This window comes from Apodemus sylvaticus, chromosome 5 (genome assembly GCF_947179515.1).
Source record: "Apodemus sylvaticus chromosome 5, mApoSyl1.1, whole genome shotgun sequence".
Lineage (NCBI taxonomy): Eukaryota > Metazoa > Chordata > Mammalia > Rodentia > Muridae > Apodemus > Apodemus sylvaticus.
The window spans coordinates 4,852,698-4,913,645 of NC_067476.1; the positions used below are offsets into that span (position 1 = coordinate 4,852,698).

The 60,948-nt window shown below is 48.9% G+C and overlaps 2 protein-coding genes across 6 annotated transcripts in view; both read right to left on the reverse strand.

The window, feature by feature from the left end:
- The window catches only part of Camsap1 (calmodulin regulated spectrin associated protein 1), a 59,950-nt gene extending 48,347 nt beyond the window's left edge, over positions 1-11,603 (reverse strand). For all 3 annotated transcript variants that reach the window (XR_007977786.1, XM_052181861.1, XM_052181860.1), the window contains exon 1: positions 11,127-11,603. Coding sequence is in view for 2 of the 3 variants with exons in the window: in XM_052181861.1 (XP_052037821.1) it covers positions 11,127-11,283 (157 nt within the window). In the remaining variant the exon portion in view is untranslated. The remainder of the gene's footprint in view (positions 1-11,126) is intronic.
- A 13,558-nt stretch (positions 11,604-25,161) lies between these two features.
- Positions 25,162-47,638, reverse strand: Ubac1 (UBA domain containing 1). Of its 3 annotated transcripts, XM_052181864.1 has the most exons (10): positions 47,299-47,636; positions 41,983-42,103; positions 40,985-41,058; positions 36,478-36,585; positions 35,327-35,429; positions 35,031-35,139; positions 33,894-34,125; positions 32,535-32,621; positions 31,535-31,673; positions 25,162-25,685 (listed from the first exon to the last, which is right to left on the reverse strand). In XM_052181864.1, the coding sequence occupies exons 1-10, from the start codon at positions 47,434-47,436 to the stop codon at positions 25,570-25,572; spliced, it is 1,227 nt and encodes a 408-aa protein (XP_052037824.1). In that variant the 5' UTR covers positions 47,437-47,636; the 3' UTR covers positions 25,162-25,569. The 3 variants fall into 3 exon arrangements, with proteins under 3 accessions (XP_052037824.1, XP_052037825.1, XP_052037827.1); XM_052181865.1 differs by lacking the exon at positions 31,535-31,673 and having other exon boundaries at positions 47,299-47,637; XM_052181867.1 differs by lacking the exon at positions 25,162-25,685 and having other exon boundaries at positions 31,614-31,821; positions 47,299-47,638.
- Positions 47,639-60,948: the final 13,310 nt, after the last annotated feature.

Sequence of the window (60,948 nt, forward strand, 5' to 3'; positions counted from 1 at the left end):
GAGAGATAGCTCAGCAGTTAAGAACACTGGAAACTCTTGCAGGGTACCTGAGTCCCAGCAGCCACTTGATGGCACACAGCTGTCTCTAACTCCAGTTCCAAGGGCTCTGACACCTTCTTCTGACCTCCCTGTACAGAGAGCAGGGTCTGGTGCACAGACATACACGCAAGCAGGAACACCCATATGTATAAATAATAAAATAAAATTTAAAGATAAGTTAAATACGAAATAACTATGAGAATAGCTAAATACATTCTCAAAGAGAAAGAAAATAGTAGAAAAAATAAAGCATCAAGAAAAAGCAGTAGGAAGAAATGAGTCATGTGATAAATATAGCAAACTGTCCTTTGGAGTTTTCAGCTAATACATGGTACAAACAAAACTACCACACCAGAACCAGGCCTGGTAGTGCATACCTTGAATCCCAGCACTCAGGAAAAAGAAGCAGGTGGATCTCTGTGAGTTTGAGGCCATCCTGCTCTACAGTGCTGGGGGACGGGGGGAAGAAGAGGAGGAGGAGGAGGAGGAAGAGGAAGAAGAGGAAGAGGAGGAGGAGGAAGGGAAGGAGGGAGGGAGACCCTGACCAAGAATACAGATCAAAAAAGGCAGGTAAAGCAAGAAAAACAAAAAGAACAAACAATATAATATGCAGACAGTATTCAGTAAAAAGTAAAGATGATGTTACCAGAATCTGAGTCCACTGCTGGCTTCTCCACCAAAAGACTGAGAGAGTTTTAAGCCAAACTGAGGAAAGAAAAATGTTTTTCTCACCCTTCCCTATAGCCACATTACAGTTTACAGAGAAGAGGAAGGAAATGCCCGGAGCTGGAGCTGGGCACTTCAAGATTAGCTACTGGGTAATTTATCAGAGCTTTGAGATCAACCCTGGCCAGAACACCTTTCTCTAGCAGGTCCTTCCCTGGCATGGGATTTCCTGGAAAACTCTCAGTTCTGTTAGTGGCAGTTACATGATCAGAAAGGACTGCACCCACCCTTAATCCCAGGACTCAGAGGCAGAGGCAAGCAGATAGCCTGATCTACTGAGTGTTCCAGAATAGCCAAAGCTACACATAGAAACCCTGTTAGAAAACAAAAAACCACCACCAAACCTTTGAGAATGCAGTAGAGCATGATAGCACACCCACACAGTGAAAATACAGCTAAGTGGAGCCCACAGCACACTGTGGTGGCTGTAAAGCAGGGTGGAAAGGACTAAGGACAGAGTGAGAGTCTCGGGGTTAGCAGCACCTGACTCAGACTGCATGAACCGTCTGGCAGAGCTAAGAACACACGCAAAGCTACTATCACGGAAACTTGGCACTTGCTCATCAGCCACCGAGAAGGCTACTGGACATCGCCAGCAGAGTCAGCACACAGCCCAGGTTGCTACCAACAGAAAGCCATTGGTGGAGTCTGCATCACAAGATGCATGTTCTGCAGAAGCCCAAGAAGCAGGTAGAAAGAAGCTGGCTGTAGGAATGTAGAAACATGAGGGCACAGAGGGACAGCAGGTAGAGAATCCCAGGCTGGGGAAGGCTTCCCTCTTCCTTAAAGTCCATGTGGATCCTGGAATCCTGAGGTGTTTAATTCTTAGATAAATCAGTTAAGATGAACAGAAAGAGAGGAGAAATAACTCTGAAAAGGATTACTATCAAGAGATTAGAGAAAAAACCAGAAAGATAAATCAGTTAAGATGAACAGAAAGAGAGGAGAAATAACTCTGAAAAGGATTACTATCAAGAGATTAGAGAAAAAAACAGAAAGAAAATGAAAGCCTCAATTTATCACCTCAGCTCTCTTCCCCAAAAATAACTGGCTTAATTGGTTCCTTACTCTATGTTTCTCTACCTGGTTTATCATACTCTAGTTATGAACAACATTCCCACCTGCACTTTCTATCCTCACCTCTGTGGGCACTCCCCCAGTTCTGCTGCATGCTGATGACACAAGGCTGGGATTCCGAAATGGAAGATGTTAGCATAATGTAATCCATGGGGTCCAGACGGGAACTGCACAAGGATCTGGACCTCTGCATCCGGTCAGCTAAGCCTTAAGAAAAGATCTTCTACTCAACCAAAACAAACAGAAAAGTGGAAGGCAGGAGAGCAAGAAGCTGTCTTACATGACCACTCCTACATGCCCACACATTCACCAAAATAAACTATATGCCAGGCCCCAGCTTACCTGAAGGTGGGAGCCAGGAAAGTAAACACAACCATAAAAAGTTTCCAAACACACAACAACCAGAACCAACTGGATCCAAAATGTTTGCAGCAGTGTTTACCCATGCTGTATCACGAAACGGCACTGCAGCTCTTGTTCTGAACACACATCACAGCACAAAGCCAGCACACACAACCTCAAGTACTTCACCTCTGATTCTATGTAACCAACAGAAATGTGTGTTTACTGTACCCATGTTTTCTTCTACTATAGAAACATAATAGCTTAACACAGAAAAAGACTTCCATCATCACTCCTCAGCTTGTGCATCATCCAGATTGTATTGTTAGAATGTTTAAGGGTGGGGTGGGGATAGTGATGAGTATCTCATGTAGTTCTGGTCAGTCTTCAGTTTGCTACACAACAAGAATACTGCTCCTCTTGCCTCTACTGCCCAAGTACTAGAATTATAGGTATGCACCACAATATCTAGTTTTATGAGTGCCGGGTATGAACCAGGACCCAAACCTTACCACACGCAGGATCTGTATTTGCATTCACCTTGCACTTTCACACCCCAATAAACCTCCATCATTTGTGAGTTACCTACATTATGGTATCTTTATGGCAATCCAAATGGTATAAGAGCAAGCATCAAAGGAAACTTTTCACACAAAGAAATAGATGAAGACAAAAACATAAGTGCAGTATAACCCCACACCTATAATCTCAGCACTTTGGGAAGGCAAAGGCAGGAAGATCTAGGAGCTCAAGGTCCTCCCTAGCTACATTGTAAACTTGAGCTGAGCCTGTTTTTAGACATAAACCTTTGTCTCAAAACAAGCGAACAAAAATAAAAACAAAACAACAAAAGAAAATATAAACGATCAACACACGTGAGCTACCACACTACCTGCTTGTAGAAGCAGCCTAAGTCTAGTAAAAAGCTATAAAAGGAAAGGCAACAGTGGCCAATACATACACAAGGTGGCGGGCATAGCCATCAAACAAAGAAACACAGGAAGTTGGGGGGGGGGGGGAGATTACACCTGGCTGTAATTTTCTAATAGATGGGAAACTGAATAAAGACATCTAGGACATTTACAAAATGCCTTAAAACTACGTGTTAATAAACCTTGAAATAAACAACTTATGTTTTCTTATATTGTCCCAAGACTCTAAAAGCTATTATTACATGGATAGAGATTAAAATGGGCAGAAAGCATATTTTCAAAGGCTCTTCATTAGTCACCAGGGAAATGCACACTGAACCACAATACAATGCACAATCCACTCACTTGACTGGCTAAGAGTATAAAGCCAACACTACCAAGTGCTGGCATGAAGACAGAGCAACTGGAATTCTTATACAGTGCTCATGGGAAATGATGACTCAGAAACTCTGGAAAACTTCATACTTCCTTCTGAATTAAAACACGCACTAACTCGTGACCCCCTAATCCTACACCCATTTAAGATAAATTTTTTTAAAAAACCTGCCCACATAAATGAATGCACATAATACCCCAAAACTAAAAACCACCGGAACAACATTCCTCAACAGACAAATGGGCCTGTACGCATGAATGAATCTGAAAGATAAAATGTGGAATGAAGGAAGATAAGATGCAGGACCTTGATGTGCCTCAGTGATAGGAAACTCCACAGAGGAAGCAGATATAGGAAGGCCAGGATGGACTTACAGGGATCTGGCGGAGGTGTACCACCAAAACATGTGTTTTACTGTGTATCTAAAGTGTATGCCAATAAACAGTGAGCACTACCAACTGTGCCCTGTTAAAAAGCTGAGGTCTCTTTCCTCCTTAGAAACTGCCTGCAAGTACAAGTAAAAACTTCTGCTAGGGTTTACCAATTTGTCATTTAAGACTTTCCCAAATCTGAAACTCAGCCTTTTGTCCAAATTAATCTCAGTTTCTAATTTCCTCGTGCCTGGGCTTGTGCTTGAGCAAATTGAACCCACGCCTGCCTCCTGCCTCCTGCCTCCTTCCCGGTCCTTGCCTGACTACCCGAGTCTTGAGGGACATTCTCTCCTTCCCACCTGACCCTCCTGTGGTGTCTGCTCCCATCAACGCCACTCAGGCACCACCCACAGTTTTCCTTTCTTCAGATGTGTGGCCACAGGTCATAAGACAAATGTTCACCTGGAATGATAGTACCTCTGGTTTTGACTAGTTAAATCTGCAGCAACTAGGGAACACCTTCTCAAAGCACAGTTCCAGGCTCTCAGCAAAACTCTCCTATTCAAAAGCAATCCCATGCACACACATCAAAGGAATCCCCAATGACACTGTGAGCATTGTAAACAACCTGGCTCCGAGACTGTCCAAACAAATTGTAAACAACCTGGCTCCGAGACTGTCCAAACAAATCGCCTGCTCCGACAGTCCTTACACCTCTGCCTCAGCAATTAATCTACTCAGTGCACAAGAACACTTGGCTACTACGCAGTGGTGCAGTCAGGTCCCCACCTCCTGCCTTCATGGGCTTTCCAGGACTTGACCACCCTTCCGAACAATTCACTTTTGTTCTCTGACACGCATCTCTCACTGACCTAGACCCTAAGAGTAGGCCAGGCTGGCTGGTAGAGAGCATTTTCTACTTCCCCAGCAAGGAATTACAAGCATACATGCCTGACTTTCATATTTAAAATTTTTCATATTTAAAAATTACTTCATGCCAGGCGGTGGTGACACATTCCTTTAAACCCAGCATGGGCAGGGGAGAGACGGCAGAGGCAGGCAGCTCTCCAAGGCTGAGGCCAGCCTCATCTATAGAGGGAGTTCCCGGACAGCCAAAACTACACAGAGAAACCCTGTCTCAATAGTAACAACAAAATTTAGTGTGTGTGTGTGTGTGTGTGTGTGTGCGTGCGCGCGAACACGCGCGCACCCAGGCATGCATGTAGTACATGTGCAGAGGTCAGAAGACAATCTGTAGAAGTTTTCTCTTTCCATTATGTAGGCCCTAGGCACCTGCAAACTCAGGCTGTCAATGCTGGCAGCAAGCATCTTACATCTGCTGAGCCATCTTGCCAGCTCCACATCTGACTTTTTAATATGGGTTCTGAGACTCTAACTCTGGTCTTCATGCTTGTGTAACAAGCACTTTACCAATATGAGCTGTCTCCACAGCCCCGTGCCTAACAAGCACTTAATTATCTAAGCTATCTCCCCAGTCCTGTATAGTCGTCTTCAACCGTTCATTATTCCTATTTCCTCCACGAATGTCTGTATTTCATAAGGATTTTGATCAGCAAAGTAGATGGCACTATGTGCCTTCTCCCTTTATATTTCCTATTTCTGCAAAAATTGCTATTGTTATTATTCACACAAAAGCAACTGGATGAAAGTAATCTTGCCTCCATCGTGGTCATCCTCAGACAACATGAAAGTGGACAGCAATCCAGGTTATTAAACAGTGCAACTCTGAGGTGAAGGGGCACTGGCATACCTAAAGTTGGCAGGACTATATCCTCAAACAAAAACCAACACAAGAAACATGGCAACAGTATGTCTGTTCCAGGTCAGCCTTGGCTACAGAGACCCTATCTCAATCATTCCCCTTAAAAATAAGTAAGAAAGTTAACAATCTAAACCATAATAGCAGCTAGCCCTTCCAAGGGTCAAGCAAATGATTAGCTAACAGATTAAAAACAGATTTTCCTTCTCTGATTAGTATAACTCCTGGCATCAGGCTAGGAAGGAGAACATCTATAAGCACAACTCTAAAGACATGCATTCTCCTACGAGGCACCCCAACAAGCACCTGAACACTTTGCAGGTGGGCATGTGAGGGGAACCCCAACCTCACAGAAATCCCAGAACCAGAAGACAGGGGGTTCTCCACACACCCTGCCAAGGAGTCAGAGCACTCCTATGCAAGGTCAGCAGGCCCTACAGCATCGAGCTTCTCAAGTTCGGCAAACACTTGAAGCTGCTGGACCCTCCCACCCAAAAACACCCAACTCACTTGCCAAGAATAGCAAAAGGCTATTTAAAAACAAGAGTCCAGAGCTCCAGAGATTGCTCAGCACTTAAGAGCACTGGCTGGCCTTCCAGAGGACTGAGGTTCAATTCCTACCACCTACGAAGAGCTAACAACCAGACGAGCATAACTCCAGTTCCAGGGGACCTGACAGCCTCTTCTAGACTCCATGGGAACTGGGTACACACATAGTACATAAATACATGCAACGTGCCCAGACACTTAAAAATGAATAAAACCAGCTGGGTGTGGTGGTGACTCTAATACCAGCACCCAGGAAGCAGAGGCAGGTCGATCTTCATAAGTTCAAGCCCAACCTGGTCTACAATGAGTTCCAGGACAGAGCTACAAAGAGAAACCCTGTCTCAAAAAACCAAAACTAGATAGCGAGAACCACAATCTAAACTCATGAAGCAGTAGTTTGAACAAATTATAACCTAGAACAACTTGATAACACACTCCTGAACTGGGCCTAGGCAGTAGACTGTTCCCAGGGAAACCTGGCCCAGTCCAGGTAAAGAAAGGCTCAGTGAGCAGTTCTAACCAGTTCCAGAGCCATGGAAAAGGATTCCCAGTAGTGAACAACTTTTGACCAAGTACCACTAAACCAAACAATACCATGACTCTAGCAATATGGTAGCTAGAGTTAGGAGAGGGCTCTGCTCTAACACTGGCTAGGCAAACCAGTTTAAAAGCATTTTGTTGCCAGCAGTGGCTCTAGTACAATTTCCTAGGAACAGGGTTGCATAGGCCACAGACCCTCCCTCATGACTTCTTACTCAATAATGTGCTCACTCTGGTGAGCACGGGAGAACAGGAGAGGTAGAAGAGAGAGAGAGGACGAGGAGCAGATTCTTGGTTAGTGGCCCTAACCCCTACAGCCAGGCTGCCAGCAGCCCAGTCTGCTGCTGGGAAGGTGAGAAGTGTGAGCTTCTTCACTGGGCCTAAGAGTCAGGACAGCTCAGCTGCAGCTCTGTGCTGGGGTAAAAGGACAAATCAGTTTCTGCTGAGCCAGAAAGCAATCTCCCTGCAAACAGTGTAGAGCCTTCTCATCCGGTCTCTGTGTGTGCCACTGTCCTTGAGAGATAAAAGCTGGTATTCCCCCACTTTCCCCTGAAACCAAAGGCTAGATACCTCTGAGCTTGCTCAGAGCACAAACAGAATGCAAATCGACACAAAACCAAAGCCAGGACTGCTGCAGTCCTAGGCTAGCACACTACCCTGGAAAATAAATGCTCCTTCAAAGCAGCCCTTTGAAGTTCTTTATCAATTTAGTGCAGGTCTCACACAAATGCTACCATGCACTCTTTGCTCCTCTTTGCAGACACATTTTAAGTGAACAATTTTCAGCATGCCTAATAAGTTACTCCTAAAAAACAACTAAAAGACTGTCAATGTCACGCAAGAGTTGACAGAAAATGAGAAGGAACCTAAAAATAGAAGCACAGGACAGCCCCCAAATCTTGGTTGTGGCACAAGAGAAGAATAAATCTTGAGAAAACTGTAAGTCCAAAGTCTGCTAGGGTAAGCTCCACAGCTTGCCACTCACTGCGGATAGCAGCCTGGTACAGGGACACAGAATCCCAGGGGCAAGTGACAATGGAGTCTCCAGTGGCTAGTCCCTCAGTTCCACCACACTTTCAACTCCTATACAGAAGAAAAGCTGGTTTCACTTCGTGACTTAGCCAAAAACTGCATAACACATAAAACATGCAAGACCCTTTCCCTATGACCACCCAGTCAAACTAAGTTGTCGTCAGTGAAGCATCCAGATGGAAAGAAAGCAGCATGACCAGCAATAGGATCAGAAGTTTACTGGGGTGGAAGGGGCGTCCCCATGTACCTTGCCAAAAGCCCCTCCCCACCCATATTCCTGGAAGACACTGCTCCAGGCTGCTAGAAGTAAATTCATACCCAGCTATGAACAACATAAGTTACCTCTCTAGCTTAGCCAGCTCGCTCATAGGAATTGGGACCTCCCAAATTCTGAAGCTGCGTATAGAATGTTCTCATTTGCAACAGTGAATGGAAGGAAACTAGGCCTCCTAACACCCCCGTGATGTGCTTGCTGCTAGCAGAGGTTCTGTCTCGGGTCATGGGGTCACCTAGGCTCAGGTCCATGGTGGGCCTCAGTCCTGCTCTTCAAGTCTTCAAATGACCACTCTTTTTTTAAAAAAAAATTTATTTATTGTCATATATAAGTACACTGTAGCTGTCTTCAGACATACCAGAAGAGGGCACTGAATCTCATTACAGTTGTGAGCCACCATGTGGTTGCTGGGATTTGAACTCAGGGCACTGGGAAGAACAGTCAGTGCTCTTAACTACTCTTTTTTTTTCTTTTTTTTCTTTTGGTTTTTTTGGATTTGCTTTTTTCAAGTCAGGGTTTCTCTGTATAGTCCTGGCTGTCCTGGAACTCACTCTGTAGACCAGGCTGGCCTCGAACTCAGAAATCTGCCTGCCTCTGCCTCCCAGAGTGCTGGGATTACAGGCGTGCGCCACCACTGCCCGGCTTAACCACTCTTAATAATTCTAAAACCTTAAAGCCCATTTGCTCCATGATTTGATGAGGCAACAAGACCTCATAAGTAATCTGGAACTAGAATAAACTAAACCAATCAGGTGCCAACAACGAGAGAGGAAAACTTATCTTTAGATACCATACCCCCCCCCCCAAGCTGAATGCTAAGGCTCACCCTATTAAGGAAACTGAATCTAAGTAAACTATTTCCACATGCCAACCTTTAAAAAAGAAGGCAGCTCAGCGTGAGTACTTGCCTAGCAAAGCCCTAGCTGCACCTCCAGCACACAGGTTAGAACAATACATACACACAGGAGTGAGAACCTGCAGATAGAATGAGGAACTTCAACCAAGTATGCACATGACATGTGGTAGGCCAGCCCTGGCAAAACTACACAGTGGGGAAAAGAACACTGGGAGTTAGAATGAACCTAAGAACAACTGGAGGATTAGAGAGATGGCCCAGTGCTCTTCCAGAGGACCCAGGTTCAATTCCCAGCACCCATGTGGCAGCTCCCAATTGTCTATAACTCCTTATCCAGGGGCTCTGACATCTGTCACACAGAAATACATGCAGTCAAAAATCCAATGTACATAAAATAAAAAATTGTGAAATACAAAAAATGAGCACTCGCCTTTAATTCCAGCACTCAGGAGACAGTGGCAGATATATCTCTGTAAGTTCAAAGTCAGACTGTTCTACATAGGAAACTCCATGGCAGATACTGTCTCATTAAAGGGAAACTGAATACTATAGCTTAGAATAATGCCAAGCAAACAATGATGAACATGAGTCAGGAGGGGGGCAGGGGGAGTGGAGCTAGCAAAGACAGCGGCTAAGACTGATGGCCAGGCACTCACTGTCTGCTCTAGTTAGGTAGCAGACACCTTTTCTCAATTGCACTTTTGGGGGGGGGGGAGGGGTTCAAGACAGGGTTTCTCTGTGTTGCCTCTGGAGTGTTGGGATTAAAAGCATGGGCCACCACCACCCAGCTTCTTCAGTTGCACCATTTTAAGTCAGGTAAAGCCAGGTACACAGCAGTGTTTCCCCACCACCATGCAAAACCTGAACTCAACAGAAACAGTGACCAAGAATTATAAAACTGAAAACTGTAAAAGAATTTCTTCCTCGCTGCTAGTTTTGAACCACAGAATTAAATTTAAAATAAAGCAGTTTATTTAATCCCATGACTCACAGTTTGTTCTTATGACTAGTTAAAGGCCACTGTCACAGAGAACACCTGCTTAGCAAGTTTTCCAAAGTGGTCACCCAACCCAAGAGGGTTCTCTCAGTAACCCAGTCTTCAGGTAATGTTTTTGCCAGCACATGGGTAATTTACGCTTCATTTATCATAATTTTATGCCTAAAACAAGGCACTTGTCCTGATACTAGAGCCTCCTGTTCAACTCATTACCAGCACTATTTGGTCTGCAAAGTTCCCAGAGAACCAGACCAGAGCATCTTAATCCTACTAAGCATATTAGGCTTCATAAGTGGGGTTTCATTACAAGGTTACCTTGTTCTTCACAACAGGAATTAACCAAAGGAGATAATGATGGTTTCTGCACAATCTGTGTTACACATGTGTCTCTGGAGTATTCAATAGCTCGTGTTAAGTACCAAATTCCATAATATAAAAACCAGATCGGTTGGGACTCTAGTTTGAGACCAAGTCTCACTATCCAGCCTTCTTGCCACTCTGACGCAGTTAGGCATAGCTAGGCAGTGGTTATTCAGGTAAAAGTCCTTCTTGGACTTAGAGGACCAGTCCAGCTGGCAGAGACTAACACAACATGATACATACCCTCCACCCACCCGACACTCAGAGCATGGATGACACGCGAGGACAGTCCCGTGCTTGGACCGACCCTGGGCTACCTCAGCGCTCGCTCACCTGGGCAGCCGCCAGAACCGCAAGACTTGAACTGACAACACGCGAAGGCGCGCCTTGGCCCTGTCACCGGCCTCATTCTCAATCTTGGCTCTGTCTCCATTCCTTGTCCCTAGACCTTACAACCCCCTCCTGTGCGTCCCATCCCTCCAAGATCCGTCAGATGCCCTCTGGTCCCAACCTGCCCCGTCCTTCCAGCGTCCGACCCTCTCTGGTCTCATCCCCCGGCATGTCAGTCCCCTTTTCTGACCCTCTGGTCTCATACCAGGTCGTTCCCGTCTGTCTCCCTCTGGTCCCGTTCGCGACCGTCGCGTTCCCCTCTGGTCCCATCCCCCGTCCCAGTCCGACCCCGGTTCTGGCCCCATCCCCCGGCTCCTACACCCGTCGCTTCCGACGCTCCCGTCTCCTCCCGGTCGCTTCCGAAACCAGTGCGTCCCCCGTCGGCTACCCTCTAGTACCATCCCGGAACCAGATTCATTCCCCGTCCGTCCCCCTGTAATCCCATCCCCCGACCCCGGACCCCGGACCCCGCCGCGCCCGCCCACCTAGGCCATAGGCCTTCGCACAGATCCACTGCAGGTTGGCGGCGATCTTGGCCCGCGCCGCGTCGTAGCGGTCCAGCGGCACCAGGTCGGCGCCCTCCGGGGGCGCCTCCATCCTCCTCCAGCCTTCGGCGGCAGAGCGACCGCCCGCGTCCACCATCTGCAGACAAAGGCCGCGGCAGCCGGGCCGCAACAAAGACGCCGCCGCCCTCCCGCGCCGCCCGCCCGGGCGCACGGCCCTTACTTCACCGCCGCCGCCGCCACCCAGGCTGCTGCTGCATGCTGCGGGCGCCGAGTCGAGGCCGAGAAGGCGCCGAGCGGGCCGGGGAGGCGGCGGCGGGCAAGCGCCGGCCAAGGCAGGCGCGGGGCAGGCGCGGTGCGAGCACGGGCCGGGGGCGGCGGCGGCGGCGCGTGCGCGGCCCCGGAGAAGCGGCAGCTGAGGCGGCGGCCAACGGGTGGGAGCTAACGCGCCGCCGCCGCGTCACGCAGGCGCACTTACCGCCTCCCGCAGCCCCACCTTTCTCCGCAAGCGCACTAGGCACCGCCCCGTAACACCCCGTGCTCGCCCCGCCCTCCTCCTGCAGGCTCCGTACCTGGTCCCCTTCTTCAGACGCTCTGGACACACCCTCAGCCCCGCCCCCAGCCCGGGTCCGCTGCCTGCGCAGTAGGCACGCCCCTCTAACCTAGCCCAGTCGGTGTCTTTAGTTGCTGTGGACACACCCTCGGCCCCGCCTCTACTTCGTCCTCAAGGCTGCAAACGCGCTAGTCCATCCGGCCCTCCCCCTCCCTGCCACATTGGACACGCCCCTGGCACGCCCCTGCCGGATCCTGCGCAGGCGCAGTATTCTCTTCTAAGGGCTAGCCTGTTTCCTAGCAACTTGAGAGATTAATCCCTAGCGCGGCAGGTTGATTGAGCCTCATTTCTGCGTCCAGGGACTGGTTCGTCTCTACCTCTGGCAAGACCCGCTCTCTGAGAACTGAGTCTGCACGGGCGCTGCGTCTGTGGACAGAGATGCCAAGACATCTCCGCCTGGACTGGCAGAGTGTGCGCAGCTCGGGAACAGCACCTGGGATTAGCCCAGAGAAACAATCCCCGCAGCTCTCGGGAGTCCGGAGCAACCGCGAGCCCAGCCTCCTTCCCGGTCCGCACTAGCAGATCTCTCACCCAGGTTTGATGTCTAAGGGAAATGGATGCCAGCCTAGGACCACCGTCGCTTGTAACCCGCATTTTAATGCTTGAAAGGAACAATAGTATATTTGTGAAACCTGGATGCGAAAGGAGAAAGACGTCACTGGAAAGCGGACCGTGTGCGCACCAGCCTCTGGGAAGCCTCAGAAACCCTCCAGCCCGGGCGTGGGTGGCCTTACTATCACCTGCAAGCTTCAAGGTGCTTAACTTCTGTCATTGTCAGAGCCGCCCTACCCATAAAGAAGGCAGTAGGTAGAGCGGATGCTGTACCCGTAGCCGTCCCTCAGGTGCTGAGGAGAGAGTGCACGTAGTCAGATAAAGCCGCGGATGAGCCTAGGCATGGTATCCCATGTTTGTAATTCCTGCAATGGGGAGATGGAGGCAGGAGGATCCAGATGGAATTCAAGACCGGCTTCAGCTACTGGAGATGAGACCCTGTCTCAAAAAGCAAAACGAATAAAAAATGGATAGAGGCTTCATGTGGCAAGTATCTTGAATCCCAGCACTTGGGAGGCAGAGGCAAATACATCTCAGTGACTTCAAAGATGTTTCGAATCGAGTTCCAGGCCAGCCAAAACCACATAGTGAGACCCTGTTTTAAATAAAATGAAATAAAACTTGGTTAGGGATGAGTACCCATGGAGAGACAGAAGAGGAGGACATTTGGGCAGACAGGGATAAGAAGTAAGCCTGGTGTCTGTCGGAAAAGCAGCAGACTGGGCTGCTATAGTAGGCTGATCTCAACCCCAGTGTGTAAAAACAGCAAGGTCCAGAGCGTGGGGCCAAAGGTGATGGTACGCAGAACTTGGCCCTACTGGGATAGGGGTGATGCCAGGCAGGTAGCAGGACAAAGCTGAGAATATAGGAGAGAGAGGAAAGGGGGCCAGGGATGTTGGTCTGATGTATTGGCCTTGTACTCTGCAGCTCTGAGGAACCATTTGATAGTTCAGTGGTTTCAGACATGTTATCTGTGGGTAGAGAGCATTATTTTTTTAAAGATTTATTTATTTATTATATGCAAGTACACTGTAACTGTCTTCAGACACCCCAGAAGAGGGCTCAAAGCTCATTACGGATGGCTGTGAGCCACCATGTGGTTGCTGGGATTTGAACTCAGGACCTTTGGAGAAGCAGTAGAGTGTTCTTAACCGCTGAGCCATCTGGTAGAGAGCATTCTTACCTCCTTCCTGCCTTATCAAGAGGCCCAGTGCCCTGTGGCTAACAGGGAAAGCAGGCTCCTTGTCCAGTGATCTGGAGGAAGCATCCAGATTGCACTCATTGTGATGCTGTCCGTTTTTATAGGTGTTGCTTATCAAGCTCAGGAAATCTATCTATTGTACATCTGTGTGGTCTCTTTTCCTTATGAAACTGGGAGGTTTGGTCAGGGGCTTTGTTTTGTACCTGGTGGCCACGTAGGGGCTTTTATTCTTTCTATAGTGTATAGCATTGTCTGGTGTTCAGATACTGATCCTCCCCTGTAGTGTGGAAGAAATTCCACTTGGCACAGAGCGTCCTTTTTATACCTACCTACCTACCTTGGTTTACTGTGTCTTGAGTGTTCGAGGCAGATTGTAGTCTGCAGTTTGCCTGCTGGTCTGTGAGTGGCTCTAGTAGCAGATGGCTAGTGGACAAGTAAAATAAGTTGGGAGTGTTCCTTTTGTGTTCTTGCTTTGGTTTGGCTTAATAACATGTGCCATGGCCTTATTGCCATGCTTGTCTGGATCTCATTCTGTGCGGTCATCACCCTGACCTCCAGCTCCTGTGCTCTTCTCGCTCAGCCTACCACAGTGTTAAGACTGTAGATGTGCGCTGCCATGCTTGGCCCTTCTCACCGTGTGAGGAAGAGTTGGTTTCTAAGGATCTGATAGACCTACCATGATCTTGCCTCTGTAGCTGGCTCGTGGTGAGGAGAGTGATGTGAGGGCATGTGCCGAGTGCACTTGTGGTAGTCGGAAGTCCACTCTCCTCTCCCTCAGTCAGTTCCAGGGACAGTGTGTCAATCGCTTTAAACACACACACACACATACACACACACACACACACACACGTATGTCAGTCTCTTTAAACACACACACAGAGAGAGACAGAGAGACAGAGACAGATGTTATGGGAATGTGTTTTTGTTTTAATCCCAGGTGTGGCATGTGGGGTTACTTCAGACTGTCCACAGAAGATGACTGTGATTTGCCTCATGCTCTAGCAGGGGCATGATTTTGCCAGCAGCAGTTTCTATGATTGTGTGATGTTTGAAATTCTGGGGACTTTTCAGAGGCTGTATAAATGCTAGGGCCCCAAGAGTTTGTGTGGGCTTTTGGTTGGATTCTATTGGTTGTAGTTTGTTAAGCAGTATGTACAAAGAAGAAAAAATTAGATATCCTGACAGTGATGATCAAAGTTGTCAAGGAAGTCTACACCCTAATCATCAGGAAGTAGTCTAATAATACCATTGCCCCCTTTCCCACCTGACTTCATTTGGGATTTCTTTCTTTCTCCCCTCTATCTATCGTTCTTTCTCTCCTATCTAGTGTTAGAAGGTTGAAAGGATAGAGGAAGAAGGGTGAAAGAAAAAAGAACCCACAGAGCAGCCAAAGTCCAGGTACTAGGGACCAAGCTGACTCAGTGGGTGGCTTCAGACAGACCTAGTTCCTCGCTGTGGGACTGCTTAGATCACCTGTTTCTTCAGTCAAGTTCCATGCTTTGTGTCTTTCTAGGAACCTGTCCATTTTATCCAAGTCCAGAGGTTTGGGTCTAACCAAGATTCGAGAGGCAGAGGAGGAGAAAGAAGCTGGTTCAGGAATCTGGAGAGTGATTTTTGGTTTTGATGACTTACTGTCCCTGACAGACACTTTTGTGGAACAAAAGATCAAAGGGACAGGCATTCTCACAATAAGTATTTGCATCCTCTATTTGTTTTTTTTTTTTTCCTATGACCAAATACTAACAAGTAGCAGCTTAGGGGAGGAAGGATTTATTTTGGCTCTCAGTCAGAGAGTAGAATTCATCATAACAGGGAAGGGATGGCAGCAGGAATATGAGGTGGCCGAAAGGAATGCCTGTGCTCAACTAGTGACCTCATTTTTATTCAGTCTGGATCACCACCCTATAGGATGGTACCACCCACATTCAGGCTGGGTTGTCTCACCTCTCTGGAAATGCTCTCAGAGACATGTCCAGGAATTCTTCTCATACATGATTCTAAATCCCCAAAGTTGGCAATCAAAACTAACCCCTTTTAGAAAGTTTGAGGTAAAGTGAAGAGAAGAGTAGGGAAGACATGGGATGCCAATACTATAAAGGCAAACAGAGGTCCAGGGAGGCACGGGATGCAGTGCTATAAGGGAGAACAGAAGCCGGGCGGTGGTGGCGCACGCCTTTCATCCCAGCACTTGGGAGGCAGAGGCAGGTGGATTTCTGAGGTTGAGGCCAGCCTGGTCTACAGAGTGAGTTCCAGGGCAGCCAGGGCTACACAGAGAAACCCTATCTGGAAAAACCACAAAAAAAAAAAAAAAAAAAAAAAAAAAAAAAAAAGCTAGCAAAAGCCCCAGGCATGGAATGCAGCTGTACTGAGCTATTCTTTGAGCAGAATTGCTGCCAGGTTTATCAGATCAGCTATGGAAGGAGGGAGTGAGAACAGTCATTGCACCCTCGCCTGAGAGTCCAGCTTCTCCCTGTGGTACACCCCAGCCATCTGTAGTAATGCTTTGACTGCAGGTGGCCTAGTGGTCTCAGAGGTGCTAGAGTATATAGACTGAAGAAGATTAACTGAAGGTGGAGACTTCCATCTCTGCACCTATGGGGAAGCCAACCACGATGGTTAAAGACTCTCTGGTGCAAAGTCTGGTGTGGTGTCTCATGCTGTAATCCAAGCACTCTGAGTTAGGGGCCAACCTAGTCTACATAGCAGATTCCATGACGGCTAGGTGTACCTTAAAAAAAGTTCTGACGCAGCTGCTTTGGAGTCCCACACTTTATAAGGAGCACTTTACCCATGGTCTGTAAGTAAGGCCAAATAAATTCATTGGTTCTTTGGGGCCTTACCCTTATGGAAAGGGGATTGGTGTTGTCTCACAACAGGTGCAGTTTCAGGAGGGAATCTGGCACTGAGGGGCTACAGAAGGCACAGATAGCCAAGCTCTGAATGTCACCTGCCTCTGCCTCCCCAGTGGTGGGATTAAAGGCATCCGCCACCATGCCCAGCTATGCCAGATCTGTTTTAAGACTGGCAAGATTACACCATTGGGATGTCCACTGATATACTGGAGCAATGGGAAGAACTGCTGCTGGATAGGACAGCAGAGTCCTGCCTGCACAGTGATGCTGGCGTCATAGAGTCGAGCAGAAGCCTAGCAGAGAGGGCCTTCCTCAGCATCAGGAAAGGAAGCAGGAGGTGTAGGGGCAGGAGGGTTGACTGGGGTGGGTACCAGCTAGTTCTACACTGGTGACAGAGCAGGGGTACTATGGGTTAGATGCAGAAAAGGCCTAGGACAATTGTCCAGACTATGCCCCCTGCTCCCTTGGGAGACATCCTACACGTGGACAGGAGTGAAAACATGAACAAAGGCTTGGGCAGAGCTACAGTTAGACCAGGATAGAGCCATCAAAGGATGCGCTGGAGTCATTGGTGACACTGGGCCACGAGGCTAGGAAACAGGTGGAGGGTCCAGTAACAAGGTGCCCTGGGCTTAAGGAACAGCCCGAGGGAGGGCCCCTGAGCTCCAGCAGGGGACTGCACAGAGGAAGAACAGACTTGAGCTTACAGGAACAGTAGCCACCCTGGGTTGCTTAGAGCTGACTTCTGAGAGGCTGGTGAGGTTTGTTTTCATTTTTCAGGATCTTCCCTCAAAGCTTCTGCACGGTGCAGCTGTCTTAACATGGGAAGGGGAGCCCCGCCTGTCCTGGGTGCTCTGCCCTAGCTCCTAGCTATACACAGAAACCCTGTCTCAAAAACAAAACAAAACAACAACAAAAACAAACAGTGGGTAATGGCTTACCTGCCCCACCCCCACTCCAGCTTGCAACCAAAGCAGGAGGAAGCCACCCTGCCCTGCACCCTCCAGTGTCTCCCAGAGGAAGGCAACAGTAAGCCTGGCAAGCCAGGGCCAGCTCCCCTAACCTGTCTTCTCACAAATTCTGGTTCAAACCAGTCCTCCACCCCCATCCAGACATACAACAGGTATGAACAGGTATGCTATAAGTCACCACTGTTGGAAATGGGCTCATCACAAACACCCAGGAAATAATGATGCAGTTAGGAGATGCATGGTTCTGAGGACTGCTCCCAATCTGTGGCAGTGTCCCCTAAAGAGGACAGTCACTGTAGGTTTGATTTGCATGGTGTGCTAACCATCTGGCCCTTGCATCAGAATTCATACTCAAGTGTCCACACAGAAAGGAAATCAAAAGCATCCTGGTCCAGTGTGAGTAGTGGAAAGACCACTGACCATCCCACCCTGGTCAACAGGAAGTTCTGGAAAAGACTATCAAGACAGCTACAGGAAGCTGGGAAAAGGCCACCTGGAGGGGCTCCTGAGGGCCCTGAGCAGGGAGGCCTTTGTAACAGTTTACCTGTGACCTGGGACAGCTGTCTGGGAGGCTAAAGTGCTCTCATATACTCTATACTCACAGCTCTGCCAGCATCCAGTTTGAAATATGGCAGGAGCTCCTGTTACTAAGAGGCTGGGTGGCCCACTGAGAGTGCCTCCTACCCCCTTCCTGGACTCACTCCTGTTAAGTGTGAGCAGAGTTCAGAGGTGAATTGGGAAAGAGGCTGCCCCAGACCCCAGAGCAGAACCCCTGAGGTTTCCAACCAAAGCTTTATCTCTTTCTGACACTTGTATATGCAAAACCATGTAGAAGCTGGATGTGGTTTCTGTAAACCACACTTAGGAGGCTGAGGCAGGAGGATGGCAAGTTCAAGGCTAACCTCTGCTACATAGTAAAACCTACTGCCCCCCGCCAAAAAAAAAAAACATCCACCAGAATGGCAGCATGGACACAGAATTCAGAAATGTCCCCATCACCTGTCCTGAGGAGTATTCCGTGTTCACAGTGTTTACTGGGTAGGATTTGAGCATCACCTTTCAAAATTATACAGCCATTTACTTCCTGTGAGGATACAGTGGGCCTGAGTCAAATTGTCAAGATGGGTTCAGTGAGAGATCTTCTCTCCAAAGACAAGGCTGGGAGGGTATGGGGTGGTGAGAAGCAGCCTGGTCCCTGGTCCAGCTCAGGCTTCAAACCCGGGTGACCCAGCAGGTGGCCGTAGTTTGCAAGGGACAGTAGGCATTTTGTAATGCTCCTTGGGCCCCTGGCTCCTGTCACATAGCCACAGCCCCCCCCCCCACAACCCCCTGTAGATAGGTCTGTGGCCATGAGTCATGCAGGAGCAGCACCCAAGCCCTCCCACATGCAGATGAGGTCCCCAAGCTCTTAGACCAAGCCAATGAGAAGTTCCTGTTGTCAGACCCTGACCCACCCCAAAACTGTATATAAGAATCCTATCCAGGGACTGGTGAGATGGCTCAGTAGTTAAAAGCACTGACTGCTCTTCTGAAGATCCTGAGTTCAAATCCCAGCAATCACATGGTAGCTCACAACCATCCATAACGAGATCTGACATCCTCTTCGGAAGTGTCTAAAGATAGCTACAGTGTGTTTACATAGAATAAATAAATCTTAAAAACAAAACAAAACAAACAAACAAAAAAACCCTATCCAGAAGGAATAAAAGTGTGTGAGAACTACTCTGTCAGTTGAGAGCTTCTGTCATAAGAGCTGTAACTGCCAATTGGGAAGAGGTCTGCTCTCCTGAAATGCCACCTGAAGCTCCCCAACCCCCCGCTCCCCCCCACCCCACCCCAGCACTCCTTGCTGGCTAGTAGGCGACCCAACTCTGCGCAGGGCACTATGGAGCAACTGAGGTGGAGCCACCTGCTGCAGCTGCGGAGACCATGCCCCTCCCTGCTCTCGCACTCTCTCCCCTTTGCCTGAACCCTCACACTCAGCAGGCCAGAGATCTCCGTGGAAAGCCTCCAGTACACAGGCCCACAGGAGGGCTAGAGACATGCTCAGTGGTTAAAGCTATACTGCCTTAGTTTTATGTCAACTTGACATAAGCTAGACTCATCTGAGAGAAGGGAGCCTCATCTGAGAAAATGATTAAGGAAGACACCACCATTGGCCTCTGGTCTTGTGCATATATACAAACATTGACAGAAAATTAGGTGGTAGCATTTTTATGTGCTATTTTGACTTTTGTTTTGAGGCAGGATTTTTTTCCCCCCAAGACAGGGTTCCTCTGTGTAGCCCTGGCTGTCCTGGAACTCACTTGTAGACCAGGCTGGCCTCGAACATCAGAAATCCGCCTGCCTCTGCCTCCCAGAGTGCTGGGATTACAGGCATGCGCCACCACCGCCCGGCTGAGGCAGAATTTCTTATATAGCTATGGCTGTCCTGGCGATATCCCATGAACACCAGGCTGGCCTCAAACTCAGAGATTCACCTGCCCCTGCCTCCCAAGTACTGAGATTAAAGATGTATACCACCACACCAGGCCCTATTTTGACAGTTTTGTTTTTTAAAAAAATGGGGCTGGCATAGGCTAGAAATATGGGTCTGTGGTTAAAAGCACTTATTGCTTCTACAGATCACCCAGGTCAGTTTCTAGAACCCACATAACAGCTCAAAACTGCCTCTAACTCCAGTTCCAGGAGATCCAACTGCCTCAGTCTCCTACACAGCATACGCTTACACACAAAAAATAAATGTTTAGAAAAACAGGGCTAGGAATATGACTCAGTGTAGCATACTTGCCTAGTGTGGGTAAGGCCTTAAATTCCATCTCTGTAACGACAAAGAGGAAAAGAAATTTATAACAGTGAACTAACTTTTAACTTGCTAAGTGGTTATCCCAGCACTACTGGATAGACTAAGGTTGGGCGAATGAAGGTTTAAAGCCAGCCTGTGTCGTATAGCATGTCATTCCCTCAGAAGAAGTTGGCTTTTCGATTATCCAAAGGGTGAATAGCACAAGTCTGCCATGAGGTGCACGGGTGTGGGTGATGGCTGCACCTCTATCCCCTACCCCTCACCACCTGAGGCAGTCAGGAGAGCTGGCCCGGTCCCCTCACCGGCTGACACAGAAGCCAGAGAAGAAAACTTTTGACTCCAAGGCAGATCTGGTGCAGACAAAGGGCATGGAGTGGGAATGCCCGAGCCAGACAAACAACTGCAGAAGACAACAGCAAAACATTGAATCACACACAGTACATCTCACACGTTTCTAAAGTGTGTGTGTGAAGGTGTGTCTGTAACCCTGTGCATGCAGAGATCAGAGGGCGATTTGCAGGAGTCATTTCCCTCCTTCCACCCATGGATTCTGGGGAATGAACTCAGGTCATTTGGCTTGGTGGGCAAGCACCTGTGCCCACTGAGCCATCTCGCTGGCCCTCATTCAAGGTTCTTTTTAGGAAACAAATACAGCTGGGTAGTAGTAGCACTTGCCTTTAATTCTAGCACTCAGGAGGCAAAGGCAGGCAGATCTCTGAATTTGATGCTGGACTGGTCTACAGAGTGAGTTCCAGGACAGTCAGGGCTACACAGAGAAACCCTGCCTCAAAACAAAACAAAAAACAAATAAAAAAGACAAGTAACTGGTACCAGCACTGGTAAACTCAGAAGCCATGAGTGGCCAGATTTGGCAAGTTGCCAAAGTTGACCTTGCTTCCCTCCTGTCCCTGCTGAGCTCCCCATAGCTATACAGAGCTTGAAAAGAAAAACACTCCAAAGTGTTAAAGCTGTTAGCTTCAGCAGTTTACAGTTAAGGAAGCTATGCTGGATAGTTTGGTGGCCACTGAAGTGTGGCTGTGTTTATATCCAAGAGATTACAGGCAAACATGGCATCACTGGCTAGAATGGTTGAAGACCAATATGTAACATCTGGATTTGTTTGGGTTCATATTTGAATGTTCTTAACCACATATGATGAGACTGCTATCCAAATAAAGGAAGAGCTATGAATAAAAAGCAAAACCTCTAAAAACTCATCACGTCTTCCCCACCAGCGCTCTACCTGATGCATAGTCTCTCCTGGGTAACTGGGACATGCTTTAATTGAGATGCGAAAGGGACTTTACAGTGGAAAGTGCATGATGGGACTAGCATGTCTCCACCCTAGCCTCTCCCCAGCACTGGACACCAGCAGAGCCCGGTGGGCACAAGCACGAGGCTGCCTATACAAGGAGAGCTGTCTCCTGAAGCACCCTAAGCTCTAAGCCTCTGCTCTTTGCCGAGCATCACTAAGACATGAATCCTTACATTCTTCCCCCAAGGAAGTCTCCCATCCAGCCCAAGTGAGGTTGGGAGTCAACTCCACAGTGACGTGCAGTTTAGTGCATTAAACACATTCACACGGTAGCCATCATCACTGAAACTGTCCCTATGAAACACACTACTCCACTTTCTGTCTGACTTTTTCTGTCACTCAGCAAGATTATCAGGTCAATCCCTGTTGTGGGATATTAAGTCTGAGCATGGCCTCACACGATGAATAGAGCTCTTGCTGCTGACCCAGGATGTACACAGACACTGGGTTGTCCTACCTCTGAGCTATGTGACTGCTTCTGCTGCAAACACAGGTGCAGGACCTGCTGGAGAGCTTGCTGTCACTTCTTTTGGGTATCTTGGGATTGCTGAATCATATCCCAGTCTTTCTTTGATGGTTTAATGAGCAGTGGCTATTGGACCTGTGATTGGAAAACATGCAGCAGCCAGGGGCAGAGGTGCACCGCACTCCAGGGTAATCTGTGCTTGGTAGCCCACGCCTTCTGGTAGCAAAGAGAGCACCCTCACCTATCTTTGGCCTGCATCTATTGTCCTTTAGGCCCAGTTCCTTGGCACAGAACCCTATGTCCACGACCTTCCTGTTCAATCCCTCTCCATTCTCTTCCTCCGCCAACCCTCCACTCAAGATCTTCACCTTTTCTAATGTGCTCTGGCTCCCCACCTCCTACTCCCTGTCGTCATTTACCTGTGCAGTTTTGCAGCTCGCGGGCACCTCCGTGCTGGGCTCCCAGGGCACCCTGCTGACAGGAACATGTAGGTACCCTAGGCCTTCTACAACCAAGCAGGGGGCAAGATCCGAAAGAGCCAGTCTCAGTATGACCATGTTGTAGTCAGAGGGTATGTATGGAGAACAAGGCATCCCAGGTAAAGGTGGCAGGGGTCTGGCAAGGACGGAGAGCCAACACGCCATTCAAGTATTTCACAATAAACATTGGTCTCCTCAGCTCCCATCGTCGCCATGCTCAGGCCCAGGGTGAAGGTTTGGAAAGTAGACTCTGGGGACAGGATCTACAGCTGCTGAAGTCTCCATGAATGAAGCTACCTTCCAGCCATTCCATCAAGTTTTCTCACCACCCCCGCAGCCCACCAGGCCTGAATAACAAGATTTCAGCACAGGTGCTGCCCCCCAGAAGGTTGTGGGTCATGGACCCCAAGGTCTCCCTATATCCAGCTTCCCCTGCCAGAGCTCGCTTTGGTCCCCAGCAACAAAAGTCACCCGTGGATCTGCACAGAGACCTATTCACATTTCCTAAGGGACATGGATGCACACAAGTTGAAATGACACAACTGTCCTTCTGTGTTCAACAGAATGAATGCTCCAGGCCAACTGTCATGTCAGGCCTCAGTGTCACTGGACCTGTGTCCATACCTCATAGCCAACAGATACAACTCAGAGGCACACAACCTACCCCAACCAGCTGAGAAGTCACTTGGCTAAGCTTAAAGCAGTTCGAGGCACAGATGTTTTTCCTTTCTGTGTCCCAGCTTTCATGTAAAATGTCAAATTCCATGCAGTGACTGCCAGACAGTGTTCACCTAAAAGGCTCCACAGAGACTGTATCAAATAGCAGGCAGCACAGCAATGCTGTGCTCTCCCCGGTAGCCAGAGCAGGAGTGGAAATTTGGCACTAAGGAAGTTACTCTGAGCCCCAAGGGCAGCCACAGTTACTACCATGGTTCTTCCCCAAACTCCACAGTGACCTAGAGCTGGGAGTTAGTGCAGCAAGTAAGACTGCGTGTGAGTCTGAGGGCCTGAGGTAGATACCTGGGGCCTACATAAAGGTGGAAGGGGAAAATGGACTCCACAAAGTATCCTCCAATCTTCATATATCATGGTAGCTTACACTCTCTCAAACACATTCTTTTTAATGTCTAAAGATTCTTTTTAATGTCTAAGAACTACGACCCAACTGAAACACTGTTCTATGCTTACCAGTGACTGGAATTAAAGAAAGTGCATTTGCAGCCTCAGGCTAAAAGTGGGCCACAGAAGGCCCACACTAGCAGAGGAAACACGTCTGCAAGAACAGCCAAGAGCAGAAAATCCATTCTCTCTAAACTAAGACCCCTTTCCAGAGCCAGTCTGTTAGCTCCTCAAGCAACCAGACACAATGCTTGTCTCAAAGGATACTTGTGTTGCAGAACACACACACACACACACACACACACACACACACACAGATCCTGGACAAAGGACCAGCATCAGGCCCTATCCCTAAGTACAGAACACTCCCCATGGCCTTCACAGGCCATAGAGATGGTGCCTTGAAGTTCTATGAAGATCTTTATTTGGATGTGTGTGAAGAGGCTAGATAGAAGAGGGAATCGGCTTTCCTGGAGCTGGGGTTTGAGTCAGACAAGTGGTTGTGAGCCATCCAATGTGGAGCCTTCAAATTAAACTTGAACAGCAAGTGCTCTTAAGTGATATGCTGGAGTCTATGTCTTTTTTGTTTGTTTGTTTGTTTTTGTTTTTTCAAGACAGGGTTTCTCTGTGTAGCCCTGGCTGTCCTGGAACTCACTCTGTAGACCAGGCTGGCCTTGAACTCAGAAATCCGCCTGCCTCTGCCTCCTGAGTGCTGGGATTAAAGGCAGGCACCACTACTGCCCGTCAGTGTCTTGTGTCTTCTATCACTTTCCAGTTTATCTTGTTAACCCCCAGGATGGAGACTCCACTTACCATCTCCAAATATTGGCATTACAGCTGTGTGCCGCCATGCCTAGCCTTTTACATGGGTGCTGGATCTGAACTCAGGTCCTCATGCTTGTGCAGAGGACAGTCCACCCGCTGAGCTACCTTCCCAGCACCTAGAACCATGTTCTTGGAGTCTTCGGGCTCAGCTCCAACAGGGTGAGTGCCAAGGCTGCAGCTACGTCTACATTTCACCTGTGCAGCTGCTTCTCAGATACACGTGATAGCTAAATGCTTTTCACAGTAACTCATCCTGAGCCACAGAGTTACAGGAAGCCCAAGGGGTCACAGGAAGGGGACTAGAGCATGAGTCAGCAAGGTGAGTTAGAGGGGTGTTCGCTCATTGGTTTGTTTTGATGCCTGATGAGCTGAGCTTGATCCCTGGGACCGTGCTGGAAGGAAAGAACCAACTCCTAAGTAGGGTAGGTGTGATCTCCACATTTGTGTTCTGGCACAAAGTGCACAGGCATCTGTGAGTGTACGCACGCACGCACGCACGCACGCACGCACGCACGCAGGGGAAGGCCTGCAACTTGAGCTGGGCCCAGAGGATTTGGGTTTCCAAGTAAAGCAGCAGCCAGAAAAGCTGGGGGGGGGGGGGGGGAGCGTGGTACACGCCTTTAATCCCAGCGTTCAGGAGGCAGATTTCTGAGTTCAAGGCCAGCCTGGTCTGCAGAGTGAATTCTAGGTCAAACAGGGCTACACAGATAAACCCTGTCTAGAAAAAAGTAGCAATGGCCCCTGCTCTGGGCAGGTGACATGTGCGCAGCCTAGGAGATACATAGGATGTCCTGGCTCCCATGAAGTAACACAGTAAAAATAGGAAAAGGGTTTATTTATTAAAGAAGCCATCTGTGAGTCAGTCTGGTTAAATTAGCACACTTGACATAACACTTTGGATCAGAACATGCCTTCTTTAAAATACATTGGGCTCCACAAGCAAACACCTAAGGGTCAATTCAAGTAGCACTTCAGGAGCCCAGCAGAGCATCTGGAGGGACGGGGCAGCAATCATTCACCTTCCCAGTGCGACGGCCACTTTCTGTAAACACCTGTCAGAAGCTGGGACTGCAACTTTCAAACCACATGGCAGAAGTTGATAAGCAGTTAAGTCAAGAAAGGAGAGTCACCGAAGCTGTGGTCCAGGCAGGATCCCGGCTGAGCCCTGTGCCCACTGCCTCACAGACTGCTGCGACTGCACAGCCAAGGAGCACAGTAGGTACTACCTACGTGCGGTTCAGTGTCTGGAAGATTCTAGAGATCTGCAGCATGACCGGGCCCGTCTCTGGGTCGTTCATCCACTGGGTGCTGTTGAGTGGGTTCTCCAGCATGTCTTCAAATGCTGTGGGAAAACAGCAGAGCTGAGAGGCTGCACCAAACACCGCCATGCATACTGAGCCCTTTTCAATGGCCCTGACACTCACCCTTAGGAGCCAACCATAGTGCCTGAGCTACTGACCAGACCGACTTCAGGGGCCACCGGCAGGGAGTAGACTGCCTGTGTGGTCACTGCACCCAACTCAGAGCCATCAGAAGGGCAGGGTGGTCAGCTGCCCACGCGTGCGCGTACATCTTTGACAGAGATGGACTGCCTGTGTGCTCACAGTACTCCAGCTCATAGTCCAACTCTGGAAAGGCTCTAGCAGACTCAAAAGTCAGGTTTGCAAATGTCCCTGTCCACATACCACGGGAAACAGCCATGTGAAAAATCCTTGGTACAAATATGCTTCAGCAGAGTTTTTCTTTCTTTCGAGACAGAATCTCTGTGTAGCACTGGCTGTTTTGGAACTCACCAGACTAGCCTTGAACTCAAGAAATCCCCCTGCCTCTGACTCCCAAGTACTGGGATTAACTGCACGTGCCATCTATCATCCTGGAAAAACCTCCATGTTCAGCCCTGACACAGTGACATGTCATGGACGGCTTGAGTACAGTCCAATAGTAATCATTTGCTCAGCATGTACAGGCCCCAGGTCCATCACTAAAACAAATGAGCGTGTGTACACACACACACACACACACACACACACACTAATAAATATTTTAAAAATAAGAACCTTTTCTTTTCTCTTTTCTTTCTTCCTGGATTTTCAAGACAAGGTTTCTCTGTGTAGCCCTGGCTGTCCTAGAACTTGATCTGTAGACCAGGTTGGCCTCAAACTCAGAGATCTACCTGTCTCTGCCTACCACAGTGCTGGGACTAAAGGTGTGAGTCACCAACACCGCCACCTGGCAAACTTTGATTTTCTAGAGTTTCACAAAATTAGGGCTGGGAAGATGGCTCAATGGATAAAAGCACTTGCCATGCAAGAATGAGGACCTGACTTAATCTCCAGTATTCATATAAAAAGCAGGGCATGACAGTAAGTGCTTGTAATCCCAGCACTGGGGAGGCGGAGAGGAAGGACCTGGGGCTTACTGGCTGGCCAGCCTAGCCTACTCAGCAATTTCCAAGTTAACAAAGGACCTTGTCTCAAAAAAATGAAAATGGGAGATGGCAAAATGGCTTAACAAGTAAAGGAATCTGCCACCAAGTCTGATGACCCGAGTTCAGTCCCAGGGACGCCAAGGGAGGAGCAAGAAAACTCTTGCAAATTGTCCTGACATCCATATGACGATGTTAGCCCTCCCCACACAAATAAATAACGTAAGAAACAAGGTGGGTAGTGGAGGAGTGACAGCCATAGTTGAGCTCTGATGTCCACAGCACAGACACATGTTCATCTGCACACATGAATAAATACATGGTATGGAAGGCATCTGAGACACACACACATGTTCACATACACATGTGTACTACACAGTGACCCTAGAAAATTAAGCACATCAGGACCATCTGTAACAGGTAATACAGTAACAATTAGCTTTGGTTTCTTTAAAAAACACAAAAATATGGGAATACATTTTTGTTTTAATCCCAGGTGTGGGATATGGGGCTGCTTCCGACTGCCCACAGCAGCTGACTGTGATTTTGCCAGCAACAGATAATTCTGTGACTGTGATGTTCAGGATTCTGGAGACCTTTCCAGAGGGTGTATAAACGCTGGGCCCCAAGAGCTGGGCGGGCTGCTGTTGGTCGTGGTTTATTAAGTAATCATGCAGCACAAAAATGAAGTAAGAAGAAATTTAGGTATCCTGAGGATGCAGATCAAACCTGCCCCAAGGAACCCAACACTGTCAGTCAGGAGAAAGTAGTCTAACAATACTGTCGCCCCCTTTCCCCCTCTATTCTTTTTTCTCCTCCGACTATTGTCAGGGGTTGAAAGGGTGGACAAGGGTGGTAGGAAGAAGAATCCATAAAGTAGCCAAAAACTGATATAAGGCAGCATCAATGGGCAGGTGTTCCTTACCTGCACAAGCTCTAAAATGAGTGTCACAACTGAAAAATACATGCTAGGCTGGTGAGATGGCTCAGCGGTTAAAAGCACTGATTGCTCTTCCGAAGGTCCTGAGTTCAAATCCCATCAAATCTGAAGACAGCCATAGTGTACTTACATATAACAATAAATAAATCTTTGGGCTGGAGCAAACAGAGATCCTGAGTTCAATTCCCAGCAACCACATGATGGCTCACAACCATCTGTACAGCTACAGAGTACTCATATACATAAAATAAATAAATCTTAAAAAAAAAAACAAAACAGCTGGGTGATGGTGGCGCACACCTGTAATCCCAACACTCTGGGAAGCAGAGGCTAGAGGATTTCTGAGTTCGAGGCCAGCCTGGTCTACAGAGTGAGTTACAGGACAGCCAGAGCTATACAGAGAAACCCTGTCTCCAAAAACCAAATCCAAAAAACAAAAAAAAAAAAAAAAAGAAAAAAAAAAGAAAAAAAAAGAAAAAAGAAAACAGATGCCTCCAGGTCAAAGGGAAAAGAAGAGCTCCAGGAAGCAGCCCCAGGTTGCTGGACTTGGTGGCACGTAGCCTTACTCACTGAGCCAGCTCCCCAGCCCAGGGTAGTTGTTTTTATTTTATTAATAAGCATAATAAATACCTAATTAGAGCTTGAGAGGCACATATCCCTGCAGGAGATGGCACAAGCAGGCCATCCTGGCTGCTGTTGACCTCCACAGGAGTCCTGCAGGGATGGCATCAGCCCTGCAGTGCAGATGCGGCAGAGAGCCAATGCCCACTGCCAACTCAGTCCTGCTACGCTGAGTGCTGGTGCCCTGCCCTGTGAGCAGGCTGCTGCTCTGAGGAGGAGTCCACAGACCTCCGCCTCCCCTCCGGGCCCACGCCCCAGCAGGTGCAGACCAAGTATGCTCACCTGGGGTGGTTTATTTCAGAAAAGAGGAAGGGCTGACACTAGCTAAATATACACCTGACAGTCTACAGAAGCTAAGACTAAACAGCCAGTACCTAAAATGAAGGAAGAGCTTCTCTCACCTGGCCAAATGCACCTTAAAACACACTAACCAATACACAGCAAAGTCCACATTGACATATGAAAAGAAAGCTCAGTCATAAAGTGTGTGGCATGCCAGGCGCTGAAACCCCAGCACAGAGAACAATAAAGTCCTCTGGTCAGAGCCTAAGGCAACACCTGTTTATTTCTTATACTGGCTGGTTTCGTGTGTCAACTTGACACAGGCTGGAGTTATCACAGAGAAAGGAGCTTCAGGTGAGGAAGTGCCTCCATGAGATCCAGCTGTAAGGCATTTTCTCAGTTGGTGATCAAGGGGGGGAGGGCCCCTTGTGGGTGGTGCCATCCCTGGGCTGGTATTCTTGGGTTCTATAAGAGAGCAGGCTGAGCAAGCCAGTAAGAAACATCCCTCCATGGCCTCTGCATCAGCTCCTGCTTCCTGACCTGCTCGAATTCCAGTCCTGACTTCCTCTGTTGATGACCAGCAGTGTGGAAGTGTAAGGCATTTCTTATAAACTATCAGCCAGGTGGTGGTGGAGTACAGCTTTAATCCTAGCACTTAGAAGCTGAAGCACTTAGACCTCTCTGAGTTGAAAGCCAGACTGGTCTACAGTGAGTTCCAGGACAGCCAAGGCTACAGGGAGAAACCCTGTCTTGAAAAAACAAAAACAAAAACAAAACAACAACAAAAAAGATCTACATACAGCCTGACAAGGGTTGGGATAGAGATGTTCTCAGTGTGAAAGAACAGAGACAATGAAAATACCAAACACAGCCTCAAATACACAATGGACAATTGTGTTCCTTCTACTGTACATGCTACAACCACACACCTGCACGCACGCAGGCACACATACTTTCGGCTAAATGATGGACTAAAGAAATTTCAAAACTCTCCAGCAACCTAAGAGAAATGTCTGGCCATTAAAAAAAAAAAAAAAAAAAACCAAGTTCAAGGAAACAGAGGACTTCTGTTCCCAAAAGCTACCTGATAGGAAACCAGAAATAGGACAATACATAGTAAGCCAGAAAGAGCCAGTGTTCAGACTGTGTGAAGGACTTCCTCGGTAAATGAAGAAAGGAAGAGAGACATGGAAACAGGGGAAGCCCCTGTGCTGTACCCACAGCTGAGCTCCATCTAGACCAGAGAGCACAGGACATAGCAAGCCCGCCTGCCTGCCTGCCTGCCTGAGCAGCAGTCCCTTCTCTCTGTGCTCACCCTAGCCCTGGAAGGCCAGTCCACAGCAGCCCATCTGCACTGAGGGACAGGAAAGAGTTTCTGCATTCAAGGAAATAACCCACACACACTGGACAGCAGGACAGTCACTCCTGACCTGTGGAATAGTTTACAACACCTCACGGGAGATATGGTAATAAGTTACAGAAACGGCCTAAAAAGTGAGGCCACATTATAAAGCAGGGAAAGACAGAAAACATGTATAAGACTGGCCAAAGCCTACAGGAAAGCCAAGGAAAAGTCCTCGGGTCATGGTCACACTTGTATGCAGGGGATGATGATGTATAGGAAGGGCATGAGAGGGAGGGTTCAGGAGGAGTAGGGACTGGATGATCAGACCTCTGCACTCACAGGACTAAAACACTGACGCAAGGCCCATCTTGATCCAGGAGGCCAATAGCTGGCTCAAAACAAACAAACAAACAAACAAAAAACCTTCAAGGAAAAAGAAGTGCATACACAGAGACACGCATGGACTTTTCATCCTGTCATCACCCTGAACAGTTCAGAATCACCCTGAACAGCCACACTCCTGGCATTGCTGTCGCATTAGAAGCCAAAAGGAATCTGTAGAGCTTAAGCAATTCTATACTTTTTCTGCTCTTTCTTTGAGACAAGGTCTCACTCTTAGCTCAGGCTGACCTGGAACTCTGTCATTCTCTGAGACTGTAGGTGTAAACCACAGCAGTCCCCAGGTTCCATTGTGACCTGAGTGTCTGCGCACACTCCTGGAACCAGCACTGTGCTATCGATGATGACTGATGTGCGGGGAGAAGCCACCAGGCTGGTCTAGACCTCTCAAGTCTCTGGCATTTGCCTTCCAAGTGCTGAGATATAGGCGTGGCCACGACAACAGTTTTCAAATGAATGGCATATCCCTAACTATTTAGTTCTATTTTTTGTTTTGGTTTAGGTTTTGTTTGGTTTTTGGTTTTTTTCAGACAGAGTTTTTCTGTGTAGCCTTGGCTGTCCTGGAACTTACTCTGTAGACCATGCCAGCCTCAAAGTCAGAGATTTGCCTGCCTCTGTCTCCTGAGTGCTGGGATTAAAGGCATGCCCCACTACACCCTTGCCCTATTTTTAAAGTGGCAGACTTAGGTTTTATTTATATTTTTAGCATGTATTTATTTATTTTCTTGGGGGGCATACACATGCCACAGTGTACAAGCAGAAGTCAGCTCACATTTTTCACCATGTGTTTCTGGGGGTCAAACTCAGACTTGCCAGCAAATACCCACTAATCTTGCCAGCCCCATTATGTGGATTTTTAAGATACATCACAGGTAAAAAAAAAATAATTATCAAAGAAATTCCTTATAAATAACAAGCAAAATCAAAACCATACTGTCTCCTATTCCCATACAGGCCACAGTTCCACTCTTCCAAATCCCCCAATTCCGCAGAGACAGAAGCTCATCCCATCACGGCAGAGCCTGACTCCAAGGCTTCTGCACAGCTATGAGGCCTGGCACAAGCCAGTTGGCATGGTGCAGTATCAGTGCCCAAGCCGTTTCACTGGCACCTGTCTTGTGGCAGGGAATCCACCCGCATGTGTTCCTCACCCACGCTAGCCTAAGTAAGCACACATACCTAGCAATGTCTTAGGGTTTGTCAAACCCAGCTGCACCACTGGGTTGTCCAGGATGGCCTGAAAGAGAGGGCTATTGGGATCGATGCCCTGGTCCAACTCCTCAGGGGATGGCTTCCGGTCCCCCAGCAGCCATTCACACTAAAAACCCAAGAACACCAGACGAGCTGTTAGTTCCTTCTCAAAGTATGTAAGGCTCACCTGTCCCTTTCTGTGGCTCTCCACAAGCCCCCATGGTTGCAAAGTCTGGAAGGGGGCCCTAACATGTACAAACCTGGTCCACATTCAGCTAGAATAGAGACAGAAGGAAGTATCAGTCTGGATTTCTTAGAAGACCTGGCGCTGTCTTCAATTTGATCACAGCCATGGCCCTGGTCACAGCACAGTCCCAAACATCCTGCTTTCTTCGAGGGAATCCCAGTATGACAGTCTATCTCCACAGCAATGAGCCTGGAGAGTCTATATCCAGAACTGTCTCTCAGCTGTCTGAGCTTTGACTCCACACACAAGCGAGGAGGTCACAGAGGGCTCCCTGGACAGAGACAGCCTGCCTGTCAGCAGTGCTATGTGTTCATGACATGATAATTGATCCTTTTTCATTTGTTTATTTAGGTTTTTTTGTTTGTTTGTTTTTTGTTGTTTTTTTTTTTTTGAGACAAGGTTTCTCTGTGTAGCCCTGGCTGTCCTGGAACTTGCTCTGTAGATCAGGCTAACTTCAAACTCAGGGATCTGCCTGCCTCTCCTCCCAAGTGTTGGAATTAAAGGTGTGCTATTAAATCCGTCCTATTGGATTCAATTTTAACAGCTCATAGCCCAGAGAATGTGCACACAAAGAGCACTGTGGGTCCAGGGCATTCTCGGTTTCTATTTGAACCATCTGCCCTAACATTTCATATAAAGAGTGCCATCGCCAACTATGTGTGGAAGTCTTGACACAAGGGACATTCCCAAGGCATGCCACATGAGGTACAGGGGATGTGAGAGGCTCAAAGCAGAACTCACTGCAGCGTTCTGCTGGTTGTTGTTCACTCGGAGGGCATCAATCACTTCCTTCTCATCAAAGCCCATCTCCATCAGTGAAATGACGGCCTAGGAGGGAAGAACACACCGGTCAGCCCCTCAGCGGAGGGCACTGCCACCAAGGAGCAGCACCCCTGCTGCACAGGTTCCCTGCAGTCAGTCACAGCAGAAGGCAGCCTGGGGCCCACATGAGGCAGGAAAGAGCACCCTCCCTTAATCCCAAGGTGAGGAAACATTTATCTCTGCAGCCAAAGAGAGAAGTAGTGCCTTGGAAGTGCATTTGCTACTGCACGTGAGTAGACCAGGACCACTGATGGAACTCAGGCCCTAGGTGGCAGTTTTTCTCAGCTCTGCAGAAGTGAAGCCCCATTTATCTGCAGAAACCTCCCAACCTGGCCAATGGGATTCCTATTAAAACAAAAACAAAACAAAACAAACAAACAACAACAACAAAAAAAACAAGCTAGGCGGCTGGAGAGATGTTCAGAGGTTAGGAGCACTGACTGCTCTTCTAGAGGTCTTGAATTCAAATCCCAGCAACCACATGGTGGCTCACAGCCATCTGTAATGGGATCCAATGCCCTCTTTCTAGGGTGTCTGAAGACAGCTAAAGTGTACCCATGGAAATAAAATGAATAAATCTTAAAAAAAAAAATACAAGCCACAGATGACACCCTAAGAAAACTATTTATTCAACATGCCAAAATCTAGGGGGCAGGTAGAATGCAGCCTGAGTGGGCTGATCTGTAACCTGAAAGTGAAAGGCCAAAGAAAGAATTAAAATTATAGCCGTCCCAGCACTCAGGAGACAGAGGCAGGTGGATTTCTGAGTTCAAGGCCAGCCTGGTCTACAGAGTGAGTTCCAGGATAGCCTGGACTACACAGAGAAACCCTGTCTTGAAAAACCAAAAAAAAAAAAAAAAAAAAAAAAAAAAAAGCCCAGGAAGGTGCATAAAGAACACAAAGGGGAGAAAGTATCAGTGCGGCAGCTAACAGAAGGCACACAGGTATCCCACATCCTGGGTCCTTAGCCAGCAGCCAGCACGATGCACTCCCCCTCCCTGGCCAGCCCACAAGATATCCTCTAGCTCTCTGAACACTGTCCACCAAGGCCACGGCAACAGGTGCAGCAGCATTTGTAGAGGACAGAAGCTTGTATGTTCAGCTTTTCAAGAGATGTCACTGAGCTGGAAGAAGCCACCTGGACCAAAGCATGGACTTTAGATATGAGGAACCAAGTCCCCAGGCCTGAATGAGAACTCCCATAGACTCCAGGTCCCCCAGTTTCCTTGCACAACACAACCACAAACTCATCCTCATACTGAGGCCCCCATCACATACCCGAGCATCTGCTCGGAATTCCTTTTTCCTGCGTATCTTCTTGAAGATTTCTGTGAGCTCATCCCGAGACTCCTCATCTTCAACACCAGTTCCCACAGCAGCTTCAGAGGAGGCGGAGGTGGTGGGTGCAGCACTTGCACCTGCTTGGGTGGCATGGCCTGGAAGAGGTGTGTCAATAGCTGGATCTTCCGAGTGTTCAATCAGCCACTCCATGGCCTGAGGCACTGACATGCTAGAAGGGAACAAGAGATTCTTCTTCACTCCTCCAGAATGGTTACTGGAAATTTTCCTATCCTATGTACTCCAATGTCTCAACGGAGATAACAAGATCGGCCACAGAAATGGTGGCAGATGATCTCTTGGGATGGAAACCTCCACAAAGCTCTCACCTCAAACCCCCAAGACCCAATAAAACAAGCACAGACACATGCCCAAACACCAGAGACAAAGGAGTCCAGGCCCTAGGTACAGAGCACAAAGAACTCTGCTGTCGACCAGCTCTGGTCTAGACTTCATATGGGATCTGAGTGAGCGGTAAAACCAGAAGTGCAAGGACTGTTAAGAATCCCTGTCCTGCCAGGAGCAGGTCTGGCTCAGAGCTCTCCTAACTTGAGAGTGCGGAACACATTACAGACTGATTTTTACCCTCCTAACAGCCACGTATTGTGGGCCACACCTTCAGTCCCAGCTACTCAGGAGCCTAAGGCAGGAGGACTGCTAAGCCCAGGAGTTAAAGACCAACACAAGTAACAAAAACCCTCAATACACACGCACGTGCACACGCACACCCACATATCCCAAAAAGATCATAAATGAAGGCACTTCTGAAGCACAACAGTAAGGTGCTCCTACTAAAATACACAATTAGCACTGGCTTAGCAGGGCCGGAGAACTGGGTCGGAGATTAAGATGAAGAGCTCCTGAGTTTGGTTCCTAGCACCCCTGTCAGGCAGTTCACACCAGTCTGTAACTCCAGCTCCAGAAGATTCAACTTCCTCTTCTGGCTTCTATGGGCACCCATACACACATGTACATATACACAAATAGATAAAAATTTTAAATAAATCTTTAAAAAAAAAAGTATGACTCCAGAGATGGGAAGGGGTCAGAGGGAAGCCCAGGGCGAGGGAAGCGTACTGGTTCAGCCGAAGGGCCTTTGAGGCTCTGCTCTCAGGAAAGCCCATCTCTGTGAGCTGCCGCAAGGCAGTCTCATCCACACGCTCATCTTCATCTTCATCCAGCATAGCTGAGGAGAAAGACAAGGCCCTCATGAGGGGATTCCTGAGCCCTTTGAAGCCCCCAGCCTCATCTGCAGAGGCTCACCTCACCTAGCAATTACTGACACAAAAGCCTCTCTCCCATTAACCAAAGCAGAACCTGCTTTCAGTGTGAGGGCTGGGGACAGTTAGGCACAGCCTCGGACCCACTCATACCATTCGCCTTCTTAAACAATTCAACTGCATCGGGATTCAGTGCTAGCAGCTTCTGTGCCACCTCAATGAGAGACACGAGGATCTTCCGGAGCTCTGTCTGGAACTGCGGCAGAAGGAAGAAAGAGATCATGCCTGGTACAGTGATGCGCACCTGGAATCCCTGCTCTGTGAAGCTAGGAAAAGGTGATTGCTAGGAGTTTGAGGCTACCCTAAACTATACACCCTGTCTCAAAAAAAAAATTATTTCTCAGAATGTCCAACAAACTTGCTTAAATCTGCAACCCTATCCTGGACATAGCCCTCCAAATCTACAAGGGCATATTGGCCCTTACCTTTAATCTCAGAGTGAAAAGGCAAATGCAGATCTCTGTGAATTCAAGGCCAGCCTGATCTACACAGTGAAACTATTATCTCAAAAACTAAGGAAGAACTTCAGGACACTAGACTAGTGCAGCAGCCCCTTGCCTAGTACAGGGCCTGGAGATCAGACACCACAGCCTCCTGAGAGGCTGAATTCAGGGCTGGACCCACAGACACCAGGCAGGGACACACCCCAGTCAGTCACTGAAGAACTACAAAGCTCTTATCAAAAGGACCTCTTCAAAAGAGACCCCAAAGAGGTCTGGCTTCCAGCAGTGTCCTGACGGATGGGGGCCTAACGAAGGTAAGTGGTGGCCACTTCCCCCAACTCCTACACACACAAGCACACCTTATCACACACCTTATCACAGTTGGCCCATGTAAGCATGCTGCAGGCTTTGACTTTAGCTTTCCTTGTCCAAAGTAACTGGGGAGCTCAGACTATTCCCTGAAAGCTTTGCTGTACTCAGAGCAAAGGCATTACATTTCTATATAGCTGTCTGTCTGTCCAGTGCTACAGGTAATTTTGTCAACTTTGTAGTTTGAAAAAATTGTAGTTTATGGAACAGTTCAAAAGTAGTAAAAGGTTCCTGAATATTCTGTTTCAGATTCATGGGAGGGGGGAGGGGTGGTCCTAACTATAACATCCAAGCTAGCTTCAAACCTAAGCTCAAGCCATCCTCCTGTCTCAGTCTCCTGAATGCTGGAACCACAAGCATATGCCAATCACCATACCATCAGCAAGCACTTTTAAAGAGCTTGACGAAGCCACACACTAGGCAGGCACTCACGTCTCTCATGGTGGTCTGGACAGCAGTCCGGTCTGTGCTGCAGGCAGGCAGGTTGGCCGTTGCTCGCAGAATAGCATCTTTGTCTGGAGCCTTTTGCTCTTGTTTCTTCTGCAGAGAAAATGACTCAAGTCAGAAAAGCGCCCAGGACCATGAAGAGTGTGACAATGAACACGGAACAACAGCCCAAAGAAAAGGAGAACGGTAACCTTCTAAGCCTTAGGTATATTCAATCCCCTTGAATTAGAGGATTCTGGAAAGTTCTGTGCTCAGAACTAGAAGCAGAAGCCTAACTAGATACTCCAGACATGACCTTACCTGTTACAAACCATATGCACCCATATGCACATGATGACAGAGAGGGTGGTACTTCATCAGGGCTGGGGAAGAGGCCTCCGGAGGCAGCACACAGCTGCAGTGAACCCTGGAGGCCTCCCAGCCTCCACGAATGAAAGTAAAAGACAAGGTGGCAGAAGCTCACAGATAAGGACGATAGGAGAGAAACAAACCAGCAGTGGCCGCAGCACTCAGCAAGTTCCGAATGTACAGGAAGAGAACAGTAAACAAGCTACAGAACGGTTAGAAGACACACACAAAGGATGGCTGGGGCCACAGCTAATGCCAAGAGCCCACAGGGCAGAACCTACCAAGAGCAGGCTACACCAACCTACCAAAGGGCAGCAGGATACTGGGGCCAGAGAAAGCAGGCCTGGGATCTAAGAGCCAGAACGGTACCTCTGCCTCGCGGCTTTGGCCAACAGCAGTAGAGTTGGCCTGAGACCCCAGAGTGGAAGGCTGCACTCGGGGAGGGAAGGGAAAAGGGAAGGGGCTGCACCAGCTACTGTTCTGCTTCTTGTTCAGCCCAGCTACTCAGACTCAGCAAGCCAACCAGAACAAATGAGACAGGAAGGGTACAAGGTCTCTGCCAGCAGCTGAGCACAAGCCACCTAGGCATAAAGAACCAACAAGCCTCCAGGGCTCTCAGAGGCTAGGGGCATAGGAACACTTCCAAGACCAAGAAGAGGAAAAATAAAAGTAATGAGAAGAGGAGGAGGAACAGGTAAGGGAGGTGGCACCTCCGCACCATCAACCCCAAGCCACACCCACCCAGTATGTGCATACCAGGGGGCCACCGGCAAGAACCAAAGCAGCCATGTAAAAGGGCTATAGAACAGTTAAAAGATACAGTTAAGGAAATCCACAGGATGGCCCACCAGGCCAGTCAACAACAGCTGCAGAGAAGAGATCAAGAAAGAAATTATCAAGATCAATCAGAGAAAACAGGTTTGGTGGAACATCAGTAATACCAGCACCTGGGAGGCTAGGGCGAAAGGACAAAGCCAACAAGTCTACACAGAAACAGAACTAGCAAAAACTACATAGCAAGGCTTTACCTGAAAAACCCCAAACATCCGAGGAGCTGCAGATGGCACAACTATGGAAAGCAAGGCCTGCTTAGACAAAGTGTGGATGTGAAATGTGTCTTTCTGTTTGTTTTGTTTTTCCCAGACAGGTTTCTCTGTGGAGCCCTGGCTGCCTGAAACTTGAGATCCACCTGCCTCTGCCTCCTGAGTGCTGGGACTAAACGCGTGCACCAGTACCCAGGAGGCAGAGGCAGAGTGTTTTAAGAGTATGTCCTGTCCCTTCCTGTCACTCTTCTTTGTTCCTGACTAGCATGCAGTGAAAAGCTTTTGTTTGCTGGTTCTTCCTCCATGTTTCTGCAGTTACAGCCTACAAGCAATGACCCCAGATGATTCCAGACTGAAACTTCTCAAGAGTGTGCGTCACAATAAGCCCTTCCTCCTCTAGGATGCCGCCGTAGGTACTAAGTCCCAGTCATGCCAAGTCTGACACTTCGAAGGGAAACACTCGGTTCTGCAGAAGCAGAGCTCAGACAGCCCTGTGCATCCTGCTGACAGGCCCCGAGTCTACAAGAGCCTGGGACGTAAGCAGGGTGATCAGTCCTTGGCTTGGGTTATATCACATGGCACAGATAAATGCAGAAAGGGCAAATGGTTTTCGGGCCTAGCTACTTTAAGTCCTTACAAACAGTATCACTCTTTCCAGCAAGGGGGTTCAACCACTAAACATCTCTGCCTCCCTGGTGAAGATGGAAAGCCATGCAAACCACTCCAGGAACTACAGGTAGCTTTCAGCTGACCACAGTGACAGAGTCCTGTCAACTGTCTCAAAGTACCTAGAAGCACATCCTTCCAACAACCTTGGCTGAGCCTTCTGTCCTCACAAGCCTTAATACTAGATTCAGAAAGCAGATCTGTGGCAACCAAAGGAGGCCACAGGAATCCCACATTCGACACAGAGAATCAGAGCTGGCTGCACAGTAGCAATTCAAACAGCACACATAGGCCAGAAGCACCTGAGGACCTTTGACACACAAGATTCAACCACTAAGCTACATCCCCAGGCCCAAGACAAAAAGAAATCCTAATATGCTATACTCCTCGCAGAAATGAGGATTTCAGTGACAACAGTAAGTAAACAGGACCAGCTTCACCCGGCATTCACTATCACTCAAAAGAAGAGGCCAGGAAAAGAGCTGTACCCTTATCACTAAGAGGCCACATCTAACACTGTAACTCCAGAAAGAGCACTGAATGCAGAATCTCTAGAGAGCAGGAGGAGAATTACTGAAGATCACAGCTGAAGGAATTAGAGGTGAACTGGGGTGGGTGTCAGTCCCAACACCACTAGTTAAGTGACTTCCTTTAGGAAATGTGAGTCAATTTATTAGATTTGTAGTACTCTTTGACTCTTAATAACTGCATTATTTTTACTTAGAATTTTAAATAATGCGATGATTTTTAACTTTGCAGTTATGTACTGTGTCAAGGCAGCTCTAGCAAGCTACTAGCTAGGTAACTTAAGTACCTTAAGCAAGCAGCAGGTTACATAGTTTGTGGTCAGAACTAGGTTTCTTAATTTATTACTTATGTACTTATTTATTTATTAATGAGTGTTCTTTTTTTGTTTTGGTTTGGTTTGGTTTTGGTTTTTTGTTTTTTCAAGACAGGGTTTCTCTGTATAGCCCTGGCTGTCCTGGAACTCATCCTGTAGACCAGGCTGGCCTCGAACTCAGAAATCCGCCTGCCTCTGCCTTCCAAGTGCTGGGATTAAAGTGTGCGCCACCACTGCCCGGCTTAATGAATGTTCTTAATGCCTGCTAGAAGGGGGCATCAAATTCCCTTATAGATAGTCATGAGCCACCATGTGGTTACCGGAAATTGAACTCAGGACCTCTGGAAGAGCAGCCAGTGCTCTTAACCACTCACTGAGCCATCTCATCAGTCCCCAGAACTATGTTCTTAATAGTTACAGGGACTTCAAGCCGAAACATGCAGTTAGAACTATAATCTGAGCTCTGCTATCAGCTAGGAAAGCAGGGTGAGGCCCAGGATCTGTCTGGTGAAGATGGATGGAACAGCCTGCCCATATGCTGCTGACTATACCCACACCCACACCCACCCATCGCCATGACCAGGTGGCCAAAGATAGGGAGGGTGTGAAGGCTTGGCACTCTCCTATATCCTCTGGCCCAGCAGAGACCCCAAAGTAACTCATCTGATATCAGGTCATACGTCTACCCAAGGTTGGCCTGAGCCTTCCCTCAGACCAACACTCTCTCCCTAGCATTTCAAAGCATGTATAAGAAACTCCAGAGCCCTAAGACAGGAAGAGGTGTTAAACAGAAGTGACTGCCCTTAAAAGAGTGCATCCTGGGATGGAGAGACGGTTCAGCACTGAAGAGCTTGCTACTCTTCCACAGGGCCTACATTCAGCTCCTAACCGCCCTCAGGAGGCACACTGCCATCTATAACTCCAGCTCCAGGGGATCAGATAGCCTCTTCTGACCTCTGTGGGTACAGACACACAGGCGCATAGAAATACACAGATAAAAAAATAATCTTTATAAACAACTTCCCTCCACTAGGCACAGGCATGTGGTCTGGTGTTAGAGCAGACAGGCTACTGACAGGATGAATCTTGCACTGCATTAGAGAACCTGGCTGAAGGATGGACTCTGGGCAGTCACTGCACAAGAGACAAAGGGGTAGTTTTCCTAAGGCCCCTAGATAAAATGAAGGTGTAAGCCCCAGAAGACACTCTAACACAGATTTCAGGACATGGAACTCGGCATAACTGCAAAATTGCAAGGACACACACAGGTCAAACCAGGTGCGCAGCTGCTCGTCACCTCTCTGCATGCCCACCCTTTATGTGCAGGAGCCACACTGGCTATTGCATGGAAGAAGCCCCTGCTGAGGACAGTGTTCGCACTCTCTTCTGCCTGCAGACCAGTGGCAGCTCCTCTGTCACTGCTCAGCAATCACGAAGAGCAGAACAGGCTCAGCCGTGACGAGGGGCCCCTTAGACTACACGTGGTGTGGAGGGACTATACAGTCCCAGAAAATAATTCAAGGACTTCTTTAAAGTCTGACACATGAGAGACACCTAGCAGTGAAGAGCCCTAGCTCCGAACGCTGAAACTTACCTTTTCTTCTGCTGAGACATCAGCCATCTTAGGGAGCGGAGAAGGAGCACGCTTTTTTATCAGTAACAAGACGTCTAGAAAAAAACAAGTTATATTTATGAAGTCAGTTACTGTCCTATAGCCATAAATGACATCTCAGGGAGATGGCTCAGCGGCTTAAGGGCTTGCTATACACGCGTGAGGACTGGGGCTCAGAGCTACAGAACCAGAATGGCAGGTGAGCACGGCCGCTTGCCTGTGTGCACACACACACACCACATATGCACATGACACACAAGAGCAGTGCTTAATGCTTGAGGGTCTTAGAAGCCAGGGTCCCTGGGTGCCCCCAACCAAGCAAGTGTTCCCTCCTCAGCTCTGAAGTGGCCATGGGGTCACCATAGATGACCTGGGGCTTCAGAGGTGAGAACTGAACACCCCTGATAGCCATACAGAGCACTAGTGGACAGCTTGCACAATGTCTTTATTTCCAAGGGCTCAGTTCTAAAAATCTGTGAAGTAATAAAATAAAGCATGAGCAACCTGTAGCCAGGCAACACTGTTCACCATGGTGGGCGAGAGGGAGAGGGCCACCTCTCCCTCCATTTTGAGTTTGGTCATAGCTCATCAGAAGTCCTTATTTGAATGACATGCAGAAAACGAGTTTTGTCCCAGAGCCAAGTCTGAGTGAAAAGTGGGTGTGCGTCACTCGGCCCTCGGACTGCCGGCCGCCATGATGAGTACTTCCAGCACAGAGCTACACGAGCTCCAGGATCTGCTTTTGCTTGAAAAGAGAACTAAACATAACATGTGAATTTGGCTTCTTGGATGTCTGCCAGTTGTCTGGTTTAAGTTTCTGCTATTTTTCACAAGTACACCAAAATACGTACTTCTTTTAACTGAAAACAAAAATCCAGTCAACCTAGTTGTCCTGCTCTTGTGTGACTTCAGAAAAGCACCTGTGGGCGACCCGGGGACGCAGGCTCCATGCTCTGTGGGCTCTGCCTCAGCCTCCTTACCTTGGTCCTGGATGTTTTCTTCCAAGATCGTTTTGCTGTCACTCAGCACCCTCTCTGAAGCAGCATGTATTAACTTATGGTGGGTCACATTCTTGGGGTCTTCTAAGCTCCCATGAGCACCCTGGGGGAAGAATTAAGCCACAAATCTCTATATCGGAAGTAAATTATGATGGGAGTAACACAGAGCCTGACATCTCAAGCCACCCATGGACTTACTAAGGCTCCTCTGTCTCTCTGTCGTGTATATAGGTGTATTGTATATATGATGTCGTGTATACGTGTGTAGTGTATATATGTTTTCATGGGGGTATGTATATGTGTTTCCAAAAGCATATGGCAGCCAGAGGCTAATGCTGGGGGTCTTCCCCAACTACCCACGTTAGTTTTTGAGACAGTATCTCTCACTGAACCTGGCTTATCAACTCAACTCTGCCGACTGGCCTACAAGCTCAAGACCCTCTCCTGTTTGCCCTCCTCCTCACCCCACCGTAACACTGGGATGACAGACATGCTGCTGCCACTGGTCTTTACACAGGCACTGGGGATCCAAAGCCAAATCCTCATGCTTGTATAGGAGACACTTTACCAACTAAGCCATCTCCCACCCTTGGAATTATTGCATTTTCATTCTGTGAAGACATTAGATCATAAATGACAGTAAAGAATCCCCATACATGACTTTTAAAAAAGCTGAGTAAAATGCCCACAAGCACTGGTCCCTCCCCGCTTTCAAGCTTAAAACCACCCCATCGTAGACTCTTGGGATGGGCTAAGAGCTTGGGAACGCAAGATCCTACTGACAAGCACTTGCAACCCAAATAACTTTAGTTTGGAAAGATCTGGAAAATACCTTTTAGATGAATATATGCCTGTGGTCTCCTGAGGATCTGAAGATCTAGCTGCTTTATGCATTTGCATCAGCAGACACATAAAAGGCAGAAGAACTGCACAGAGAGAAGACTGCTTTCCAGGAGCAAGGAGGCAACATCTGCCCCGTGAATACCACAAAGTCTTCAACAGATCATTGCACAACTGTCCTCAGCCTAGTCCTGGGCCCAAGCAATACCCTACTCCAGATGCAGCCTACAGGAGATTGGGGGGGAGGGGGGGACACAGCTGTGTTGATGTCTTCAGGGCCCTGGAACCTAGTGACAGCATCAGGCAGAGGAGGTAGAGAGCAAACTATCAGTGCTACCTCTGAAAGGACCCAGCAGGTGATCCTGCAGACACCTACATCATGACAAGTGACTTCACATACTGAGTGGAGGCTAGTGCAATCCCTTCAATCTTCCACCACAGACAGAGGCCTGGCAATCATAGCCTATGAGCTCAGCCAGGCTCCGGCACTCACTCATACAGAATGCAAACACACCATCTCCAATGGCAGAGTCCTGCCTGCCTCTGATTGCCAAGGAGACAAAGACCAAGAACACACTGCTGGTGCCACATGGCACAAACGGGGGCTCACTTGTGCCTGTGTGTTCAACACCAGGTACACTCACCCAAATTTGTACAAGTTTCCACAAGTCCACCACTGCCCAGCATCACACAACTTTCCTAGGCCCAGGTACCACACAGAATACCAAGTCAGCTGCAGCTCCTCTCCAAACTCAGAACAAGGCCAAGGACTATAACTACTATTTTTTGCTGCTATGGGTCCCTGGTGTTAGATTAAGAATGGAAGAAGTTCAGGAAACCCATTGAGAGGACTCACTAGTGCTTTCTAAACCTGAAAGGGACACAGGCGTGGAGGAGGAAGCTTTGGCCATCCCGGAGTGGGCCACCTTGCACATTCAGGACACAGGGTTCTTCAGCCTTCCTGGATGTTCTGGAAGGCAGCTTGGGTACCGTGATGCACACACTCAACACAGGGCCTCTGAATACATGGCTGCTAACCAGAGGACAAGAGAACACAGAAGTGTGCGCTTCCCTCTGGACCCTGGAATGTTAGAGTACCAGAATCTTGCATCAGTCTCAGATGGAAACCAGTTTTGAAAAGTGGACTATCACACAGACAAAGCTGCCGAGTAAGGGCTTATAAGATAAATCTACCCTACAGCAACCAACTTACTCACCATTGTGACGAAGCAGAGAACCTTGAACCTGAAAATGGTTCTTTAATAATGTCAATTTGTTTGAATTAAGAATTACCTACAGCATTGATAAGGCACACTGCCGGGTGTCTATGAGGGCTTTCCACAGAGAATTAAATGATGGGGAAGAAAACCAAGCCTGAATGTGGTAGCCCCATCCCAGGAGCTGCTAGAGTTCCAGACTGAATACAAGTCAGTCAGCCAACTGAGCGCCAGCACTGCCCTTTCTGCTTCCGGATCCAAAGATATGTGAGCCAGCAGCCCCAGGCTCCCGCTGACAGGGCCACTTGCCACTATGCCCCACCACTGCCATAAAGAACCGTATCCCTTCAAACCATGAACTGAAATAAACATCCCTTCATTTGCCTTGATGTGGTACCTGGTCATGACAACCAAAACAGTAGAACACCCATTCTGCTTCCAAATATACTAAGTGAGAAGCTCTGAAATTCTAAAATCCCTGGCTAATCCTCGCAGATTTGTCAAGTTCAGAATACAGTCTAAAACACAATTAAAAAAGAGTAACTGTATTCTGAAGCATGTCAGCAGTACACCAGGAACAAGACATGACATAGGTCATCACACTACACACCACCACAACCCTATGTTCACGTGCACATATCCCAGACGTGTCTGTCATTAGCTTCTGCTCATGTCTGGTATTGTACATCATGGAAAGGTAACAGGACCTGGGGGCTGGAGAGACGGCTCAGCAGTTAAGAGCACTGACTGCTCTTCCAGAGGTCCTGAGTTCAAATCCCAGCAACCACATGGTGGCTCACAACCATTTGTAATGGGATCCAATGCCCTCTTCTGGAGTGTCTGAAGACAACAGCATACTCATATATATTAAATAAATAAATGAATCTCTTAAAAACAAAACAAAACAAAACAACAACAACCAAAAAAAACAGATAACAGGGCCTGAATCTTCGCAGGACACAGGACAGTTTAGGCTGTGGAGAAGAAGTCTTGTGCTGCTTCATCCAGATGCTTTACACTACAGAAAAGTTCCTCCACACTACAGCCCCCATCACACCAGATCACCACTAACCCCTTTAGAAAAGAGGGCTTACTGCCTTACTGCATCCCTTTCCTAGACACAGGCAGTGGAGGCTGGGGAATACCAGAGTGAAGTCACTTTGGATAAAACAAAAGGGGGAGGCAGAAAACAAATCTATTCCTTAAGAATTTTAATAACAAGCCTCTCCTTGATGCAACTGTTAACTCCCAGGAGTGCTGTGAGAGAAAATTTTTTAAAAAAACTATATCATGCCCCTCAGGAAAAGAGGAAAGAAGAAAAAACCAACAGTGATACCAACCCCAGGAACCAGGGCGCACAGGGGAGTAAAGAGAACACAAGTCAAGACAGCACTATCTTGTGCACAACAGTTTCCAGGGAGACAGTCAGGTACAACGAGAAAATCCTCTTTTCTAATAATGATTTGTGGAGCTGATGGGACCTGGAGGTGGGTCAGTTCTGATGCCTCTGCTCTCTAGTCCTGTAATTTACAATAGGTAGTATGCTGTGAATCTCTTGCTGCTTTAGCCCTCAGAACTGGAGAATGTGGAATAGAATACAGTCTCAATTTAAACAAGAATAATGACAGAAATGGGCAAAATGATACAACTCCAGTATCAACGGGAATATTAAATATCACAAATAATTAGCATCATATTAAAGCCTGATGCCTACCCATCCCACTCCTAAAGTGTATTAGTAAGCACCTGAGTCATCTCCCACTCCCCCACAGGCTACTGCCATGCTGCTTTTGTATATCCACACCATGAGTGAGCCAGGCAGGTAAGGTGTCACAGCAGTGAGGGGCAGCCCGTGCCCATGTGGTTTGAGGCTGACAACACCTTTCATTCCTTCGATCCTTCCACTGGCTTTGAGGTTATTCCAAGCTCAGCCCTGAGGAACGCGACCTAAGGGATGACACAGCATACCACTAGACCAGCATGGATTCTAGGGAACAGTCTAGATGCCCAGGGAGGCACCGATCTTTAAGCTTGTGCTGAGCCTCTCGGTCTTGCTATGGAGAAAACCCACAGGCTCAGCACAAGCTTAAAGATTGGGGATTCCTTGGACAGTCTAAAGACATTTTGCCCTTGAGCATGTGAGCCTCACTGAGGTGAACCACAGACACAGAAATCCATGGTTACTCAAAACCTAATGCAATGCAAAAGAGGGGCTTGAAACAGATCTCTTGGAGCCTGCCTGGCATTACACACTGACTACACAAAGGCACACAGATGATAAACTACCTTTGCAAGCAGCTGCTATAGTAACTTGAAGACTGCCTTTAGAGGAAACACAATGCTGAACTTTAACACAACCCACTGCTGTAGATCCCTAACTTTCCAAAGAGACCCCTCTAAAAAGCTGTCTGGCACTAACCATGCCTGGTACAGTGTCTCCATAGGCCACCAGTGTCTAACAGGCATCAGTTTCACCTTTAACTGAGAGCAATTAGAGCCAGGAAGGCTTCAAGAACTAATTCTAAGACTTAACTAAAACTAAAAAGCTAACTATAGTACAATGTTCATTGAATGGAAGAAAACTTGACAAATGTCACTTGCTGGCAAAGAGACCTTCTCACTCAATCAACTGGTGCCCCAATAGAAAGTAGAAGCCAAGGGACTTGTCCCACAGTGGCACTATTTTAAGTGACTACAGATAAGTGTCAAGTCCCGGCCAGGGGTTCCTAGCAGCTGGCTCTCCAGGCAAGGAGCCAGCCCTCTTATAATGAGATCTAGTTACTTCCAGCTTCTGGAGAAAACTAAAACCTCATCCCAACAGCAGGCAAGCCCCAAGATTAGAAAAACATGAACCCTTGCCTTTTCCTCTCCCAGACTCCGTACACTTTAGCCTTCACCTCCATAGCACATTGCAGCAATTAAATAAAGCTCGCCCATCAACCGGGCGAGATGCTCTTCTCTGAGCTGCTAGGTTTGAGATTCGATTCGAGGTGTAGAAAAAAAGGGGCGGGAGGCGCTGCCCCGGACCGGAGGAGCAAAGGCTGGGAGCAGCGGGCTGCTGCACGGCAGGACCTGGGGACCGGTCCAGGAAGAAGCGAAAATCTGGCGTCTAGGTAGAGATAGGAGTGTGGGGCAGATGGGAAGCTGGGGGGCTGGGGCGGAGTCTGGGACATAAGTCTAGGTTTCTGGTTTCCAGAACGAAGGCAGAGGTGGAACTGGGTCGTAAGGAGCTCGGCCTTACGTGTTTGAGGCAACTCTCCTTGAGCTTCTCCACCGATGTGTCCTCAGTCGCCTCTTCCAGCCACTCGGCGCCGTCGGCTGCGCAGATGTGCAGCCGAAGCACCTTGCCCGCGAAGATCTTCTCCTCCTGCACAAACATCGCGCCGCCACCCGGGCCTGCACCCGCCGCCCGAACCCGTGAAGGTCACTGGGGCTGGCGGGAGGACCAGGGGCGGGGCCGGGCCGCCGCGCGCTCCTTCGCTGGCTGCCGCTGCCCCGCCCCGGCTCCTGTCAGCTCGGCCGCCCGTCACTGAAGGGGCAGGAGCTGTACCCTCGCTGCCACTGCCCGCGTCGCCGTAGCCGCCGGGAACGCAGTGTCGCAGCCGCGCCGGAAATGCGTAATGGGCGCCCGTGGGTATGCCGGGAAATGTGGTTTTTTTTTGTAGGCGTTCCGCTGTTGCCCCCCGCCGCGCCGGAAATAGGTAAAGTGCGCCGAGGCATGCCGGGAGTTGTCGTTCCCAGACGGGCTCACGGCCCCTTTACCAAAAAATAAAATGTGAGGCGGGTCAGATGCATACCGGGAGTTGTAGTTCTCCGTATCCCTCGTTCCTTCAGCACCTCCCAGCCTTGGTACCTGATTTGCGGGTCTGTTGGAATTGAAAAGGGCTCCAGAGTCAAGTACACAAGATCTCAGAGTTGTCAGGGAAAAATATAAAACGTCTGGGTCAGGGCACTAGAAATGTGTCACAGTTATAAGTACTTGTCTGTCATGCCCAAAGCCCTGGGTTTGATCCTCGGCGCAGCATAAGCCTGGCACAGGTTTATAATCCCAACACTTAGGCAGAACCAGAGGTTCAGACAGGTCATCCTTGACTACATAATGAGTTCAGGACCACCCTCGAATACAAGCCTGCATAAAACACATACAAATGCGCGTGCGTGTGCAAAACCCACATGGTGACTCAGAACCATCTTGAAGATCAGACACCCTCTTCTGATTTCCAAAGGCCTGTCAGTAATGTTAATATATATATAAGCTAAATACTCACAAAATAAATCTTTTAAATTAAAAAACAAATAAAAAATAAACAATTATTAGTGATCCAGGAATGGTGGTGTAGAAGTAGGAGGAAGTTCAAGTTCATAGTCATCTTTGACAAGATCTATGAGACCTTGGCACAGATCTGAGTTCTGTGATAAGGGTTGTGACGAGTGGGCCTGAAGCCCCTCTAGTTGGTCTTCAAGTCTCCCAGCCTCTCCCCAACAAACCCCTTGCTCTTTGTCCAATGTCTAGGCAACTCAGCCCATTCTTCAGAGGACTTAAGTCCTCTTTCTCCTAGAAGCCTGTCATGGCAGTCGCCGGGAGCTACCAGTTTACATAATAAGAATGTTTGCAAGTATTTCCCCATAGCCCAAATTCAGCATCCTACCACTGGATATTCTGAAAGAAGTGCCTCTGAGGACATGGGACATGTCCCTTCTATGTGCTAGATCTGGCTCTCCAGGATTCCCAGGAGTGGGGAAGTGAGCAGAAGGAATTGTGGAGACAGTGATCTTTGCAATGTGTGTATGAGGTCCCTTTTGAGCTGGAGACAACAGGCCCCCTCCTCCAAAATCTCCAGGCTTCTATATGAACACAGAGATACCACACAGAGCACTCTGAGGAAGGATGGGCTGCCCAACCTCCCTAGCCAGCCTTACTACAGAGGCCCAGCAGTCACAGCTCTGTGGGTGCTCATGTAGTATTCAAGGGAGAAGGCATCGGTTCTCCCTCTACCCACCAACCTGGCTAAGGCATGGAGCTCGATGGAGCTCGGCTTCTGCCTGCCCATCCGGTGCCATTCTGTACCTGGTCCAGTCTCAGTCTCTGCTTCAGAGAATATGCTGTCCCCCTTCGTGCCTACCCATAGGAAGCCATGTGCTTAGAGAGTACCTGCTATTTATGCTGGAGATGCAACAGGGGAGGATTGAGTGAAGCTCCTTGGCTGGCAGATCCCGTGTTCCTATGATGGGCCAGACAAGGTTCTGAAGACTCTTAATTAAAGCAACTAAAATCAATTTTAACCACCCCAGAGAGAAAAGAAATCTACAGAGGGGTTCCTGGGGCTCTCTCAGAACATCCATTGGCCAAGAGGACCAGGCTAAAGTCCCAAGGTCACACTACACAGGGCCCGCCTAGGCAGCCCCAGTACTGCCTTCACACTGGACCCCCTACTCCAGACCCCACCCCACAAAGCTCAGTCAGTAAGAGTCAAGCAACCTGTGGCTTGCAACACTTTGCACAGCCTTGGGGACACCTTCCTTATGGATTCCAAGGACAGCAAGCTAGATGGGCGCTCCCAGAGCCAGGCAGTTCTTCACCTGGGTGTGGCAGGTCCAGGGCCCATCCAGGAACCAGAGGGCCTGTGGTCAGGAAAGAGCTAGCCCTGGCAGAAGGTCTGTGACAAGATGGCTGCCATAACCAGGCACTGGTTTCTGCCCCAGCACCAAGAGTTCATTGAAGGAGGCGGCTGACAGGAGCATGGCCCTCCTTCCCAAGACCCCCCACCCTCTGCCCTGGCAAGCACCCTGGGGAACATGCCCTGTGTGGTGTCAGCGTACATGTTGTGTTGGCATTGGCTATGGTAGACAAGTTGGGAAGGGTTTCCCTGCAAAAGGGCATCGACTCTGATCCAAATGCTCCTGCTAGCCACGAACAGAACAGAGTCCCCATGCTGCAAATTTTACAAAAAGGGGATAGATACTGCAGTACCGGAGTCTGCCACTAGAGAGCGCAGATGAGCCGCTGTCCAGCTCAGGGCAGGCATTTGTGAGTTGGCTGGTTGTGTGGAATGAGTGTGTATACTGTGCAAGCATGTATATGGATGTACAGATGTTTGTGTACAGATGTATACGAATGCATGCATATGGGAGTATGCCGGTGTGTATTTGTGTCTGTAGGAATACTGTTATGTATGGTACTGGTATGTGGTGTACATAAATGCATGAGCAGGTGTGCATGTATGCAGGTGTGCAGGTGTGCAGGTGTGTATGCATGCAGGTGTACAGGTGTGCAGGTGCGGGTATGACCTAGGACCCCAAGGCTTGGCATGGCTACTTCTAATCAGCAGCTACTCTGCAGGGCTCAGAGTTAGAGCTGTCGGGAAACAGTGCCAGCCTGCAGGATTGGATATGCAGAGCTCTGAGGAGTAGCACCACCAGAGGAGGGTGCTGGGAACAGACCATGAAGGGTAACTGTTTTCCAGGCAGCAAGTGAGGGAAATAGAAGGCCATGCTTCCAAGCTCCCGGTGCTACCCTGAGGGGATCCGTTTGAAACGTGTATTTCTGGTCCAGCACTTTACCTGTAATGGGTGTCTTTACCCATCCTAGAACCATGTTCCTGGGATCTGAGAGCCTGGGGCCTGCAGAGGCTTGGTTTGCTGGAGGCTACGTGCTCTTCCCTGGAGGCCTTCCTGAGCTGCCTCTCACCAGCCATCATGACTGACCTTGGTTAGCATCCTGGGATAGCTACAGCTCCACAAAGGGAGGGAGTTTGCAGCTCCAAACAACAGGAGGGCTTTCTCACCTGTGCTGGGGGCGGGGTCAGTAGTCAACATCAAGTTCCCAGCGGACTAACCCTCCCAGGCCCCTCCTGCTTCCAGCGGCACTCTCAGTCCTGGACATCCTTTACCTTGGCTCGCATAGCTGGACTATTCCCGCTGAGTTTTCCAGTTCTCTCCTCTTATAAGGAAACCATTGTTGACTTTAGTACCACCCAAGCTCTAGAACAAGCTCATCTGAGGTCTGGAACTGAAGGACCTAAAGCCCCTCTCCTGCACAGCCACGTTCTCGGGAGCCAAGTGGGCGTGAGTTCGGGGTCTTCAGCTTACAGCACCAGCAGAGAGGCCGTGGGCATTTAGAGAGCACAGGACTGGGTCGCTGTCCCCTGTCCTGCCTATGAGACCCACCCTGCACACACAAGCCTCCCGGTGACATTTGGGCTCAATTTTGACCTCTCAGATCCTCTGGGGGTGAGTGGCAAGGATCCAGTGCCCAAGGTAGACAGGGACTAGGAAGAAAGGTCCCCTCCCCCAAGCCACAGCATCAGGAGTTGTGAAATGTGAGTGATCCCCAAGGTTAATTAATTATTACATTAAAATGCGCCCGTTAAGGGGCCGCAAACAGGAAGTATTAATCACCGTCTCCTCAGACTGACAGGCACATTTCCCTAAGTTCTGCTGCTGCTGACTTAACCAAATGTTAATCTCCCCGCGGCTGCCATTTCCCATGAAGTCACAGCTCATGAATATTCCGACATTGCAATTTGCTTTTTATAAGGACAGACTTATTATTTCATTTTTAAGTTTACTGTCATGAATAGTAATTTCCCAGCTTCCCAAATAACGAGATAGCAGCCACTATTCCAGTCATCTGGGAGCTGGGCCCTCAACCGAGCAGCAGGGCTCTGCTCCTTCTTCAAGGGACCAAGGGGACACCAGGACATCTTGCTACTCTATCAACTTAGGGGAATATCAGTTCTAGAAGCAAGAGCAGGCTACCCCTGCCCCCAGCACTGCGGATGCTGTCCACTCCTCGGCTCCTGGGCCTTGACAGCTACTCTGTGTCTTGCTTCTGTGACTGGAGTGTAAGACGGAAAGCTTGACCCAGACCAAAACAAGTCCTAGCTGTGGTGTAGGCTAGATCAGTGTAACCTTAACCTCCACAGGCTTTTCTGTCTGGAAGTATGAACCAGGACTGGACACCTAGCTGGACTTTCTGCATCTCCTCTGTGTCTCTGAAATCAAAAGTCAAAAACCAGCGGTCTGGCCTGATGTCAACCTTCCATTGTGTGAGTAGAAATGGAGGTGTCTCAGGACTGGATGAGGTAGTAGAGCCTCTGCAGCTCTCTGGAGCAGCGTCCCGGGGCTGTTTCTACTGTTTAAGGCAATTATACGCTGGCCCAAGTGCCCAATAAACCACAGCAATTCACTGAATTCACAGTAAGTGAAAAACCAGATTTCATGATGCCCTTCCCTGATTGTTCTTGTGGGAAGCGACACGGTCCAAAATGCCTCCTTTCAAAAGGACCCCACCCCTCCTGGCGTTGTCTTCATGGGGTTGCTGCCTCACCCCAGCCCATATGAGGAAACCTCTTTTCCCAACCTTCAAAGGTTCCATTAGCTTCCAGATGCTCACTCTCTGCAACCAGACTGCTGTCCCTCACCTTGCCCTGTGGCTCACCTAGGGAAATAGCTATAATAGAGCTAAGAGGCTCAGAGTTAGGCCCCTTCCCCTCCCCAGACTCCACCTTCAGAGACCTCTGGGATGCCATGAGACCTGCTCTCTTCAGGTCCTCCTAGGCCCTCCTTTTCCCCAGTGTGCCTGTGTGCCAGTGGGTGGCCATCATATTTGCCCTTTGCTGTTTATGAAGAATAGATGAGGAGCTGAGGATTTAGCATGGCGGTAAAGGCTTGCCTAGTGAGTTGGAGAGATGGCTCAGCTGTTAAGAGTACTGACTAGTCTTCCAGGGGACCCAGCAGCCACATGGAAGCTCACAACTGCCTGTAACTCCAAGCTCTAACACCTTCACACAAACACATGCAGGCAAAATACCAATGCACGAAATAAAAATAAAAATAAAAGCCTAACTAACTCAAAATGCTCAGTTTTGTCCTCAACGCTGAAAAGGAAAGAATATAGGAGAGGCCACGGCATAGACCAGCCCTGCACATGAAGGGCTCCAAGAGAACTATGGAATGTATCATGACAATAGCACAAAGGTTATGTAAAATATAAGGTTCCTTCCTGGGCACGCTGACAGGCCTGTAATCCCAACTCTTGGGGGTCAGAAACAGAAAGATTGCTGTGATTTCCAGGAAATTAGAGACACGAGGATTATTGCAGTTTCCAGGCCAGTCTGGCCCATACAGTAAACTCCAGGCCAACCGAGACTTCGTAGCAAGACCGTGACTCAAAAAGAAAGACGTGGGGGAGAAGGAAAAAAGAAGGGGGGCATTGGGTACCCTGTGGACCCATGATGCCCCTTTGCTGGTAAACAGTATGGTCCAACAGGCTTGAGGCACCAAGTCAACCTCAGGGACACCAAACAGTAGGCAATTCTGTCTCTGCACAAAAGAGGGCTATCCCCATGGAAATTATTGGATTGGAATCAAAGTTTTCCTGTAATGGGTGTCTTTACCCATCCTGGAATCATGTCCCTGGAATTTGAGAGCCTGGGGCCTGCAGAGGCTTGGTTTGCTGAAAGGCTACGTGCTCTTCCCTGGAATGTGCCGTGTGGAATATGTGGGGGATTTGACACAGCAGCATCAGTGGCGGTGAGGGGGTGGGGGATGGGGGGATGGGGGTGGGGGATTGGGGGTGGGGGTGGGGAGGATCCTTACTGGGGTGAGGCTATGGCACATGTAGTCGTCTTTAGCATCTTGACTTCTGGGCACTAATGACTGGTAGTGGGCACACCCTTGGTCTTCCTTTGACAGGATGATAAGCTCTCCTAGCAGGGGTCCCACCACCCCAGGTGGAAAGTCTTAGGCCAGGTGCTGTGCACAGCAAAGAACAGAAGCCAGACTTTCCCTACTTCCAGCCCCAGCCTCACCTGGACCTTCCTGCCCTGACCAGGCTCTGAAGGCCGGACTCGCAGGAAACTCCTGAGAACTCGGTGAGAGCCAAGAAGCCCAAAGATGAGGAGCAACCTTTGCCCTCGTACAGCAGAAGATGAGACCCAGGCTTCTGCAACCCACTGGGGGCTATCTGTGGGCCACCAGCATATTCCTTCCCTCTACTGGACTGGGGTCTTTGCTGTGCATAGCCCTAAGAGGTTTGTCCTCTGTCTCCTTCATCAACGGAACCTTGTGAATACCTATTTGTAGGGACAAAGTCCTGAGGAATCCTGGGAAGTTTCACCAAACATTTGCCCTGCTTTTGCCACTGACAAGAACGGGCAGAGTCCAGAGAGAGCTAGACCGCCATTTCCCAGGCAGGTCCCCCAACTCCTTCCAGGTCCATCCCCGCTCCCTCACACCTTCATGCCCTGCTTGCTTGTTTGTTTGTTTGGTTGGTTGATTGGTTGGTTTTGGTTGGTTTTGGTTGGTTTTGGTTGGTTTTGGTTGGTTTTGGTTGGTTTTGGTTGGTTTTGGTTGGTTTTGGTTGGTTTTGGTTTTTGAGACAAGGCTTCTCTATATATCTTGGAACTGGTTCTGTAGACCAGGCTGGCCTCGAACTCACAGAGATTCGCCTGCCTCTGCCTCCTGAGTGCTGGGATTAAAGGCGTGAGCCACCACCGGCAGCATGTCCTCTTTTTTTCTTTTTTAAGGCTTTTTTGTATATGTGAGTGAGTACACTATAGCTGTCTTCACACACACCAGAAGAGGGCAGCGGATCCCTTTACAGATGGTTGTGAGCCACCATGTGGTTGCTGGGAATTGAACTCAGGATCTCTGGAAGAGCAGACAGTGCTCTTTAACTATTGAACCATCTCTCCAATCCCTGCATGCCCTCTTTTTTTTTTTTTTTTTTTTTTTTTGGTTTTTTTTGGTTTTTTAAGACAGGGTTTCTCTGTGTAGCCTTGACTGACCTGGAACTCACTCTGTAAACCAGGCTGGCCTCAAACTCAGAAATCTGCCTCTGCCTCCCAAGTGCCGGGATTCAAGGCATGTGCCACCACTGCCCGGCTCCCTCTTTTTTAAAGACTTACTTATTTTTTGTTTTTTATCTATGAGCATTTTGCCTGTGTACATAAATGTGTGTGTGTGTGTGTGTGTCCACTGTGTGTGTGCCTGGTCCCCATGAGGCCAGATGATGGTATCCTGGAACCCTAGTTAAGGGTATTTGCAAGCAGCCCTGTGGGTGCTGGGACTTGAACCTGGGGTCTTCTGACAGAGCAGCAGTGGCTCTGACCGATGATCCGTCCCAGCAGCTGCCTTTCTCGCCGCTCCCAGGCTAGGCTGCATGTTGATGGACAGATCCAGGGATTTCTGGCGAGGTCATTGTCACTCTGAGTGATACACAAAGGAAAATGATGATCGTGGCCTCCAGAACATCGCCCCACCCGGGTTAGGGGAGCCAGGGCACAGGGGCCACTGCCTGTGGTGTGAGCTACGGCCTCTAGTTCAGCACTAATGCGTAGGAAGATGTTCAGTAGCTGGTATTCCGCGCCCGGATGCAGGAAGAACCCAGCGCCACTTCTGGGAACACAAGACATTTAAGTGACTTCCTTGATGAATATTTCATGATTTACATTAATGGCTTTCTGGTGTTTTTCATAACAAAACTCTCCCCATTATGATGGGTTAAACGTGGTTATTCTGTTCTCTCTCTCTTTCTCTCTCTCTCTCTTCCCCTCCCTCCCTTCCTCCATCCTAACTTCCCTCCCTCCCAGAGCAAGGTCAGTGCCCCCCAGACCTCTATTAGACCTCCCTTCTCTGGGGAGTTTGTCCATCACAGCTGTGACTTAAGATGGGGCCTTCTGGAGCAGCTCGGGCCCCATAGGTGGCCAGGGCTATGCCTTGAGCCATTTTACAATGTAGCCTGGGGTCTGCGGCTGGAGAAACCCAGCCAGGACCCAGTTCACATGTCCCAGCCTATGAACTGTGCGGCTTATCCCCAGAAGTACCCGGTAACCAGTCTCCAGGAATCCACTCTTTTTCAATAACTGAAGCTGCGTCCAGGTTCTCTGCCTTTACTTGACGTCCCATGCTGTCCCAGAACACTACACACCATATCCAGTGTTTGCCTAAGTTCCACTGGACTGTGAGAGCATCTCAAATTCTCTCCTTTGGAGGCCTTGATGGCCCAAGGTCCATCTGGGCAGAGAGGGGTTTTGTCTCCCTTTGGCTGGTTTCTACCTTCCATGACCATGGTGTTGGCCGCCCTCATCCTACCTGCCAGTGTGGATTGTCAGCCTTGATCACCTGGCAGAGCTTGCCTACTGCCCCTATTATTATTATTGTTGTTGTTGTTAATTATTATTAATTATTACTATTAATATTATTGTTGTTGTTATTTCTGCCCCTAGGAAAACAAATCACTTGCCCCTCTAGTGTGAAGAGTGGGCAATCAAGTACCTAAGTGACTTGCAATTTCCTTCTGTGTAAGAGATTTGTCTCTGATCCCCTGCCCACCTCCTCACTTTCTCCATTTATCATAGACTCAAGTGCAAAACCACTCCAGCTGTAACCCACAGCTTCTGTTACCGTGGCTCTGCCTGCTTCCTCTGTTGGCCTTTCTGGTGGATTCCTGTACCCTTTGATATAGACGTAACTGATTTCACCTTTGAGTATTTCCAAATGCATAGTTTTGAAAGTTTTAAGTCAACTATAATGCATGTGCACATACATTCGCACACGTGCACACACACGCACACACACTAGTCCTTAGGGTTCATCTATGTTGTAGTAGGCATTGGAACTCTTTCCTTCACAAGGCTGACAATCCCCAGCAATTTCCCAAAACTATAAGATATGTGTATTTAGCCTTCATCCCTGGTTCCCTGTGTGGTTTGACACAAGTTCCTCAAATACTAGAAATGACACAGAGGTAAGAATGGCTTTGGAAAGCCGGGCAGTGGTGGCACGCCTGTAATCCCAGCAATTGGGAGGCAAAGACAGGCAGATTTCTGAGTTCAAAGCCAGCCTGGTCTACAGAGTGAATTCCAGGACAGTCAGGGCTACACAGAGAAACCCTGTCTTGAAAACAACAAAAACAAAAACAAACAAAAAAAAAAGTGTGTGTCAAAAGAATGAAGGAGGTGGGGGTGTTCAGGGACCCTCCAGATCTTCAGAATGAGTGTTCTAGGAAGAACACAGGGTAGAGTTGGTACTGTCGCCACTGACGTCAAGGAAAGGTAGGGCCGGAGGCTGAACTTGAGACTGTGCCTCTGAGATGGCACCTCTCTGATGCTTCTCAATTGGGTTGATCTTGAAGCTTAAGTCAGATGGCATTGGAATTGGGCCCTCCCCCAAATTACTCAGGAACTCCTATCATCTGTCCTGCACACCACCCCCGACCTCACTGAGCTGGGTCATAGACAACAATGAACTAGTGACTAGTCGAGTATTGTCCCACAAATCATCTTAGCAAATTAGCCAACCTGATTAAATGGCATGGTATGCAGCAAGTCTCCCAAGGGTACAGGAGGAGACAGCAGGATAGCTCAGCAGGTAAAGAGGTCTGCCACTCGAGTTCAACACCCAGGACCCTCAGAGTGGAAGGAGAGAAGCAACTCCCACAAGTTGTCCACTGAAGTTCACATGTGCACATGACACGGCATGAACATACCCACACAGACTTCTCATCAGGGCATCAGGTGAACAAAGCCCTGCAAACAGGGCGTGTGGGCACAAGGGCATAGGAAAGGTCCTTCACGATGACCCTACCTACAGGTGCACAGGCTGAGAATCTGCCAAAGGTCCCATCTTGGCCCCTGGATAAGGTCCCTTCCTTTCTTCCACCAAGAGGCTAGAGGATGTCGCAGGTGACACAGGGCAGTCAACACTCAGACACTGGAATGAGAGCACGGAATAGCTGCTGTCCAAGACTCCTGGGCTGATTGAGCTTCAGGGTTGGATGGAACCTTGGGCTTCTCATTAGCAAGTCGCAGAGGACCTGAGCCGTGTAGAATGGCAGGGACCTGCCTGTTTTAACCAAGAGGCCACGTGGGCATGCTGTCTCTTCCCCTGGGATACTTAGATAGCTTCTCATCTAGAAATGTTTCTGCTAGGACAGAGGTTGGGCCCTTCCACAGGAGCACTCAGGGATCCAGCACCTACCTGGTCTCCAAACTGCCCTGTTCTGGGCTGGAAGCCCTGCTGAAGACAAGGTGTCACCAGTTTTATCATTCTTGCAGGCTTTGTGCTGAAGTGCGCGTGACAGAAGGCACTGGGAGGGAGGGTTTACATCTTTTAGTGGCTACCATGCCTCCTACACCCTGGGTGTCCTTCAAGAGCTCATGGGGCAGCTGTGAGTTGGGCACAGCCCATGTAGTCAGCACCCAGGGTCTTGATTTCCACAGTCACCACGGCAGACATCTGCCTGGCTCCTGAGCAGCAGAAACGTGGTTGTCCGCCATGGCCATACTCACATGGGAAACTGAGGCAGATAAAGGGGCGGACTGTCTGCCTGAGTTTTTCCAGATATTCATTCCTTCCCCAACTCCAGCCACTTCATCCTTTCAAGAAAACCAGAAGTTTTGGTAGGCTGGCCCTGGCCGGTTGGCCTTCCTGGTGTCAGACGGGAGGCCAAGCCAGGACCAGGAGCCCCTTGGGCAGGCTGGGACACAAGTGCTGTATTCATGCTTTCTGCTGAGGAGCTGGCAGGGACTCTATGTTCTCCCGGTGCTCAGTCAGACAGCATCCCCACCCCTCCCCAGCTCCGGTGTTGAGTCTCAGGCTCTGCTCATCCCCCAGATACACATAGCTTACAGTCCAACCCCCAGAGACACCCTTGGTTTGAAAGGAGGTGATATAGGTAAGGGACCTAGAGGCTTAAAGGAGATCAGGAGCCCCATGTGGTAGAGCCAGGCCACCAATGACTCCTGGCCTAGGCAGTAGAAAACAGGGACATGAGCACCTTCTGTCCCCACAGGTTGTCATAGAAACACTCAGCCCTGAACTCTTGGCACTGAGCACGGGTGCCTGGGTTCTCTGGGAGTGTCCCCTGGATCCCCTTTACTTCAAGTGCTCAGGCACACACAGCTGACCAGTCACCCTGGTGGTCCTCAGGCACACACAGCTGACGAGTCACCCTGGTGGTCCTTCCAGCTCCTTGTCCAGTGTCTCCCATCTGACACTCCCACCGCACCATCCTTTCCCATTCCCCTACCATACCCTGCCCCAGCCTCCCCTGGCTCATCTCTTGTGGCCTCCTTCTGTACACTCTACTTAATGGGGACTTCCACAGAGGCCAAGCCTCCACCATGACCCGGGAGAACAAGCCCAGTGTGTCCTTCAGGCTTATGTCCACAGACTGAGGAAAGGAGGCTAGAATATAGGTGCGGGCATTCTACTCTTGATCTGGAAGCTATGTTTCAGCCACAGGGCAGGGCTTGTCTAGATTACCAGGTCCAGGATGTCGGAGTAAGAGCTAGCACAGTTCTTGACAGCTGTCCACTATGGAGTCAGCGCCCTTGCCTTCTGTTCAAGGATGGAGAGGAGTGTCACCCAAAGGCAGCAGACTCTGTCATTCAAGAGGCCATCCAGGACAGGACAGATGTCAAGGCCATGGGCCCCCACGATTAATGGGATTTCAGAGGTCACAAAGTCTTAGCACCAATACATACATTAATGTAACCCTTGAAGCCAGGAGACCCTTGGATTCTTCTGAACTCCAGGCCCAGCTATGTGCCAGGCATTAAGGACAACCTACCTCCCATTTGTCAGATACTCCACCCAAGAACAAATACATTGGGACTCCTGAGGCAGCAATGACCCCCAACATCTGAGAGGATGTAACTAACCCCAGAGACTTCTGGGGTACAGCCATGTCAGAGCTGAGTGGTAACGAACAGCTTCCCTAGGGCCCAATTAGAGGAAAGGAGGGGAGAGCTACTGATGAAAGAGGACCCATCCCTGTAGCTATGACCTGCTCCAAAATGGGTCGATAGCAGGGGCTGAAGAGAGAGTGTTCCAGGAAGAAACTGTGCCCTCTAAGGACCCACCCCGCTTCTCTCACGGCATATCTCCACCATGGGAAGAGAAAAAAACAGGGAGGGGTGGAGAGCCAGTCAGTCAGGACTGCAGCATCCCTGCCCACCCTCAGCAGTAGAGACCCTTCTCTACAGTATGCCCCTGGGCATGACCCCAAGACACACCTAGGCCCTGCCCCTCTCTAGGAGTTCTAAGGAAAGTCCGCCTTACCAAGCCCTTCTGGGCCCGGGCATTTCCCGAGCTGGCACAAAGGGTGAGATCAAGAGTAATTCCTAATTAAATAGAATACAAACTAGAGGATTGTAGAGCGATTTCCCCACTAAGTTGGATCTTGAAGAACAAACATCCCATTACTGTCACTTCTGCCAAGTGGCTACGTCCGCGAAGGAGGGCAGACAGGCCAGTGACGAAGCCGGTCTTTCCGGGCACTGTGCTTCGCCGAAGCCACTTTATGGAGTTCCTACCGGCAGAGGGAAATGACTGCCGCCGGCCTGATTTATTTGCCCCGACACTTTGCAGCACTTCAGATTAATAAAAATATTTAATAAAGAATCAAGATGGTTTATCTGTAATGCAAAGAGAATTGCGTTGCCTATATTTTTATTACTGAAAAATTGGAAGCAGGAAGAAATAATGTTATAAGCTACTGTGTAAATGACAGAAATACCCATTCTAGTAGCGTGCGCTGCACGGCAGCCTTGCTCTGCCCTGTAAACATAACGTATGGGCCGTCGCTTTCCGTGGACGGCTCAGCCTGCTCGCTGTGGACTTAATATCGCCCCGCTCTCTATGGCGCAGGGAAGTGATTAAATAAGAAATAAATTTGGCTGTCATTGCATTTAAAATCAAATCAAGGATCATTTGTTACCCCAAATGAAGCAGCTCTCCTTCCCTGCCTGTGAGTAGGCTGCTATTTGCCGAACCATTTAGAAATGTGTGTACAGTAAACTGGCGCGTAATGGCTTGTACTATAACATGATCTTTATGGGGCTGCCACGCCGGGCTGCAGCTGGAGCCCAGAACAGCACATGGC

Excerpts from the sequence above, each read along its gene's own strand:
- Ubac1 (XM_052181864.1), bottom strand. The coding sequence starts at position 47,436 with ATGTTTGTGCAGGAGGAGAAGATCTTCGCGGGCAAGGTGCTTCGGCTG. Across the intron at positions 34,126-35,030 it reads AAGGCCCTTCGGCTGAACCA|CATGTCAGTGCCTCAGGCCA; the intron begins GTACGCTTCCCT and ends GTTCCCTTCTAG. Across the intron at positions 32,622-33,893 it reads AATTCCGAGCAGATGCTCGG|GCCGTCATTTCACTGATGGA; the intron begins GTATGTGATGGG and ends CTTCCCTCCTAG.